General features: G+C 41.4%; 1 protein-coding gene across 1 annotated transcript; it reads right to left on the reverse strand.

Annotated features, from left to right (window-relative positions):
- Window positions 1-21,719: 21,719 nt before the first annotated feature.
- Window positions 21,720-60,726, reverse strand: Fas (Fas cell surface death receptor). The gene is made up of 9 exons (XM_052713531.1): window positions 60,546-60,726; window positions 36,950-37,103; window positions 32,393-32,530; window positions 27,772-27,880; window positions 25,688-25,749; window positions 25,472-25,537; window positions 24,919-24,983; window positions 23,575-23,599; window positions 21,720-22,888 (listed from the first exon to the last, which is right to left on the reverse strand). The coding sequence occupies exons 1-9, from the start codon at window positions 60,573-60,575 to the stop codon at window positions 22,539-22,541; spliced, it is 999 nt and encodes a 332-aa protein (XP_052569491.1). The 5' UTR covers window positions 60,576-60,726; the 3' UTR covers window positions 21,720-22,538.
- Window positions 60,727-68,152: the final 7,426 nt, after the last annotated feature.

Consider the following 68,152-nt stretch of genomic DNA (forward strand, 5'->3'; position numbering starts at 1 on the left):
CATCTTACTGAATTTTGTGTCTTTCCATATCTCTGTTTTAATGATACCATTTCACAATCTGACCTTAATTATAGTTTAGTTCAGCAACACCTTTTTCCTTTATGGTCGATGCCTTTCAGTGTGCTTTGTTTAGAAAATCTTTACCTCCAGCAAAATCATGAAGACATTCTTCAATGTTTTAACCCCAGAAATTCATAATTTGAACTATCCACCTGGATATGTGCTCATTTGGAATTAGTTTGGGGCTAGAGTGAGAGGGAAAGAAATGTCTCATCTCCAGGTGAACATACAGCTGTTTTGCTGACTAACACTACTAAAACCATTTAGCTGCTTTAGAATAATTCTTGATATCTGATAAAGTGAGTCATTAGGTTTTGTCTTCCATAATAATGTGAGTATTCAACCTTTCATCATCTACAACTATTCTGGCCGGTCTTGTTAGTAATTTTTAGATTGTTGCACTTAAAAATAATACCCTAATTAAAATTTTATTTTTTCATTTGCGCACACAGATAGGCACAGGTGAGCGTGCATGTAAAGGCCAGAGAACAGCTTTCCGAAGTCAGGTTCTTCCTCCTACCATATAGCTTGCAGGCATAGAACTCAGGTCTTCAGACTTGGCAGCAAACTTTACCCATGAGGCCATTATGCTGGCCTGCGTTTTATACTTCGGACACAGTATTATACTATAGATACCTTGTCAATATTGATATATGTACACTTACACACCTGCACATATGCACAGATTTGATTTTATTTTGACTGGACTTGATATAAATTTATAGATCAATTTGGAGAGAAGTAGTATTTTCTAATATAGAGTCTCTTCCCTATTAATGTGTTTTCAATATTTATTTATTAAGCCTTCAGCCTTCTCTCAAATTTACTTATATTTCTCTAAAGGACTGTAATATCTTCATAAAATTTAAGTGCAGATCTTTAGTGTTTTGTTTTTTATCATTGACTCATTAATATAGTCTTTTTCTGACTGTATAAAAATAGTTATTTAAGGCACAAAAATTTAACCTGCCAAAAATGAGAAAAAAAATCAATAAAAATTCAAGTAGAATCTTAAGCATCTAAAATGCTCATCATAAATTTTTTATGATAAATATCTAATTTACATTAAATATGGGTCATATTACATGCTTGTATATCTGCCTTTTCCCTTAGTACTGCAAAGGTTATTTTCAGCTAAATACATTTCCATTAAAAGCTATCTTTAAAATAACCAAATGAACTACTTGATAACATTCTAATATCAGTAATTTGTTTTTTTCCCAGATTTCTTCTGAGTAATTCTGTGGCAAATATCCTTATAAAAATATTTAAAATTATGGGGATAGAGAGTGGGTAGGCTTTTAGATGTCTGACTCATGCTTCCAATTCGTTCTTGCAAAATGTGAAGTCAGAATACTGCACACTGCAGCGTCATCAGATGAGTCTGTTTCTCTGTCTTCAGCAGCACCATATGTTAGAAGGTTTGCTCAGAGATGCCAAAGCAGGTTTTCTCAAGGCCATAAAAGCACAGAATTGAGTAACATACACAGCAAAGCAGCCAGTGACGAGGCTTTACAGGGAGGGTTTCTCCATATCAATTTCATGACATGGTGGTGTTTTAGACATTTCAATCTTCATTTTCAACTTCAAAGCCAAAGATGGAAAGACAGAAAAGTGAGATTTATAAAAAATAAAAAGATGAATTGTACTCCTTTGTAGCACAAATCTTAAAAGGTCTTATTAATAAAATCAAACCCAGAGCCAGGTATTGCGTTAAAGCTGGAAGATCAGAGAAGCAGAACAAGCCACAGCCACTTCACCTTGCCAATTCCTCAGCTGATCCTGTTTCCTCAGACTGGAAGCCTCTGAATCTTCTCTGACCCCAGATAAGTTTATTAGGGTGCACAATATTTTGGGGAACACAATATCACCACACTCCATAATGTCTAGGGGTTCTGAAAAAAACTCATCATTGACTCAAACTTTATTTTAATATCACAGTTTAAAAGGAATCTAATTGTGTCAGTACCTGTGTGCCACTAAATGTTTAACGTGTAAACATTTACATTTTTCAACAATTTCTTTTTTTTCTCTGAAGCTATTCATAAGAGTGCATAAGTACTCATGAAGCTATTCAGTGCAATATGGTTGTAACCAGGGATAGAGGGGAAGAAAGAAGGAAGGTTTGGACCCATAGCACCACAAAGAGAATATTTTGTAATTATTTCTTCCCATAAACCAAAACACTCTCCCAAGTTTCAGGATTTCCATGGCCCTTCCCCACATTTAAACAGGGGATGAAGACTTGGGAGAAGGGACTCTGCAGTGGATCTGACTGCGAGCTGGGCGAGGAGAGCCAGGGCTGCAACTTTCTCAAGTTGTCACATGAGTTGGAGGTGAGGCTTTTTGGAGATGCGCCTGTCATTGCATCACCCATGCTCCTGTAGGTAACCCTAACTCACTGGCCCATTAAGCTTGATTTGGGTGGAATCGTTTCTCTGGTCTGTCACTGATGTCCATCTCTGGTAAACAAAAATGTTTTTTCACATTTCCCCAGGGAAAGCCATTCAATAAAATGCCACAGTAAGCTCAAGATGGGCAAATTCTTGACTGCTGTTTTGAAGGAGACACACACGAATGAGTAGTCGGGATACAGAAAAAGGTAAACAAAGACCAATGGGATGTCAATTAGCATAGATTCAGTGTTATAGAGATCTATGTACAGTGGGTTGATTTCTGCCTGACATCATGATGTATATAGAAAATTATAATTCATCTTTATAGGATACTTAAGGTAAAGGCTATTTGTGACTTGCAGCAGTTAACCAAGGCCCCCTCCTCCCAGGCTCCCCACACAACCTCTACACTCAACTTAGGGATGAAAGACCAGTACCTCAACACATCTGTCATCCAGTGTGACGTTGGCTTAACCCAATACTTAGACTAGTATAATTTGTTTCCTAAGAAGAGAGGGGAGAAACCCAGGGAGCATTTGCTGTGGAGTATGGTAGATGTTGTCAGGCCCCCCTACTCCTCCGTACACTTTCCTGTGGTCCCTAACAAGAATCTCTGGGCGTCAGCATTACCTCACGGTCACGTTTCCTCCTCTAGCCTGTTTCTTTCCAGGCTGAAGGAAAGTGGAAAAGATGAAGAGACAGGGATGGAATCTACATTAGAAGGGGGAATGTTTAGAAATCTTTAGCTAATTTTAACTTGTCTGATTAGTTAGAAGTGTATTCCAAAACTATCCCCCTGCCCCATTACAAGCAAGGTTTGGAAAGTCATTTTGGAATCTAGTACATGGCTCCTCTGAATGAAATTCAAAGTATCTGGTAGTAAGGAAAAAATGTTTTAATTGCTTCAGTTTTCTTACAATGAACATTTATCAATATAATTATAACTTCACAGATAAAATATCGCCCCTAAAGTAAAAGAAGCAGAGAAAAAGAATAAAAAGTTGCTCAGGGACCATCAAGATGGCTCCGTCAGTAAAAGTATGTGTCACCAAGCCCGACAACCTGAGTTGGAGCCTTGAGACTTACATGGTGGAAGAAAACTGACTCCCTCAAGTTGTCCCTTGACCTCCACAGGCATGCCAAGACAGAGGACTATGCTCCCTCCCAAATAACCAAAGGTGTGTGTCTATGTGTATGTATAACTTTTAAAGTTATTGGAATTCCAAATTTAGATACCCAGTCAAAATCCCTGTTAAAATAATGAGACAAGGCCTGGCCTTTAATCCTAGCCTTCAGGAGGCAGAGGTAGGTATATTTCTGTGAATTTGAGGCCAGCCGGGTATACATAGGAAATTCCTGGACAGGTGGAGCTATACAGTGAGACCCTGTAGGGATAGGGGTGAGGTGGATTTGTAATCTAAAATCATTTGTATGGCATCATAGTTTTACAAGTCAATAAAATAAAACTTAAGTAAATGTCTCTCAAGTAGCTCAAAGATAATTAGGCCAATATCAAAGTATAGAAAGATATCAAATCCATCATCCAAATATTTTGTAGTATCCACCAAAGAAAGATTTTTGTTAGATAGATATGTAGATAGATAGATAGATAGATAGATAGATAGATAGATAGATAGATAGATAGACAGATAGATGATAGATGGACAGACACACATGAGGGGGAGATGAGATGGCAGTGTCCCTGGCTTCCAGGAGCCAGCAGAAACATGGAAGAGGAGAGACTTCCTGTGAAAATAACCTTCCTGGATAGGTCTTGCTTTCAGGTGTGCAGTTATTCCCATGATATGAGATGAGATGTAATGTGAGAAATAATGAAAATACAAAGACCAGTGCCTGTTTCTCAAGCGCCTTACTATATACCAAGAACTCTGCCAAGTCCAATGTGTGATTCAGCTCACTAGTTGCTAGTATCATTCTCATCCTACACAAAAGGAACTTGTAACAGTAAATGACTTGCTGGAGTCCACACAGCTCATCAGTGATAAATACAAACTTGAGCAGTCTTCTTGGTGGGAAAAGCAGAGTTCTTAAATGCTCTTCTTCATTCAGTGGACTTTCTATAGAAACCAGAGACAAACTTGCCTAGCTGCCCCTGAAGACTATTATCCTCAGGCAGACAACCAACCTGCTTGCCCTCTGTCTGGAAGACTGATGAAGTACTCTTGTAGCCTTTAAAGAGAGTAAGGCCCCAGGACAAAAGTGTAGTGTTGTAGATTAATTCATCAGATTGATGCTACTGCAGACACAGAGAACCTGACAGATACGTTGGGCAGCAGGGCACAGGTAGTGTTGTGGGAGCCTGGAGAAGTACAAAGTGAGATGCAGTCATCATGTGCAAGAGTGGTGCTGGGGTAGTGGTGGCGACTCAAACCTGGAGCCTGAGTATGCGAGAGACAGAGGTAGCTGGGTCCTAGGAACTTTGGCTTAATCACACAACAAATGGACAAAGCAAGAACCCGCTCCTCTTCATTCTTCTCTATGCCTCCCCTCATTTCTCTGTGATGATAAAGTAGCCAAGAGAACAAGGTGGAGAGCAAGTCAGAAATAGAAATCTTCTGTGGTCAAGTCCATCTGTTCTTTTTATAGAATATGGTGCTCTCTCTATGCGAGTTATAGTCTTGATTGTAAAAATCATTCAATTATACTTCTTCAGCACCAAGGTGAAGTTTATTTTGGGGTAGATTTATAATTTGTGTGCATCACATTTTAAAGAGAAATTATTTCCGAGGGATTTATTTGAAATAGTATATCGATTTGTTGCATTGTGGCTCCTTCTTGAGTGGTAACTGGGAACTAGAAAATGTGGTTGTTACAGGTTCGATTTCACGAGAAGGCAATGTTAGGGCAGGCTAGCAGTGGTTGATACACGTGTGCACCAGAGCAAGCACGTTCCTCATTCTGTACCAGGGATTTTTATTGCTTATGGCCAATTACGATTGGCATAATGCCAATTATGGAAAGGCATTACGAAACTAATGAGAGTAATTAGAAAATAAGTAGGGTAAACTTTGGAAAAGATTAGCAGAAGGCTCTTAATTGGACATTGGCTAATTGTTTCCTGGGACCAAGCATCTTTCATCTTCTGAGAGGTCTTTTTCTCAGCTATAAGTATGTGCTGTTAGATGGTTCCTGCTGTTCTACAATGCCACCTTCATTATTAATCCTCATACTCTTTTCTGCATTTGCTGTCAGCACGCACACTTAGTGGGAAGAGCTCCGAATCAATGAACCAATTAAATCAGTTCAAGATGGTTTATTGGTGCTTAGTTCTATCTCAATAAAGTCATTTTCTGACTTATTCAAGATACAAGTATGAGCAAAAGGGACCTAACTTGAGAATTTCAACAAAGAAAATGCACTGTAGGAAACCAAAAAGCAAGAGAATTCCTGTGGTATGTTCTAAAAATAAATATTTATAAAGACTGTATTATATATGTATTGTTATAAAACATTATGCCTTTGACTCTCTTGATTTTTATAATTTTTTATCATTCATTCTGTAATTTTAATAATTACCCCTACTTAAAAGATTAAGAAACTGAAACTGATAGGATTTAAAATATTTATTTGCTTTTTAAAAAGTTCTTTATCTCAAAAACATCTAGGAAGCACTTACCAGGGCTGACTTTCCCATGATTCCAGAGCATGCCTCTGACTTCAGGATACAGATGTTCTGAGATTACTACTACTAAATGTTATACAATATGGTTTCAAAACATGCCAATGTGAAAATGTAATTGTATAAGACAAGCATGAGCTGTTACCAAACATGATGCATTGCTATAGAAAACTCAAGGATTAAACATGTCAATGCCTGTAGCTTGCATATTTCAGAGCCTTTACATGGAAGTATGGACTTGAGTAGACACTAAGTACTAGTTGACTTCAAAGATAGTTCTATTAATACAGTGAAGACAGAAATTTAAAAATACTATTTACTCACATTAATGTTGATTTTTTTATTGAAAATTTGCAAAGTATATGACTGTATAAGTCACCAGATCCCACTATTCTAAATCATATTAATACACTCGAAGGTCTAAAGAAACCCAGTTGGAGAGAGAAGATATGGAAATGTACCATGGTTAGGAATAAGACCTGGAAGGATTATGGAGTTATGTGATAAACTATTCAACTGTATACATGAAGGAATGTGACAACCCATGATAGTGAGAGGTGGTTAGACACTGAGATCAAAGAGCCAAAAGAAAGAAAGAAAGAAAGAAAGAAAGAAAGAAAGAAAGAAAGAAAGAAAGAAAGAAAGAAAGAAAGAAAAGAAAAGAAAAAAGAAAAAAATAAATTTGAACTCCTGATGATTTTAGAAGTTCTTGGGGAAAATAACTCACTGGGGCAAATTGTTTTCTTATGTGTGTGCGTGTGTGCATGCATTTGTGTTGTTGTTTGAATCTCAGATGGTCTTTTAATAAAAAAAAAAAAAAACAGAACCAGATATTGGGGTAAAAGTTGAAAGATCAGAGGAGCAGAGCAAGCTACAGCCACCACCTATTACCTCACCAACTCCACGAATCTTCTGACTGAATGCCTCTGAGTCCTCACCCGAAAGGGTCTCAGCTGAACTGCTTTAGTTCCTGTTTCTTCACGCCTTATGTACCTTTCTCCACCCTGCCATCACTTCCTGGGATAAAAGGCATGTGTGCTTCCCTGGAGTGGGATTAAAGGTATGTGCCACCACTGCCTGGCGCTGTTTCCAGTGTGGCCTTGAACTCACAGATCTCCAGATAGATCTCTGCCTCCCAAGTGATAGGATTAAGGGTGTGTGCCACCACTGTCTGGCCTCTATGTCTAATCTAGTGGCTGGCTCTGCCCTCTGATTGTCTGGCAAGCTTTATTGGGGTACACAATATATCACCACATTGTGTGTGTGCACACATCTGAGTGTGTCATGATTGTGTTTTTCTAGAAAAGATATATGTAATGGTGTGTCTCATCATTTTGTATTCTCTCCTGTGTAAACCATTTTCTGGTGTTATTACAGGAAACTCACGTGATATTTCCTCTTCCTCTTAAATGGACAGACTTCCATGAAGTCCCCATCTGAAAGTTTTGTACTATAACTGCCATTTTGCTTTTCCTAAGACTGTAAATCATAACATCTTACTTGATTCAAGGCAGATTGATAAACCCCTAGGGTGGAGTTTTTTGTGTGATTGTTTTTACAATTTTTTCTCATGTGCTTAAATGTTTTTATTTTAAAAGTTAGATAAATATGCCAAATACAAGTATGTTTTCTCTACTTAGCCAATGGGCATAAGAATATTTATTATTGTATACCATATTATCATATTTTAAGAACCATGTAACTATAAAACATATATACAATATTTTACTTTAAAATTTCAATGTAGAAGTAAACTTTCTCCACACTTATCATACTCTCTGGAGGAGATCAGGACAGCATCATCATTAGCATGAGCAAATTGGGCAAACCCCGGTGTGACTAAAGTCCACATATCAAAGAAGAATGTAAAAAAAAATCATCTTGGGTTGATAGGCACACGATGTTGTTGGGGATTTTTGTTTAGTTCTGTTTTGGTTTTTGGTACAAAATGGAGGGCACGGCTCTGCATACAGTTTAGTCAAATCAAATATCAAGGGCAAAGCAGGTCCAATGGCTGATGAGGGACCACTTCCTGGTCCCTAGGTGACCATAGTCTCCTGATGATGTCATATGGGAGAAGGAGCTGAAAGAACTTGCTGGGGTCTCTTTTACTAAGAAACTATTCCCACTCAAGAGGGGATCTGTCTTCACAGCCCAGTCCTCCCTAGAGACCTCACCTGCTTACACCGTCAAACTGGGGAGGTTGGGGGTGCTGGTGGTAGGACTGGATTTTGAGGGTACACAAAAACTCTGTCTGCAGCAGCTGTCATCTCAAGCAAGACAGAGTTTCTGCTGAGAGCTGATTGTTTTCATTCAGTTCTTTGTCTACCAAAAGTCTGGAACCATCATGAAGGACTGGAGACTATATAATTGCAAATGAAGACTTCTTGAGCCATAACCAGTACCCGAGAAGTGAGCCTTCTTGCCTACCCTTTTCTACTTGTGAAGGGGATGGGAGAGCCCGGTGATGGGAGAGCCTAAGTCAGTGCTCAGAACATGGGGTTTGGTTTCAAACCCTGGCCTCATGTCTTTCTGAACTTCTGTCATATGTGCTACATGACGTGGTTAGAGGGTGTTTGGTAATCATTGCTTTGTTTCACTAACTGACTAGTTTAAACACATCTATTTAGTTCTGGGTATATTGTTCCTATTTCTAAGGGCGTTTTATGATAAGTATCAGTCATTTTTTCCCATTGCACTCTGCTCATTTCTCCTTTGTGTTTACATTGTAGGGAAACTGAATTTCCTTTCTCACTAGGTTGGTTTGTACTTTTTCACTGGGATTAAAGTATTTTTAAGTTGAGTGTGCAGGACAAACTTCCCTGCTTCATCTTCCCCACCCCTGGCCTGTGCATTGTTTGGCAAAGTAGCCACTTCTCATAATGTCCATCATGAATGTTTGAAGTTGAACAGACACATGAGCACACACAGACACATGCCCACACGGATGAGCCTCCTTGTGAGGTTAGGACTTTCTCCCAGGAGACTCATGACATGGGACCCAAGTCTGAAAGTCATTCTACCTCCCAGGGACACTGGCACATACACAGACATGAGCTTTTCATTAGTTGGTCATCAGTGCTTCTGTCAGAAGCCTTAAATTCTTGTTTCTTACCCAAAATCTGCATGAAGAAGAACGTCAGACTGAGCCAGGAAATGATGTTAAGAATCGTCGAACTCTGCCCACATATGTGAGAATTCCTGGCGAGATTGACGCTATGATTGACATGCCAGTGCCTGCTGTTCTATGAGAAGCCATGACAAGGCAAACTGCTCAGCGGGTGTTTCTTCTTGGGTCATCTACATGTGGGTGGCAAGGAGAGACTAACCTTTAAAGAAAGAGAAGAGAGGATGTACCCGCTGAAATTCCTCCCCACGGCTATTTCCCATGCAAGATCAGGCCAGTGTAGATGTTTCAATCTAATCCCTTCAGTGGCATTTAAAGAATCCTGATCACAAACCTTGCTGCGTGTGGTATGCTATTGAAACCAAGAAATGGTGACCAGAATTACCAACTCTAACTGCAGATGGTCAGGTGGAAGACACAGTACACCCAGGACACTAGAAAACAACACTTAGAGCAATGCAGAGCTTTTGGTACAGTGGAGACAGACGGACAGTTGTGGAGGTAGGTGGAGGCAGATCTAAAGGGATATATGAGGTTTGTGTGCCATACACAAGCCTCCCTTGGCTGTCATTGCTATAGGTACCACACTAGGGTCCTGATTTAAAATAACTCTATATACCGTTTTTGCCTTTGGAGAGGTTAAGCCTCTGAGATGTTATATATTTGATCAAGGTTACACGGCTAGTAGATGTTGAAGCTAGGATTTAAACTGAGATTTGCTTGGCCCTGCCTTAGTCTATCTTTTGTTATTATCACAGGATGCCAAAGATGAGGCTTTTCATAAGAAAGTGTGCAATTGCTTTGCCTTCGGTAGCTGGAAAGTCTGAAAAGCATGATGGGGGCAACTTCTTGGTATTGACAACTTCCCCTCAGACACAAAGTCACATTGAGCTGCACGAGGAGGACAAGGGAGATGTAAGGAGGAAAGTTCGAGGAAGGGTAAGAGCGTCTATTTCATGGTTTTCATCTTAACAGAACCGAAATCAAAGTTATAGCCACAGAGCTTATGAAAATCAGTAAGATAAAAATAGGTGTTTTCCTGAAACATTTATTTTGATTTAATATTGAAGCTACAATAAGGAAGCTAAATAAATAAAATGCTACTTTTTCAATGAAATGAACATGATTGTAATTGTGAAACTAAATGAAAGGCTGAATTAAACATTTTTATGAAAAATACAGGCTCACCTACCAGATCTGAGAGATGGACACATTTCTGTGCTTTGGATATTCTGGTGGCAATACTCAACACACAGGCAGCCTTTGACTTTGTCATGGCTGGTCAACATGGCCATAAATATGAAGTGTTGCATTTCACTAGCAGAGTTCATTATTTTTGCTCATGACTTAGAGGTAAGAATGTCGTATTAAGGAGGAGTGATACAAAATTGGGGGCGGGGGAAGTAGGCAGAACCATTTGAAACACATTAAAACTAAAAATGACTCTATCGGTTTTGTTTTCTTTATTTCAATTTGGTGGCAAGGAACAGATGATGGCATGGAGAAAACCTTGTTAATGACTCACCAAGCTGCAGAATTTTTGTCCTAAATTTGAGTGTGGGGTGGGGAAGACAACAACCAAACACACTTGAGTCAGTGGCCATTCTTGGGTGAGAGAAGAAATGAAAGGAAATTGTTTCTTTACGCCCAATAAAATTATATAGTCCAATGGTTTGTGCAGCCAGCACCGTGCCTGTTTAGAATGCTTCCCCCATCTTAAGTCTTCACCCTTCACCACATAGAATGCCCTTCCTCAACCCAGCCTCAGCCACCCAATGGAATAGAATTTGCCCATTAAAAGAAACAAAGTACTGAAAGGCTGCAATTAGGTGAGTATTGAAAACTGTAAGTGAAACAACATAGTCACAAAAGACCACAAATCACATTCCATTTCCATGATGTGTCCAAACTGCTGTTTCTGCACCTCAATACTAAGGACCTCATGGTGACCTATCAGAACGGCTACTTAGTATTAGAAAGATTTTTAAAATTTTTGCATGTGTCATAAATTGAACAGTAAGACCACATCTGTGCTCTTCACTTGTACTATCCACAGAACACAAGCATAGCAAACTCCCAGCTCTAGCCTGTGCTGATTTTGATAGGGCAGAAAGTAAGTTATGGTGACTGTGATACGATGTGTCAATGCCATTACCAATGTCATCCATTTTTTCTGAATCTTTGTCCAAGCACAGGTAGAAACCCAAGGAAACAGAAGGGCTCGCATTACATCCCGCCACATACATGCATTTGATATTTGAGAAGCATTATAAGCATCTTATTTCTACCGTGCCGCTTTGTAAAATTGAGGAAAACTGGGAGATTTGAACTCTGCTATCACATGATCTAACTGGTTGCCATTACATTCCTTGTCTTACTGTGGAGCAACAAAAATCTACATCTTCATTTGACTATGTTTTTACTGCTTATAAATGCTTTCTTGAATGATGCCCCACATATAAGGCTGCTCAGACAATGACTTTTCCTGTGAAATGCTCAGAACAGTTGAACTTACAGACATAGAAATCTGAATACTGACTCCTGATGGGGGATTGGAGTTAGGGGAGAGCTGCTTAATGGATACCAGTTTTCCTTCGAAGCAATGAAAATTTTTGGAACTAGATGGAAGTAAAAGTTGTGCAATGTTGTGAAATACTAAATACCACTGAATTGTATACTTTATGATGGTTAGTTTTTATGTTATGTGATTTTCATCTAGATTAAAACAAAAGGGACGGGAAGAAGGGACTTTCCAAATTCCAAGTTCTGAAGAAAGTTCTTTCTCAGTGAGAGGATGAGTAAGGTGTGATGCGTAGGTCAGTCAAGTGCTAGGGCTATGAGAGAGGAATGTCAAACCCCACAGGCCAAGTGTGCTCTGCACAGGAACACAGCAGACCAGAGTGGAGAAAGTGCTTCAGTGCTTCAGTCCTGCTGATTCAGCCAGTGGTCTCTGCAGACCACCCCGCTCCAAGCCACAAGGAGGTCCTGCATCTCATCAGAAACCATTTCCCATAACCTCTCCATTCCCAAAAGAACATTCATTTCCAGAAGGCCTGTCCTGCAACCTTGTCCTGTCTCTCCCCCTGGATTTCTTTTAAACAATAAGACTACCCAAGATAAATATCTGGTCCCTGAGATTAATTTTCGCATTAGTTGTTGAGAACAGAAAGATGCATTGGCAAGGTCTTCGAGAGCAGCCCCAGACATCTACAACCTGCTATCTCTCGTCTCATCCTGTGTCACATTTCCCCACTTGTACACTGCAGCCACACTGATGTCTTTGCTATTCCTCATATGTGCCTGGCTTGCTCTGGCTCTGAGAACTTGTTCTAGGCCTTGCTCCACTTTGGATCCCCCCTCCTGAAGATCATTGCTTCATCTCACTGAGGCTTGCACTGATCACCCTATTTAGTAATATACCTTGCTTTTTTTTTTCTCTCACTGCCCTTGCCCTAATCCTCCACATCCTCATCTACTAACCAGAGAGTTTATAATCTTATGACATACAATGTCCTATACAGTCATGACACAGATTCTTTATCTGTCTCCTGCTGCAAGAATTCCAGCTCCACATTGGCAGGGTCTTCGGATATTTTATTGGCATTCTAGCCTGGAACAATGCTTGGCTCCAAAAACTAAGAACTATTTCATAAATGGCTATAGAAAGACTGAGGATCCTATAGCTCAAAGCAGATTCCTTCTTTTGTTGATCAATGTTGAGTACATTTCCAAATGAAGCCAGTTTCACAGCAACTTCTAAAAGCTTTGCTGCAGATGCTACCTTAGAAGGGATTTGTACACCCATATCCAGGTTCTGAGGCTAACACATGCAAGTTGTTACACACTGGCCTCAGGCCTAGAGCTGGACTTTCAAATCTTCCCCACTGTATATTTCTGGGAACCAGACTGAGAACCCCTTGAGATGGAGATGAAGGAGGAGGAGGGATTAGGAAAGTTCCATTGAGACTAGCCAACAAGCCCTGGCAGTCTGTAGCCATGGTGACAAAGAATTCCAAGAAGTTCAGGGGACACCATTGCTAAGTTTTCTCACTATTTTAGCAGAGTAGACCACTCCAGCCTTTATTAGAAGACACCAAGTCACTTGTTTATAGGCAAATGTGAGTGCATCAGGGTTCAAAGGCAAAGCCAAGGAGGATTCTAGCAATTCTGTCAGAGGTCTATGTCATGAGTATACCTGTGAATCAGCTGGCCTTTGTGTGTTCTACACCTAACTTGCCATCTGCTTGTCACCCAGGAGACATTTCCTTTCCAAATGTGTTCTGTTAACTTAAGAGGGTGGTGACAAAATAGACTTATATCTTTAGTTTGTCTAAAAATGGTGGAGCACTTGGTCAACTTTTAGTAAATGGTGAAATTAATCTCTAAGTTGAAAATAACTTCTTTCCATGGGTGTTGGAACAGTGAAGCCTCTCAAATAGTGATCCAAGGCCTTGTACATTTTCATAATTGCAGATTAATAGGCAGCATATGAATATTTCCAGTGTCAAAACTCTTGTTTTACTCTATTCTATTCTGTTCTGTTGTTGGTAAGTAGAGTGGGAGAGTTAAACTATGACAAAATTTGGATAAACGTCCAACCAGGGTCTGAGTCAGTGCTGGAGACACAGTGCCATCTTGTGGTTCTGTAGAGCCACAGCACCGTTTTCCTCTGACGGTGCATCTTTTGGTGATGGGTTTGGAGCCAGCTTCAACCTTCACTGTTGGCATTTTCTTAACAGATCCTTGGGCCTTTGATTTTTATAGTTGAGACATTTTTATCCTAGATTATGTGAATTTACTGATCCAGCGCAAGGACCATAAGGATCACTAGAGCCATGTAATAGTAACCAATACTCAAGTGATTCTGGTGAAAGACATAAATGTAACATATCTCCAGCCTAGACCCTAGCGTCTTAAAATTGCTTGTTGTTTAGAGACCTTCTTCTTATTCTTGTCTTTTTTTATTTGTTGGGGAGTAGGACCATTTTGTCCACTTGCGTGATTCTGGATTTGTGGCTCAGGTAGATGCTTCTACCCAATAACTGGAGGCATCTTCCAATGACACTCAAAGTATCAGAGACGTGTGTCCTCTCACTAAGAAGCAATAATCTTTCCCTTCAAGCATTATTGTAGTAGAAACAAAGTTAGAGATTGACCACAATTTTACTGATGGTGAACATCTCTGGGATGGAACTCTCATCTTTCCGAAATTAAACATGTAATGTGAAAGCTGGATATGTTTTTTAAAATTGTCATGTCTCCTTGCTGCCACTTGGTTACATAACATCTTCTGTAACTCAAATGTTAAATGGTCTTTAAATAAATACCTGGAACGAGATATTGGGATGAAAGCTGAAAGATCAGAGAAGCTGAGCAAGCCACAGCCACCACCTCTTACCTCACCAACTCCTTTCAGCCTGAAAGAGCCTCAGCGGAAAGCCTCTAGCCGAATGAGCTTCCTCAGCTGAAAGGGACGCTTCTGCCGAAAAGCCTTTAGTTCCTGCCTCCTCATGTCTTATATACCTTTCTCTGCCCAGCTATTAATGGTGTGTGTGCTTCCCAAGTACTGGGATTAAAGGTGTGTACCACCACTGCCTGGCTCTGTTTCTCTCCTAGACTGAGTCAATCTCATGTAGTCCAGGGTGGTTTTGAACTCACAGAGATCCAGACAGATCTCTGCTTCTCAAGTGCTAGGATTAAAGGTGTCTGCCACCACTGCCTGGTCTCTATGTTTAATTGAGCGACTTGCTCTGTTCTCTGATCTTCAGGCAAACTTTATTAGGGTACACAACATATCACCACAATTTTCCCTTGTTCTTATTTAATTAGTGTGTGTGTGTGTGTGTGTGTGTGTGTGTGTGTGTGTGTGTGTGTGTGTTTGTGTGTGTGTGTTCAGGCAGGCACGCTTGCCTGTGCAGGTGCATATGGAGCCCAAAGGTTTACTTCAGTATGTCCTCCTCTATCACTTCCCACCTTTTGGTTTTGAGATGGTCTCTTACTCTCACAGTTTTGGCTAAACCAACTGGTCATAGAGCTTCTGCTATCACGTGTTTCTGCTGTGCAATGCTGGGGTTGCAGGTACATGACACTATTACCCTGATCGTTTCCTTTTGTAAATACGTGCCGGAGATTCGAACTGAGCTTGTTGTGCATGTGCATCAAACACTTTACTCTCTGAACCATCTTCCCATGCTCTACCCCAACTTCTACTTTAAAATACAAAGTTGGATGAATCTGAAGAAAAAAACCCGAATCTCTTCTGACCCAAAGCTTATAAATAAACATAGCATCTGCATCTCAGATCATCAGTGTCTCAGGTGACTGCACCACCTCCTTTGGTGTGTTTCTGTCTTTGGGGTCTTCCACTGGAGAGTACCTGGAAGGGGTTTACCACGCACAAAACCACTACACAAGGTCAGTGCTTTATATAATGCAGCAAAACAGCTCTTTAAAGTTTCTTCATTGTCTTCTTTCTGCCCAAGAGCAGGTTATTCATCCAAGCACTGAACTGCCATATGGTTTAACTGAACAACCATACCAACCAAAACTTAAGCTAACAAATGTGACACATGGCCTCCTACATCTTTCTGTCTCTGTAATCTGTCCTCGGGCAGATCACCAGAGACAGGATGACAAGTCAGAGGTATTCAGGAGTTAAAGCCTCAGTGGGATTCCTTGGTTACCAAGGGATCAGAGTTGGTGCCAAAAGACAGCTAAAACCAAGCTCCTACCAAACACTGCCATGGCATTAGGAAGTGGAACCAATAGGTGAGCAAGCTTCCCCTGGTGCGTAAATCTATTATAACCCTGCAATCATTGAAAGGGATGAGCCCCAAGATACTCAGAAATCCTGGCTCGAACAGGAGTCCCTGGAGGAGTTGGCAAACAAGCCCATAAAACTGCTACACATGAAGTTAGTACCGATAAATAGAAAAGATGTCATTCAAAAGACCTGCAATCCAAGTTCAAAAATACATCAAGAATGTCACACAAGAATACTTAGAGAGATGGCTCAATGGGTCATTTTAGTTCAAGTCCCCAGAACTCATGTAAAAAGCCACCGGATGTGGCACGTGTGTTTCTGTAACCTCAGTCTGAGTCCAGGTTCAGTGAGAGTCCACTTCTCAACAGAATAAGATGGAGTGTACTAGAGCAGGGCACCTCTTGTTCTCCTCTGGCCTCCCTCTTCCTACACATAGGCATGTGTGTCTGCACACAAACATGTGTACAGTGCACATGAACATGCACATGCACACATATACAGAGATCACATGAGAAAAGTGAACATGATTGGCAGCACGAAGTCACAACAAATAACATTTAATTAAAAAAACACTTTTGGAAAGGACTTCCAGAGAACTACAGAATCTTTAAAGAAACAATGGTGGGATAAAATTGTGATGATTAATCTTGATGGCAACCTTGGCTGGATTTAAAGTCACTTAAGAGATACACCTCTGGATAGGTCTGTGAGGTTTTTCATGATAGATTTAGTTGAAGAGGGAAGACCCACTCTGAAAGTCGGTGGCCTCATCCTATAAGCCAGGGTCCTAGAGACAATAAAAGGGAAACAGAACAGGCTAGAGAGCAGCAATACTCCTGTCTCTACCTCCTGACTGCAGTCACAATGGGACAGATACCTCACAGTCCCTCAGCCATGACCTACCTTGCCATGATTGACTGTCCACTCAAACTACAAGCCAAGCTTTCTCCCTCTGGTTTTTGTTTACAACAAGAAGTAACTAACTGATAAAATCTCCCACATCATGTTAACATGTCATGAAAAGCAAGCAGAAACAAAATTGTAGAGGTGAGCATTTAAAAATAATCACAAATGTTAAGAATAATAAACAAAACAGTAAAAGAAATGGTTTATTTTAGGAAAATAAGGAAACATCTCCCTAAATGCAATATATATATATATATATATATATATATATATATGTATATATATATTTTTTTTTTCAAAAAAATTAAGAGAGTAGAGAGGAGCCCAAGAAACTTCACTAGGTAGCACTGTGTTTTGGAAGGAAAGAATGGGGGGAACACACAGCAGCATGGTCAAAGAGAAAACAGTTGAGTTTTCAGAACAGAAAAAAGAAAAGGAAGAAGGAGGAGGAGGGGAAAGGAGGAGGAGGAAGAGGAAGACAAAGAAGAAGGAGAAGAAGAAGATACTTCTGCCTTTCTTATAAAAGACAAAAGAGGATCAAAGTGCTTGCTGTGAGATGATGTCTTCTATGAACATCAGAAGTTACACCATGAAACCTCACCAACTGGACTACCTAAAGATGATCTGAACAAGAATGATGTCAGTAGACATGCTGATGTGGTTAGAGGAAAGCTTATGAGCCTCAATTCTGCACAAAGGACTGCAGACAACTACAGAATACTGAGAGAGGGGGAAATAGTCTTTCCCAGGGAAGACACACAGTTGATTATCCAATACCGGATGGTCAGCCCTGAAAATATATGTACAAGTAATGTTATACAGACTGAGCTGTATGTTTATGTATATAGGAATGTGTATGTATTTACATATATCCATGTAACAGCAATTAATGGGAAAAAAGGCCATGAGCTTGAAAGAGAGGGAAAACTGGATGGTTTGGAAAGAGAAAAGTAAAAGAGAAATTATTTAATCATATTATAATCTCAAAAAATAAAAGAAATAATCTTTTAAAAGATGTACTACTTAGGAAAATGAGTTAAAAGTAAGTCCACCATAATCCCAACAATAAAAAGTCTGAGGCAGGAGGATTGCCACAAATACTAGGCCAACCTAGACTACAGAGAAAGACCTCAAAAAGACAAGGTGAGTGAGTGGTGGGGAAAGGAGAAGCAGGAAGAGAAGGATGGAGGAGGTGGAGGAGGAGGAGGAAAAAGAGGAGGAAGGGGAGATAAATAAGTCCATATGGAAACTCTTTTAAGTGAAATTGCAGAACACCAAGGAAATGTACCAGACGAAGCTTCAAAATCTATCAGGGGAAAAAGGGGGTTAGCTAGAAAGGCATATTTAGGTTAGCATTGGGCATGTCATCAGCAACAAACATGAAACAGTGTTCATGAACAGGTTTTAAAGTACTCCCAAGAAACTGCAAGTATCTTGCATTGTGTAGACTTTCCCTTTCCATTGTTCCTTTCTTTCTTTCTTTCTTCCTTTCTTTCTTTCTTTCTTTCTTTCTTTCTTTCTTTCTTTCTTTCTCTTTCTTTCTTTCTTTCTTTCTTTCTTTTTCTTTCTCTCTGTCTCTCTGTCTCTCTCTCTGTCTCTCTCTGTCTCTCTGTCTCTCTCTCTGTCTCTCTCTCTGTCTCTCTCTCTCTCTCTCTCTCTCTCTCTCTCTCTCTCTCTCTCTCTCTTTATATATTTACCTTGAAAGTAGGGATTTATCCAAGGGCCTTAGGAATGCTCAGAAAGTGGTCTTCTACTGAGCTACACCCCAGCCCCTGGTATAAAATTCTGATCCAGATACATTTACATCCAGAGGAGCACATGGAAAACAATTGTAAATAATGCTGCATTGTATGCCTTATCTAGATCACTGTACAAAAACTGGCAATTCAGTACTACATGGTGTGGTGCCTGGTCAAACCAAACACCAGAAGACTCTGTGGACTTACTAAGGATGTCAAAGTTTGCAACACCCACAAGGTCTCTGACCTTCTTTTGTTAATAGCCTTTTACTGAAGCCCATAAGGGACATTTGGGTGATATTCCTGCTCAGGATGTCTACCACAAACAAGATGTGGATCACTAAAGCAAGGTAACTGGACCAAGAAGCCACTTGAAGTCCAGAACACAGCCATGATTATTGATATGGGAGCAGTCATTTCTGGAGCCTCTGTGTGAAGCCAAAGGGGAAAGAGTCACATCCTCAAATACAAAGCCTTTTCAAAGGGACTCAAAGTTCTTGGTTCAAGTTCAAACTCATCAAATTAGGCACAGGAAGTTCTCACAGCTAATTTCACCTTGAAGAGTGGGAGTTTCATTGCTGATGTAACAACTGTACTGGGCTTGCCCTTCTGCTGTTTCCAACTAGAAAGCTATTCAGGACAGCTCAGATTGTCATCTCTCAGAGAGACATGGAGGCAGAGCCCAACATGAGTTAATCTTTCTTCCAAAGGCACTTTGAGACCACAGTGGTCAGATTCCTCAAAAAAAAAAAAAAAAAAAGCAACCATTTGCCAAGCTAGAGAGTGGAGATTAGAGTTGAGGAGGCTGTCACCATTGGAATGGAGAGAATGGAGTCCTGAGGAAAGAAGGCTGAACAGAATAATAGGTTGTAATCTACTCAGATGTTCCTCCAGGTCTGAGACAGTGGGCTCCCAGAGCCAGGCGAAGAACAATTTTAGGTTAAAGAACAACTACTGACGGATGGAAGCAAAACATTTCCCAAAAACTGACTCATGGATGAGAGATGCTGGACTTCCAACCCACTACAGGGAAGCTGTCTAGTACGACATATCCAGAAAATCCAGACTTCCGGTAGAAGAGCTGACCGGCCATAGAGTTACAGTTATTTTAGGGCTCTATAACAAAGATAAAGATGAAAACTACCTTCTGCAGTAGCCACTGTCCCCATGTGGCTACCGGATCTATGGAATGTGGGTAAACAAAAATGAGATGTGCTTACAGGTGTAATAAAACACAAGCTATAGTTTTAAGACTTTATGTGGGAACGTAAGCTGTCCCATCAATAGTACTTTGTTAGGGTGTTTTTTAAGGGAGAGTTGCTTTGTTTAATTGTGTGGCTGGGGACTGAATCCATGGTCTTGTTGTGCAAAGCTGTTCTTCCAGTTCTAATTAATAGTTTTAATACTAATTGCATGCTAAAATGTCAATTCTTGGAAATATTGGGTTAAATAAGCTTATTACTATAATTAAAAAAATTTAAAGACATGAAAAAAGTCAATGATAGGAAAAGAGGGTTGCTTTTTCAAATATTGACTCAAGAGGGGGAGAAAGGGGCACCTCCCACATACAGCAGAACCTCAAAAGGCTCCTTTGGTTGTTTGCTATGGTGACGTAGGAGCCATAGTCACACTTCCTGTAAATACTAGTGTGCTTTCTCGATGTGACTGTTAAACAGCTTCAGCTAAGTTTGATTTTAACATGAAAGCTGTTGTTTTATGAATGTCTGTGTTGAGATGATATTCTCAAAAAGAGAAGAAAATAAGGGGATAAATACATTTTAAGGGTTTCTTGGAGAGAGAGAGAGAGAGAGAGAGAGAAAGAGAGAGAGAGAGAGAGAGAGAGAGAGAGAGAGAGAGAGAGAGAGGACCTAGTGGTCACCAAGTAGCCAGAGTATAGTGTTTGAATTTCTTCCTTTCAGCTCACTTACCCCAAAAGAGCAAAACAAAACAAAAGAAAAAACAAAAACAAATAAAGAAACAAAAACTCACCCCTTAACATTTGTATTTGGTTACCAGTATTTCAGTGCCCCTGGTTGACAAATGGTTGTGTTCTATTTGGGAGTATTCTTGGCAGTAACAACCATGGAATGAACCATGTAACTATCAAAAGGCTTTACAAAAGGAATTTCCTCCTCAGATGTCAAAGCAAGCTTTAACGATTCATCGAACAGGTAACATTTAAGTGGTCGGTGGAGTGAAGGAAAATAAAACAACGGGCAAGACAACAGAGAATCAGAAATGCCAAAATGGTACTTTAATTAAAAAAAAAGTCCCTCTGTTATACATTTCCATACATAGAGGGAAAGAATCATCCAACAGTGGAAGGTCTTTAGGTAACTGCAAGTATTTGTTTCCGTTTATAACTCTCCTCAGTTCACAGCACATGAATATAAACACAAGCACTGCAGATTCCAATTCACATTTAACACAACTTTCATACAGGTTTAAGTGTGAAAATAACAGCATCGCAGTAGATGGAGGAAATGGTTTGTCTCAGAACCTGAAGAGAATATCAGAAGCAATTCCTAGAACCTTCTGCCTATTTTATCTTTGCTGGACATCAGCTGGCATTTGTAGGCGAAGAGAACACACCAGAAGTTGACACATGGCAATGAAGTGGCCTTTCATATTGTCCCCACCTTTGGTGGTTGGCGCAAGTCCATAGCATGCCCTAAATTTACCCTCCATAAAAGCAATGCACTCCTCCTTCCAAAACAGGTCAGAATTTCCAAGGCAGTTCTGAGTTTTTGGGGATGGGGGGGGGGGGGCAGGGACCATTATTTCTTTAGAAATGTTTCCAGGTTTAGGAGTGCATGAAGCTGTATCGGATTGAACAACAAGGAGAAAGCAGAGAGGTAGTGTGGCTGGAGTAATACACTCCTACTCAAAAACACTTTGACACCTGAGACACAAGCAAATTATTTTGGAAGAATACAATGGTATATAAATAGAATATATTCAAGCATTTGGATTTATTCTACATTTTCCACACAAATTTAAATTAGAAATATTACATCACAAAACACCAATTGTCTGTACACATACACAAAAATCTTTGAGACAGACCTGATTTTTTTTTTTTTTTTTTTTTTTGGTTTTTCGAGACAGGGTTTCTCTGTAGTTTTGCGCCTTTCCTGGAACTCACTTTGTAGACCAGGCTGGCCTTGAACTCACAGAGATCCTCCTGCCTCTGCCTCCCGAGTGCTGGGATTAAAGGCGTGCACCACCACCGCCCGGCTGAGACAGACCTGATTTAATTCTACATTTAAATACATGTGCAAGCTTTGCATGGATATGTTCTGAAGATGGCTAACCAAGTCTCTATATATGGTAAAATCTCTAGGATTATCTTGGAATTGGGGTTGGGACAAAGTACCCTTACAGTGTGTGTGACTTCATCGCCAAAGTCATGCCTTCTGTGACCATGGAACAGAGTGGACTGTCACAGGCCAGCATACAGTAACTACACTCATGCCTAGAGCATGCTCTTAAGTTTATGTGCTTTTGTGTAGACTTCTGTCTGGGTACATAAATCACTACTGCAGTTACTCTAGTACCTGTCCATCCTCCACATACATATAAACATTACTCAAAACAGAATCATGAAATCTTCCAATGTTATAAATATATTGTCTCTAGAAATTAAGGAAATAGAAAATACACTCAATAAAAAGTCAAACACCATTTATAGATTTCCATTATTAAAAATGTTCTTCTTTGCTTTGTAATTTTTCTTTTGTTATATTTGAGACAAGGTTTTACTTTGTGATCCAGGCTGGTCCAGAGCTCACTACGTTGTACGGTCTGACCTTGAACTTATGGCAAGACTCAGACACCAGCCACAGCGCTGGTTTAGAAGATTCTCTCTCTCTCTCTCTCTCTCTCTCTCTCTCTCTCTCTCTCTCTCTCAACAGCCAGAACTGAGGTAGTTTTCACTTGAGTCTTGTCTTTCATTTTCATTTCTGAAAGTTGAATTTTCAATGTCCTCCCGGACTATGGCCTGAATGTTCTCTACAAGATCACAACAGTTGATTCTTTTGAGGCCTCTTATTAAAGTGTGATACGCACCCTTCCTCCCATGAGACTGATACCAGTGCTGAAGCAGCTGGATTTTCTGCTCGCCTGTGTTTTGGATATTGTCATTCTTGATCTCATCTATCGTCGTTTCAGAGATCCCATTCTTCCGAACAAATTTTTTAACATCACTTAATTTCATTTGTTCGGCAATATTCGAGATGTGTTTACTCAGGTCAACATCTGAAAAACAGAAAACAGTCTCCGAAAATGTCTTTCTAAGAGGGATTCCCATTACTGAAGCCATGTGCACGTCTTCCCTTAAAATTTGGAGTGCAGGTGAGTCCTATTGATCCAAACAGAATGAGCTTGAGTTGTACTCCCAAGCTCGCTGTGGCTCTTACACTTTTACTCTTTGGGCGTGATACAAGACATCTTTATGTCTTCTTACCTCATTCATGAAATCAGAAAATTAAAAAAAGATCCAATCTAGTACCCCCTAGAGACCTAATGACCAGACCCACAAACCTAAAAGGACAGTTTTTCCTGTCTCTGAGTCACAGGTCAAAGGACAGGAGCAGATAGAATTGGACATGTTGTTGCAGAGGTGAGAACATGCTAACTGAGGCTGTGGTTCCATTTGACTTGGACATCAGTTTACAAGGAGTTTTGTGATACAGCTGATTATGAAGAAAATTTTTCTTAAACCTCTAATGATATACTGTCTTATCACTACCTGGTTTATTTTTAATTAAGAATGTTACAGATCTAAACTCTTGATAGAACTGACAGTTTAAATAACAGGAAAGCCTAAAGTGTCACTGAAATTCAAACATTATTCACTCTAAAATCTTAGTGTTTGTTCTAATTTGGGCTTATTCTGACAAAGAAAGCCACTTCTGTGAAATAAAAATAATAGAAGAACTTACCTGAGAAATTAATTGGCATGTTTTCCTGGGAAGAATAAAACAGAGGCAGAGAGACAAATACACATTTAAATGTCATTTAATTCTTTCTAAATTCAGAAGGAAATATTTTACAATTGCCTACTACTACTACTACTACTACTACTACTACTACTACTACTACCACTACTATTACTACTACTCCACACACACACACACACACACACACACACACAAAATTAGGAAATTAGACTTTATGGTTAAGATGAGTTCTTTTAATCATTCAATTTAGATACTGAAAGGTTCCATCTGCTGTGTTAGATACTAACTACCGTTAGCTCCAGGGCTAGAGAGAGCCATACTATGCCTGGTAAGTGTTAAAAGCAAAGTCTTGGCTGGGGTTTGGAATCAGAGTCCTGCACTTTGGCCAACGGCATTTCTGCCGGGAAAATAGCAAGGTGAAATGTGGCGCTTCGCACAGCACATCCCTTTTCCAGCTCACACTGGTAGGCTTCCAAGCTCCTTTATTGTTCCTTATAGTATTTATGTAAAGCCTTCTAAGGATTTATTTTATTCTGGAAATGCCTCTTATAAGCTTGCCTTCAGAAACCCAGCTTTTTTGAACCAAGTTAGGCATATGCTTTAAGACTATTTAAAACTATCTATTCAGTCTGTTTCCTTTCTGTTGACATTTAACCCACCTTTGAGAAGACAATCCAACCAATCCAACTATGCCTTGGACTCCCCATGTAATTCGTTTTTTACAAGATAACTTTAATGCATGGCTTTAATCTTAAACTGTGCTCCTTAATCATGTCCCTCACCCAGATAATGCACGTGGGTGTGAGCACTATGACAATTCAGTCTAACATCATTCATTCCCTGGCAGCAGCCAGTAGACTGACAGCAACCTTGACAAATATCCACTGTAAATGCTGAAGGCGACATGTAAATACAGGTTGAAAAAAGTCTGCTTGTGGTTTTGAGTGCTTCTCTGGGTCAGTGGGGTCCAAAACCAACTTCTTCTCTTGGAAAACTCTGGTAAAAGAGTATTTCCAGTACCATGCTTTATTGTACTGTCCAATAGATAGTACACATGGTCTTCTCTTTGAGAAAGATATGGACAGGTCAGCACAGGCTCCATCTTGACTCAAATGACTATAGAGGTAGATGATGCTTTTATATAGCACTCCACAAAAATGTACTAATAAATTAGCTGCTGCTGTGTTAATTCATTTTTAATGTTGCTCTGACTTGTGGACAATGGACAGACACATGTTTGTTTTAAAGAAAGCACTAATTTTTGTTTGTTTGTTTCTTTATTTCTTTTGTTTTTCCAAGAAAGCCAATGAGATTTTGCATACTCACAGGCTTTGAGATCCCAGACTCAGGGTCATCATGACCTCTTCTCCAATACTTTTTATATAAAAACCCTGAAAAATCAAAGAGATTGCTGTCAGACTCACATGCCGTTCTGACAGGAAATCCTCACACTAAGCGAAGTGAATTGAAGAGACAGTTACTTGTTCTGACAAAGAAGGAAAAATTACAAGATTCTCAGTCACTGAAAGTTGGTATATCTTGTCACCCCTAGGCTTCAAGGGGATTTTCTAGAACAACTATGATGATACCCAGCTTTCCCTTAACTACTGTCATTATGAAGTAATTTTTGGATAAAATATGTTGTCATAGATTTTTAAGTTAAAGACACAAAATAAGAGAGAGTGATCAAAAATAAATAAACATAAAAATTAAATAAACATTAAAATAAATGGTTTATTGAGGGAGGTCAGGCCCAGAGAAGGTCGGGTTCACCAGGTGTCATTGTCACACTCTCCCTGGCTTTCTGTGGTTCTCTATGGGCACACTGGCTACTTCTCATGTCATTTTAATGTAAAGTTTAAGCAAAGAGAGGACTTACCAACCAGCAATACTATCAAAAGAAGGATGACGATCAACCATAGGAAATGGTATCCAGAACCTGTGGCTGGAAATATTGGACATTTCATATGAAATTGAGCAGCTTTTAAGATAAAGCGAAGCTCTGTTCTCTCAATCAATAATAAACCAATAAGCATTTACTCTGACACGATGATGGGGATGGGGAAGGAATGTAGTCATAAAAACAAATGATTACTTTCTCTCTTGCATTTGGTATTGCTGGTTGATGTGCACGGCTCAAGGATTCCATGTTCACACCTCGGGGGGAAAGGCAGAAGAAGCTTAGAAGGCCTGTGTAGAATCCTCGCCTGTCTTTCATGTACATGACACATCAGGATTCATTTCATTTGCCCTTTTATCTCTGGCACTTGTTTCCTCTCAGACATTTCCAGATCACCATCAAAAGCTGGTACCAGCTAAGAACTGTGATTGGGTGTTTGATTGAGCAATGTTAAGTCTGCCTTAAGATATAGGGGCTAGAAAGACGACTCAGTGGTTCAGAGTGCTTGCTGCCTGTTGAGGGGATCAGAGTTCAATTCCCAGAACCCACACCAAGCAGCTCACAGCCACCGCTAACTGCAGCTCCAGGGTGTCTGACAGCATCTTCTGGCTTTCCCAGCATTGCAGTCACATGCATATCCCTGTGTCACATGTTTAAAAATAAAAATCCTAATGATATCAAGAGTTTTAAAAGGTAATAAAATACTAATATACAAAAGAAATGGATAGACAAAAATAAACTTAAAATTGGTAATAAATTGAATTCTTAAGTTCAATACAATTAAATTGATACAAGAGCTTAAAATAAGCTGTTTTAAAAATGACTTATCAAGAGCAATTTGAAAAAAAGTCTTATAAACCATTACAATGGCCTGAAGGGAGCCACTGCCTGGGATATTGCCCAGAGCCCCAGCTAGGAGTAATCAGGACGGTCAAGAGGCACTTGTGGGATTTTCTTCAGATACATAAACTCTGACAGTCCAAGTTCACAGCCCACCTCTTCCTTGAAGCCTAAGCAGGTATGTTGAGATATCAGGAAATCTCCCGGAGCCTGTAATCTCACTGACAGCATGGCGATAATTACACTATACTTCACCGAGTACCAGCAAGAAGAAAACTGAATTGTGATTATAAAGTGTACACAGCTATTATTGTGCTATTACTTTACCAAGTTAACTACTTCCCTGCATTCCCCACCTTGCCCCTCATCACTCTCAGACACTTGGAACTAGAGAAGAGAGCAAAGGTAAGAACACAAACGTTTTTCCTAATAAATAAGATAGGAAGCATCATGTCTCTGCTTTTCAACCAGCCTATTAGATGAATGCCCATAGGTTCCAAAGGTGAGTTACAGGTGTACAGAATGGCAAGGGAATAGCAGTCCTAAGCATTCTCCAGAAAACCAGCATCTGACAAACCAAAAGCTGCTTTTCTTTCAGTGCTGGGCATTGAACCCAAGACCTTGCACTTGCTGGGCAAGTGTTCTACCACTAAGATTTACCCTGAGATGCAAAAGCTGTCTTTGCAACATGTACTACCTAATGTGATCTCCAGAGAAATGTGGCAGAAGGGTGGTGCTAATTAAATATTCTTTGCATCCCACGAGAGAGAAAACTGAAGTTTAAATGGGTTAAGTGATCTGCTCAAACTAGTCCAATTAATCAGCAGATAGGTGAGCAGTACAAGCAGGTTTTCTAGATTTGAGTCAAAAGCAAGCCCTTTAGCATCAAGGCAAAGTCCTCATGATCCGATTCATTTCCAGGCTTTTCTACCCTCCAGCAGATATGGGAGCATCTTATGCCTCTTTAGAGCTGTTGTTCCCTGCCTGAACACACTTCCCACCCACATGTACTGCTGTCTCTTGACTCCTCAAGACTCTCACCTTCCATACAGAGTCAAAAGGTCTTCTTGCATAACTTACACCACTCCTAGCACAAATGTTTTATGCTTGCCATACACCATAAAGTACTGACATGCAATAAGCATTTGTTTTTTCCCTTTCTTTGCCCCTAGAACCAAAACGTTGATGACAGTCACATCTCCCATAACCATCACCAACCTAAGCAGCCAGCAGTGTAACTTGAACAGAATGGTTTTGGTAATGTTCAGAAACTGGAGACTGCTCAGTGATGACTGGTGTTGATTGGTGGTAACTGAGCAAATGGAAAAGACAAGAAGAGAACTCAGTTTCTAACTCCCCATTCAGTGTAGCTCTTCTCTAAGAAGGTAGGATGTCCCAAGTTATATCTAGTGTTTTAGGCACTGAATACTAAAACTTACATAACACAGCGATCACAGTGTTCACAGACTGAAGCATTACAACAGAAGTCCTGTTTGCACTTGCACTTGGTATTCTGGGTCTGGGTGCAGTTTGTTTCCACTTCTAAACCTAGAAATCCAGTTTATAAAGTATTAATTATAGCAGCTAGTTAAAAATAAGCAATGAAAATAATGACTGGATTCTGCATAGATTTTTTTTAGATATGCTGCTTATTATCAACTGTTACACTATCACATCTTTAATAACAATGTTTTGTGCTGATATATTGGGTACCCCAATAAACTAGCCTGAGGATCAGAGGACAGAGCCAGCCACTAGATTAGACATAGAGGTCAGGCAGTGTTGGCACACACCTTTGATCACAGTAATTGAGATCTCATACCTTTGCTTAGGAAGCACACATGCCTTTAATCCCAAGAAGCAATACAGCAGGGCAGAGAAAGGTATATGAGGTGGGAGAAAACAGAACTCACTTTCTTTAGACTGAGGATTCTGTAGAGGTAGCTGCTTTGAAACCCACTCAGGCTTCTACTGTTCTACACAGAAGCCCTCAGCCTCATATCTGAATCTTCACTGTTGGCAGAATTGGGAGAGACAATTGGGATTTCTTAATGGGAGAAAATAGTTAAAAAAGATTTTTCCCATATTAAAAAATGGGAAATATTTTTACAAAGGAAGTGTTGTGGATATTGCTCTGTATAAATAAAACACTGATTGGCCAGTAGCCAGACAGGAAGTATAAGCGGGACTAGGAGAGAGGAGAGAGGAAAAGGAGAGGAAGGTAGGGGAAGGGGGACACCAGCTGCCATTCAGGGAGCATCATGTAGAGGCAACAGGTAAAGCCACGGAACACGTGGCAACATATAGATTAACAGAAATGGGCTTAGTATAAGAGTAAGAGCTAGACAATGGTAGGCCTGAGCTAATGGCTAAGCAGTTATAATATAATATAATATAATATAATATAATATAATATAATATAAGAGTCATGTGTTTATTTTATAAGTGGGCTCCGGGACTGGTGGGGCTTGGCAGAAGCTGGAGAGAAATTCTCCAGCTACAAGGAAGGAATTTGATCTCTGTTTGATAATACAATTGACAGTCTGAAAATGGAACAATTAAAAGAGAGAATAATTAATGTAGATGGGATTTATGTAATGTCAATTATAAATATTATTTGTTTTATCATTTAAAAAGTTGGTTAATATGATTGCCAAGATAAAAGTTTTAGAAGAACTTGTTAAAACAGATCATAGAGAAATTCAGACCCAGACAGAAGAATTTAAAGGTGAACCAATCTCAGCATTGCATTATAAGGTTACAGAGAAACAGCCTAAGGCTTTCAAACAGCCAACCTTAATCTATCCAATAACCTTACAGGGACTGCCAAATGCTCAAGGCTATGTACAAGCTAACTGGACTTCTGTGGAAAATGTTAGATTTGAGGAGATTCAAAAAAGCTATAGTGTCATATGGTATGCATTCCCTGTTTGTAAAGCAGATGTTAAACTTGTGGTCAACTTGTAATGGAATTGTCTCTCAAGACTGGAGATATTTGGTTACAGCTGTCTTAGAGGCTGATCCACAATTACAATAGAGGACCTGGTGGAAGGATGAGGCTAAGACCATTGAACAACAATGAAGGGCTAGAGGTGTAGAAATCTCCCAAGATCAATTTCTTAGAGAGAGAGATTATGCTAATGTAGAAAGGCAATCTTTGTATGATGACCACACCCTGGCTTATGCTGAATGGTAGCCTTGAATGCTTGGGACAGAACTGAAGAAGTAGGAAAGAAAATTGAATCATTTACAAAAGTTATACAGGACCCAAAAGAAACCTTCGTGGATTTCTTACAAAGGTTGTCTTCAGCAGTAAATAGAATGATACCAAATTCAGAAGCTAGACCAATAATAATTGAATCTCTAGCTTTTGAAAATGCTAATGCACAATGCAAAAGGGTAATTAGGCCAATAAAGGCTAGATCAGAACCCTTGGAGGAATGTATATGAAATACAATTAATATTGAATCTCATGACCATGATGATACTTGGATAGGAGAAATGATTTCCAGAGGTTTGAAGAAAAATAGTGATGCCAGATGTTTCAAATGTGGTAAACAAGGTCACCTAAAAAGGGACTGTAAACAGGGAATTCCTAGAAACAATGTTTTTTCAAGGAATAATCCTAACAGAATGCCCCTCCCTTCTGGATTATGCAGAAGGTGTGGCAAAGGCAGATATTGGACTAATGAATATAGGTCAACAAGGGACAGACAAGGTAATCCTTTGCCTTTGCCACTGGAAAATGCCCTGAGGGGCCTCTCACAGGCCCCCATGAAAAATTCGGTTCAGTCCTTTCCTGCATCATGGAAGAAACCTCTTCCCAGAGTAATTAAAGAACCTAATGCCTTTTGTAAAAAAAATCATACTTCTCTGTATGATAGAATAGCTTTAGAAAATAAAGCAAAAAAAGTTAAGGAAAAACCATAAATCAAAATTGATAAAGATTAGATTTGGAAACTCCCCAAAGTTAGGGATGGGGAAGGGTTTTGTTTTTATCTTCCAGGAGAATAAAGGCATCCAGTTAAAAAATCTGAAGAACACTGAACAAATGAGAAAGCTGAAAAAAACCAACAAATCATCCAGAAAAAAAAATGTCCCACAAAAAAGATTTCCTGCAGTGAACCATGACCATGCCTAACAGCAGCTTTAAGTCTCCAAAAAAAATGATGGGATCCCACAGCTGTTTCTGTCATTTCTCATATTTTTTTGGAAGTTGCTTGCTTGCACTTCCTGCTTACTTAGGTAATATTATTTCCTTCTTGGGTCTCTGAGGGAGTTGAAGACTGGATAGTTATAGTCTTCTTTGTTAACAAATTCAGAAAAGAAACTCACTAAAGAGGTGTAAAGTGTGTAAGTTTGAAAGACATCAAAAAACAGTATTTGGTTGATAATACAAGTTAGGATAGAAAGTGAATTAGGTACAACATTTTGGACTCACCAAAATAGTATAAACAATGGAATTTTTTCTCTAAATCCATCAAATGTTAATGGACTGGACATTGTTAATGTAATTCTTGACTGTATATATTGTATATACTTATTGTACTTAAATTGTATATACTTTTTCTTATATTAGTTATAACCTTTTATTATTTTAGACAAAAATAATAAAAGGAAAAATGTGCTGATATATTGGGTACCCTATTAAATTTGCCTGAAGATCAGAGAACAGAACAAGCCACTAGATTAAACATGGCAGCAGGCAGTAGTGGCACATTCCTTTAATTCTAGCACTCAGGAGGCAGAGCTCTGTCTGGATCTCTGTGAGTTCAAGGCCACTCTGGACTACATGAGATTGACTCAGTCTAGGAAAGAAACAGAGCCAAGCACTGGAGGCACACACCAATTCTTGGGAGTCACATGCCTTTAATCACAGCACTAGAAAAACTGAGACAGGAAATGACATGAGTGAGCAGAGAAAGGTATATAAGGCATGAGGAGGCAGGAACTAAAGTCTTTCGGCTGAAGAAAGCTTTTCAGGCTGAAGAGTCCTAGAGGTAAGAGGTGGCTTGTTCCTTTGTCTCTCTGGTCTTTCAGCATTCACCGCAATATCAGGCTCTGGGTTTTTTATTAAGACCATTCAGGAATTCGTGTAACAATGTTTACTAACAAAAAAAAAATGGCAGTACCAGGTTGAAAGGACCATCAATCAAGCAGAGTTGTTAGTGGATAGATATCCAGAAAGCCAGACACTCTCCACCATTGCATAGATGGCCTCTCTGCTCCTTTAATTGAGAGCCTTGTGCCTTAAATACATGGTCTGAAAACCATCATCATCGTCATCATCATCATCATCATGTCTAGCACATTGGAATGCTACATGATAAGCCTGAACTAAGCTTAAGCAGACACATTTTCAGGCTCCACTTGGAGACTGATTTAATTGGGAACTGAGACCTAAGCATTACTATTTCAACAGCTCCTTGAGCAGCTCTAATATATAACCAGGTTTGGCATCACTTCTTTACAGTCTGGTGTAAAAGCTTTATGGAGAGAGAGAGAGAGACAGAGAGAGAGAGAGAGAGAGAGAGAGAGAGAGAGAGAGAGAGAGAGAGAGAGAGATCTAAAACTTGATGCCAAAGTATGGCCATTTTTTGTTCTGTTCTGTTTTGTTTCCACCTTGATCTTGAGAATAGATTGAAATAGCTACAAAAATTCAGACCCCCAAGTAGAATGATGTTGACAGACCAGATCCCCAAAGATGAGGGGACACCCTCCCCACATTTTGGGTTTCTCTGTACAGCTGTGAACAAGAACCACAAGCCAAGTTTAAATAGAGGTGGGAAAATAGCTTCCATGGGTGGCTTTGATTACAGCTGGTGCATCTCCACTCAGGGTGATTAGTCCTTTGCCTCCACTTGGGAGAATTGCTGAGAAGACCCTTAAATGTGATTACTACCTAAGGACTTGGCTCCACATTACCTAGCTAGCCTCATTCTGCTCCTTCCTGTATGTTAGCACAGTACCAGAGTAGATCCCAATCTCAAACTGTGCCGTGTGTGGTTCTACATAAAGTACGGGGATTGGATTCTTTCAATTGCTTTCTTAGATACATACCATGCTCTCCATCACAGAGTGCACATCTTCTGCATTTGTCAGAATAATGTTCCTTGTCCATGTATTCCCTCCCTTCCGTGCAGGGATGGCAGCTTGGTTTGTCACCATCGGTTGTACAATCCAAATGTTTTCGTTCACCTGTCATAGGAAAAAAATATATATTAAATTTTTGGAGCCAGGGCAGTCGTCATGTAACAGCATGGGAAGTATGCTAAGATGATAATGTCAGGCTAATTACATGCAAATGCAATGGGAAAGACAAATAGCTATTGGGAAAAAAATCATATAAGAGCCTTCCAAAAACAGAAGGCAAAACAATATTCCCATAAAAAGTAGGATAGTTAGCAATAGAAACACAGGGAAAGAGTCAATCAGAGTGACCAAATGCACTTCTCTGAAGAGAAGAAACTAGATAGATGGTGGAGGTGGCTGTCCTTGGCTCTGAGATTACCAGACAAACTCACTATGTTCTGATTCTCATTTTGTTTTCCCAAATCCACAAATCCTGGTCAGACAATACAGTTTAAGCAAAAGAACTTTGGAAGTTTCTAGCAATCTCCATCAAATCTTTGACAGAGCACTTAGTGTCTGTAAGCCTAAGTTTTTGTCATGCAAATGATGAAGACCTTCTCTGTCATTACTATCAGAACTGTGCACATGCCACCAAATAAAGAGTCACAGTTCCTTCTTCTCTCCCCTTTCTATTTATTTTCTATTCAGAAACAGCACATTTTGTAGACAAGCACATGTATTTCTAATAAAATATCATAGGGTTTGTTATTATTGCAAACAATCTGAAATAATATTCATCTTTGTTTTGATTTATGTAAAGTAAGTCATTCTATTTCCGTGACTAAGCATTATAGAACAATGCCTTCCGGAAATATGGTCACATATTGAACAAGTGTTTATTAAATGTCCATTGTTTGCTAAGGGATCTCTAGGAGCAGAAGGAAGTCCTGCAGGAAGTAAGACAAAACATTAGCTTCCGGGGTCTTGCCCTTCTCAGGCAGAAAAGCTAAGTGGCAGCAAGTGGCAGTGGGCAGTGAATAGAGAGGCAGGTGCTGCAGAATATGCAGGGAAGTGTGGCAGAGATGCAGCACCAGCAACTCTAGTCACCAACGGTGTAAATGATTATAAAGGCCAAACACAGTCAAATCTGCTTACCGTGCACAAAACAGCAAATGCAATCTATTCTGTGTTTCCTATTACATGACTTGGTGAATTTCCTCATAGAATTCTTGTTGTCCAAACACAATATTTACTATGTACAGTCAGTTATTAAACTAAAATATAGATGACATTTTGTGATGTTTTAGTAAACAAAAACAAGTCTATTTTTAAAAGGGAACCATGAAAATCTAGAGCAAAATTCAAAGGGCGCATCAGAGCTACACAACCTCACAGCAGAATCCACTGGGGACTGAGCAGAAGAGCATTGCATTGCCTGCAGGTGGTATGACACTGTTGTTTAAGTGAACTGAAATATCTAATGAGCTGGCTTAGAGATTATGCCTAGCTTTATATGGATACAATTAAGATTCTTTCCCCAAACTACACAATCTAAATTACCGAAAATACAAAAAAAAGTTACTAAAAAAAAAAATAAGATTTCAAAATGCATCATTCTCTGATAGCCACATACTTGCTTATCACAGAAAATTTGGTAGGGAGGGGAAATTATTAAAAGCACCTACATACCAACTACCTTGAGATATTTATTCTCTTACTTGGTTGCATTCTTATGCATACAAATACACTACATATATACACTCACATATGTATGTATATATAGTAGTATAGAGGCAGCAGTATATATAAGTATGTATATGAAGATATAATAAATAAGAAATACACTGCTGGATTTATCCTATTGGATATCAAGATGTGGTGAGGACTTTTCAAGTATTTGATTTTTATTTATTTTTTAAATTTCTGTAAATGTGCACAGTGTATTATAATAAAAAATATCAATTCACAGGTGAGATCTATGAAAAACATATTTTATTTTCATTTTAAAGAGTCTCTATATAAGTATGCCAATCATTTGACATGGAGATAAGACTCTTTTCACTTAAGTCATATCCACAGTGCATTGCCTTGGTTTCTGTTTGGCTTCCCTCCATCCCCTTCTCCTACTTCCCTTCATTTTGATGAAAAAGAAAGCTTCATCACACCAACAGTCTGTATGAATTCATGAAAGTATCCAAAATATTCAACCTAGTTTTCTTAAAAGTAAAATTTATCATTTCCCAATATTTGATGTTCACTGATGTATTTCATCATTAATATTACCTATTACTATCCGATCATCAACACTATAAACAGACTTGAAACTAACTTGAATGTTGGTAAGTCTAAAATTCAACCAGAGAGACTAATGGTGGGGAGAGTGTTTGGTGGGTGCTGAATGCCATGTGGGATATACTAGTGAAGGGGCAGAGAAAAACCTTTAACACAGCCAGAATGACAGTTAGCAAATGCTAAAAGAAATCTGTACAACTGAGGATTAGACTAGAAATATATCAGAAATTTTGATGCACTTAGGCTATGATTGACACAAACTATTCCAGCCTTTGACTACTCCAGAATTTACATGCACAATCCTACATTGTTGGGTATCAAAATGAAATGCCATACACACAAAACTTTCCATGTTTAATGCATTTTCCTATAAATAACTCATTGCTGTGTCACTGAGTAAAAACATTGTCGAGTTCTCTGCTGTGGGATGTTCTGTATGGCAAATGTGTTGCTCTGATTGGTTAGTAAATAAAACACTGATTGGCCAGTAGTCAGGCAGGAAGAAGTATAGGCGGGAGAAGGAGGAGAAGAATGCTGGGAAGTGGAAGGCTGAGTGAGAGACACTGCCAGTCGCCACCATGACAAACAGCATGTGAAGATGCCGGTAAGCCATTAGCCACGTGGCAAGGTATAGATTTATAGAAATGGATTAATTTAAGATATAAGAACAGTTAGCAAGAAGCCTGGTACGGCCATACACTTTGTAAGCAATATAAGTCTCTGTGTTTACTTGGTTGGGTCTGAGCGGCTGTGGGACTGGCAAGTGAGAGAGATTTGTCCTGACTGTGGGCCAGGCAGGAAAACTCTAGCTACAGTTCTCGACATAGGTCCCATTTTCTTTCTTAAAAGTTTGCAGCAGGCTGAGATTCCCTTTTAAAATACAAACAAAAGTACAGTAAAAGCACACAGCAGAAATCTTTGACAGGTTAACATGCAAAACACACCATCTTTGTTTCAGTTTGCACTTTAAATTTTAAACATATAAATGCAAAATTTCAACTATGAATACAGATTTCAATTCATAGGCTAAATTGATTGTCATTAGCAACTTAAAGAAAAAAGCAATAGATAGTTTCCACTTCCTGTTTGGAAAACAGTAACTGTATAGGAATTTAGGTAGGTATAAAGTGGGTTATATTATAGGGAAAACTTTCTTGTTAGGCTTAGTAAAAATCTGGACAGGAGAGTGTCCCATGGACACTGTTGGAGGAGTCTTTGCATGTGCATGACCTGGACCTGCTTTGTACTTTTAGTACTGCAAGCCTGTGAAGCCAATGATGGAATCTACAGAAGCCTTTTGGAGGTCTATGACTATAGCCTGACACTGTCAAACAAACCTAAACGCCACTGAGTCACTTTCATTTTTTTTTTTTTTTTTTTTTTTGAGACAAGGTTTCTCTGTGTAGTTTTGGTGCCTGTCCTAGATCTTGCCCTGTAGACCAGGCTGGCCTCGAACTTACAGAGATCTGCCTGTCTCTGCCTCCTGAGGGCTGGGTTAAAAGGTGTGAGGCACCACCAACTGCCCAGCTTGGGTCACCTTCTTATCCTCTCAATGCACCTGAGACAGATCTGCATTTATAAGTAACTGTGGTCAACCCCAAAGTAGAAACGAAGTTTACAGAATTACATTTTCCTTAGCCTCTCATTTGCTGGTGCTTGAAAGAGTTCCAGTCTGAAAGGGATTTGCATTTCAAAATACTGATTTTTGAAAAAAACTGCTGGTGGCTGTTCATTGCTTTTCTAGCTCATCTGGTTACTCAGCTGCAAAATGCAAATGTATTTTGCAGGCTTCAGTGCTGGGACAGAGAGCCGTAGCGATAGACCGAAGAGAGGGGCTGAGAAATAGCACTGAGGGTGGAAGTTCCTTGCTAAGGGAGCCCCAGAATTAGTCAGATACACACTGGTCAGCTTTGAGATGACAGGCTTTTAACCCTCCCAAATAAGTTTTCCTTAGCTTATGAGAAACAGCTAAATAGATGAATCTTCTCATTTTAGACATATATGCCATTTGTAAATTATGTTTCTTCATAAGTACCCCAGACAAGCAACATAAAGATAAAAGAAAAAAACAAACCAATTTGTGTTTGGAGGATAACTTTATAGTATTCCCCTCCCTCCACTTCTTCTAATGCTGTACACTATAGGACGGCCAATAGCTGTATAACTAACTGTCCAACACATTCTTACTTATAGCACTTCTCAGTCCCTCACCCTGATTCTCCCACTCATCTCTGGATGCTTCATGTGACCTACCAGGCTGGAATGGTTGACAGCAAAATTGGCCCCCACGATATAATCCTTTTGAGCAGTTAGTCTCAGTTTCACGAACATTCCTCCTCAACTCTGACCCCTCGGAGATGTTATCAGTCTCTTGGGTATGAGTGCTTAACTGTGATCCAGCAAGAACCTGTGGGGGGGAAAAACATACTAAGGATCTTAGTGATTTCTGAACCAAGCAATGTGGGAAATATGTGTCACCCACCCAAAGTGACTGGATCTGTGTACAGGCTAAGCAAGGTCATGCTGATGATCGCCAGAGGAGGGGCACCCTGTGGCCCTGCAGGTCCAAGCACAGGTTTTTCTAGACCACACTAGAAGCACAGGGAAGCCCTGGCTCCACTCACTATTTCTATGCCTGGGGATGGGGGAGGAGGGGGAATCCCATATGGTCTCTCAGTCTCGAGTTCGTCATCTCAACCCTGGAAATAATCTCTGCCTCACAGATCTGTTGTGATAATTAAATGGAACCATGCATTAAAAGCTCTCAGCACAATGCCTGGAATTTAATAAAAATGTTCCCTGAAAGTGGCAGTATTACTATTGTTACTATTAACGTGAAGTTCTAATAACAAAATAGAGGGAAAACCTCAAAGCAAACATAATTTGAAACCTAATTCTGGCCACCCATAGTGACTAACTTTTCTGTGCCTTTCATTTCCTTACATTTTGGTGAGACTAGCATTTTCTGTCTTTAAACATTGATCATGAAGATGAAAGTGCTCATTTCTATCAGACTTGACACTTACTCAGGGCACGTTTATGCTTCCTTTTTGCTACCCAGCCACAGAATCAAAGCTCTGGTCAATGTTCACTGTTGTCCAAAGATACAATGAACTTCCCACTAAACCCATACAGATCTCTTTACCTTGTCCAGGAAATATATATATACACTTCTTCTTGGAAAACTGCTGTGGGATGTTCTGTATGGCAAATGTGTTGCTAATTAGTCAATAAATAAAACGCTGATTGGCCATTGGCTAGGCAGGAAGTGTAGGCGGGGCAAAGAGGAGAATAAAGCTGGGAAGTGGAAGGCTGAGTCAGAGAGACACTGCCAGCCGCCATGATGAGAAACAGCATGTGAAGGTGCCGGTAAGCCACGAGCCATGTGGCAAGGCATAGATTTATAGAAATGGATTAATTTAAGCTGTAAGAACAGTTAGCAAGAAGCCTGCCATGGCCATACAGTTTGTAACCAATACAAGTCTCTGTGTTTACTTGGTTGGGTCTGAGTGGCTGTGGGACTGGCAGGTGAGAGAGATTTGTCCTGACTGTGGGCCAGGCAGGAAAACTCAAGCTACAAACGGCGTCCAACGTGGTGGCAAGAGTTTCCACCTAAAACCTGAGAAAAGATTCTAAAACGGAGCTAAAAACAGCTTCCTAATCGTCTCTCTCAAATGAGCGGCAGCTGCCAGTTTGAGCTACTGGTGGGTTCCTAGCATGTGCGCTCGACCTGCAGTATGGCGGGAATGAGTCCTCTGCAAGTGGCACATTAAGCTGCGTGGTGGATTTAGCCTTTGCAGGTACAAAACAAAGAGGTTTCTGGGCTATACGCTGCTTGGATAAAAGCATAGAGACCCACGATAGCTCCCAGAGCTGGTGGAAAACGCCACGTTGGGAAGCTGAGGTGGGTGGAGCCAGCAGCCACAGCTGCTGCAGTTTAAGGCAATAGATTCACAATAAGACAGATTCAGATGTAATAGTTTACAATGTGTGTAAAAGATGCGTAGGCTTGAAAGAGACAAAAAAGATGATATATAGAGTTATAGAAACAAATACATAGTTTTAAAAAATAAAGTCTTTAAAGAGACAGTAAAGGTAGTATAAAATATAAGCCATGTAAAAATGGATATTACACAGAGAATCTGCATTGTGTTGTCTTTGGGACTTGTAACTGCAGAAAAACATTTGATTGTAAAAGCTGTTGAGTTATGCCAAAATGTATATTTTAAAGGTACCTTGACTTCAAAATTTGAATATAAGGATATGTTACTTTGGAAAGGAGACTCTGCTTATGTTCCCACAGAAAGCCAGAGGCTATGGATTCGTTCCAGATTAAGATACATCAGGTTTGACCAGCCAAGACCCCCTGAAAGGTCTCCGATGACACTATGGCCCAGATGATCCAACATCCAGAACGGTTTGAAGGCAACTGGCTCAGACGATACAGCCTCATGGACTATTCCATAATGCTAAAATTTTCTTTGTTTCCCCATAAGATACAGCGCCCCCCTCCAGCAGGAAGTAGTAAGAGAAGCTACACCCAAATTCCCAAATTATATGTAATTTTACTTTGTTAAGGTTAAAACCTTCCTTTTTGAAAAAAAAAATGGGGGAAGTGCTGTGGGATGTTCTGTATGGCAAATGTGTTGCTAATTAGTCAATAAATAAAACGCTGATTGGCCAGTGGCTAGGCAGGAAGTATAGGCGGGACAAGGAGGAGAATAAAGCTGGTAAGTAGAAGGCTGAGTCAGAGAGACACTGCCAGCCGCCATGATGAGAAACAGCATGTGAAGGTGCCAGTAAGCCACGAGCCATGTGGCAAGGCATAGATTTATAGAAATGGATTAATTTAAGCTGTAAGAACAGTTAGCAAGAAGCCTGCCATGGCCATACAGTTTGTAACCAATACAAGTCTCTGTGTTTACTTGGTTGGGTCTGAGTGGCTGTGGGACTGGCAGGTGAGAGAGATTTGTCCTGACTGTGGGCCAGGCAGGAAAACTCAAGCTACAGAAAACAAATCTTTAAATCTATTTTTGATTATTTTCTCCTAAAGACATAAATCCATAATTCCAAATGAAGTTATTTCCAAGTTTTCTTTACTAGCTATAGAGTTGGAGTTCCTTGGGAAAATAAGCAAAATTATACATTTAATCAACTTAGAGGTAACACCTGCAATGATTTCTTTCTCGGGATTTCTAAGTATATTTGACCCATCTGAGGTGGTTTAAATAAGAATGGCCCCATAGACCCATATATTTCAATGCTTGGTCACCAGAGAGTGATACTATTTGAAAGGATTAGGAAGTGTGTCCATGTTTGGAGAAGGTGTATCACTGGAGGTGGGCTTTGAGGGTTCAGAAGCCCAAGATAGGCCCAGTGGCTCTCTCTTCCTGCTGCCAGAATTTCCTGATATAGAACTCCCAGTTACTTCTCCAGCACCAGGTCTGTCTGAGTGATGCCATGCTTCCCACCATGAAGACAGTGAACTAAACCTCTGAAACTGTAAGCCAGTCCCAATCAAATGCTTTCCTTTATAAGAGCTGCCATGGTCACGATGTCTCTTCACAGCAATAAAACAGCAAGACACCTTATAAACATAAATGTATGCCACTCCTTCTATGTATGATAGAGAGAGCATTATCCATCGTCAAATTCTTTGAGCTACTATTTCTGAATTTGGTTTTCTCAAGATCATTTTCTAGGGTTTCCTGGTACATGATAGGGTGGGAGCTGTTTGTGTCGTTAATTGTTTTGGTATTCTGAGCCGAGAGAAGTTAATGATCTGCAGTCACTGCCACAGAGACCTCCAAGTCCCTCTGAGCCTGTTCTCCTTCATCAGTAAAGTCTATGACCCCTTCAGGTCACAGGGTACCTTAGGACCTCTGACTGAGGAAAAAGGAAGTGATGAAGTGGCCTACATTTTCTCCTGAGATAGATGTGTCTTAAGATGCATCTGTGAGCTGGGCGGTGGTGGCACAAGCCTTTAATCCCAGCACTCGGGAGGCAGAGCCAGGTGGATTTCTGTGAGTTCGAGGCCAGCCTGGTCTATAGAGCAAGATCCAGGACAAGCACCAAAACCACACGGAGAAAACCTGTCTCGAAAAGATGCATCTGTGACATCCACACTTTTAATAGAGAAAAGTGACATCAAAATCTCAGAAAACATTCGACTTGTCTGGAGGTTCTTGTCAGCAAAAGGTACAGCTAGGATGTGTCTTAAATTTTCCCTCATAGTACAGTGTTCTCTCCCTTGTACTCAGAGGTGAATGAACTTAACATAGATGACGACTGACTTTCCATGCTTGAGCAGTTGTAGGTAAAGGGCAATGACAGGTACTACAAAGATGAGAAGAATCGAGCCTAAATAGGCTGGCATCACCTCCAAAGTATTGATAACTCAAGCCAACAGACATTTGTTCAGCTAAGTTCTGATAATGTAAATATAAATACAATCGATTATTAATGGAAAATAATTAAGTTCCCAAAGGCAGGGAATTTGCATATGAATTTGTGCTTTATTACAAAATAATATGCGGGGATGTTTCACAGTTTATATTTGCATGGTCTTGTTTTATTCCTTTGTGGTGCTGGGAATTGAACCCAGGACCTCATGGATATCAAGCAAGTTATAGACCACCAAGCTTCACCCACAATCTGTTGCTTTTAAAACACACTCAAATCTGGGCTCTTTTCTCTAAGACATCTCTAACATGGAAGCTTACATAAACTATATTTATTGGCATCAACTTTTCTTTTCAGGATGACAATATCTGTCTCTTGCTTTCTCAGCTGAAGGTTGTGTGCTAGTCCAGTTAATGGCAGGCTCTCTTTCAGAGCAGATAGCCACCAGCTCTGGTGACATAGCTGGGGACATTAGGGAGTAGTGACTCATCTGGAAATATACCAAAGGATTCATTGTTCAAATCAGAGAGGTCCTGCACAAAAGCCATTCAAATTTTTATGGCTTCTTACTCTCTGGCTGTGTCAAACTCATACTGATCAATGAGGGATGATCATCAACACATGAAAATTCCCAAACTAGGGCTGGGAGATGATGGTTCAGATGTGATGCAAGCATGAAGCCCTGAGTTGGATCCTCCAGAACCCACATAAAAATAAAAAGCCATGTGTCAGCGTTGGGGAAATAGAGACAAGATAATTCCTGGGGCGTGCCATCCAGCCAACCTAGGTGAATCAGCAAGCTCCAGGGTCAGTGAAAAAAAGCTTCTCTCAAGAAAATAAGGTAAGAAGTCATACTAAATGTTGACCTTCAACTTCCACATACATTCATTAAATACACATATGGGAAGGAGAGGAGAAAATTTGAGAGGGGGGAGTGTGTGTGTTCTCTAATCTGGAAAATATCTCAGGAGCTAGAAGGTATCACTAAATCCTACTGGCAAAAATAATAAAGACTGAGTCTGAACAAGCACCCGGAGGAGGGACAATTCCTTTCTATCGTCAGCCACGCTGGTTACTGTAAAGAGCAACGTTAGTGTCGAGTCAAACTTATTTTTCTTTTCTGTCAATTCTGACTTTTCAGTAAAAACAAGAAAATGACGCAGATTGAAACTCAAAGAGAGGGCATTTGTAGGTTGGGGCTAGCCCAAACTGACATATCTAAAGCACTCAAGCTTCATGCCCAATTGTACATATGTGTATGTGCCCTGTGGATATACAGCCTGTCCTTGGTATGAAAATTTTAACCAACATCTGAGAGAAACTATATGTGCAGGTCTTCGATTCCTAGCGTAAATGGTTAAGTAACCGGAGGAGAAGGACAGAAGGACATACATTTATGGATTGCTTCCACTAATACCGTTCCCAGAAAAGGGTACATATATTATGCAGTTTCGGGCTTTCTAAAAGAAATGTACCACTCTTCCCTACTTCACCCTAGTTTCTTGGGAGTCTGAGGCCTCAAGTTCACGGTCTACTGGACTACTAAGTGAATTCAATTCCAGCTTGGCAAACTAATGAGACCATCTCAAAATAAAAAGAGTGTTTGTTGTCGTTTATGAAGGAGGCCTGGAGATGCAGCCCAAAGGTAGCAAATTTGCCGAGCATGCCTGAGTGCTTTCCGAGTACCGAGGGCACGGAATCATTATCCAAAATACATTCCGAATCTGAGAAACAAGCAATCTGAAATCAAGATGAGTCAAAAGGCACAAGTCTCTAGAGATATCCCGGCAGCAGCCTCCCTTCAGATGTGTTCACACACTTTACAGAGTCGATGTCTTCAGGAAATGTTCCCTACTTACTATAATATCAGCGACTTCTGTCAGGTACCAAGAAGAAAAGTGGTCTGAAGTACCTATCCTGACTGTTTCCAGAGGTAAGGCAAGTCACACTCCACCCAGTTCGCATTTTAAAATGTTTGCATTTACTCATCTTTGCGGAATGCAATGGTCTAACTGAAACTGTTTAGGCAGAGACTGGGGCATTTCAATTATGACAGGGTAGGAAACCCACACAAACATAAATGGTTCTGAGTGTTATTTTGGTTTTGAGAAGCAGAAAAAAAAAAAAAGCAAAAGAATTAAGGATAGGAAAAGTTGGTAAACTATGGCAAATGACAGGAGGGGAAAGAGGGAAATACAAGTTATTTAAATACCCACCTTCTTTTTTTGTTTGTTTGTTTTTTCGAGACAGGGTTTCTCTGTGTAGCTTTGCGCCTTTTCCTGGAACTCACTTGGTAGCCCAGGCTGTCCTCGAACTCACAGAGATCCGCCTGGCTCTGCCTCCCGAGTGCTGGGATTAAAGGCGTGCGCCACCACCGCCCGGCTTAAATACCCACCTTCTTAAGTAAGACATTTTAAAGCAAGAGAAATCTCGACATTACTTTCTACAGAATGAAGTGTAAGTAAGCAAGTGCACTGTTGAGTACCTACTGTGTGTCGCACATTGCCTGGTCGATGCCTGAGAACTAACCAGTGGAAAGATAAATCCTCTCCTAGCATTGTTTATATATGTGAGTGGATTTGTCACCAGGGAAATGGAAATTTATCGTGTGTGTGTGTGTGTGTGTGTGTGTGTGTGTGTGTGTGTGTGCGCGCGCGTGCGCATTGGGGATGGGGGATAATTAATTTTAAAGAACTGACTGTCTCAGCCCTCAGATCAGATGGTATAAGTCAGCAACCAGAAAAATCTGCAGCTCAAGTCCTAAGGCAGTATGGGGGCAGAAATTTTACTGAGGAGATGAGCAGGCTGGTGTTTGTTTACTACAGCATTCCACCCACTGAATGAGGTCCACCTATAATATGGAAGATTAGTTGCTTTACTCACAGCACATGGATTTCAATATTCATCTCAGGACACATGCAAAATGTCTGACCAAAACTCTGGGTGCAAGCTGACGTAAAATATTAACAATTTCCAGGGAAGGGATGCTAAATAAAGAAAGAAATGTAATAGGTCTGTCAGGGAGAAATCATCCTATACAAATAAATAAAGGAAGCTAGGAAGTATAGGGAATTTGAGGAGTGGGGGCATATTCATTAAGAAAAAATGGTCTCTGCACAATGGAGTATTACTCAGTGGTTAAAAAAAAACAATGACATCATGAGATTTGCAGTCAAATGGATGGAACTAGAGAAAAAAAATCATTCTGAGTGAGGTAACCCAGACTCAGAAAGACAAATACAGTATGTATTCACTCAAAAGTGGATAGTAGATGCACAGCAACGGATAACCAGGCTACCATCCACAGCCCTAGAGAAACTAGATATCAAGGAAGACCCTAAGAGGGACACATGGATTGCCCTGGGAAGGGGAAATAGATGAGATCTCCTGGGTAAACTGGGGGCAGGGAGTTGGAGTGGGGAGGGGATGGGGAATGGGAACATGAGGGTTCAGGATGGTTGAGTTGGGGGAGGGTCAGAGAGAGAGAGAGACAGCTCTGAGGGAGATATCTTGATAGAGGGGGCCAGTATGGGGTTGGGGAGAGGCCTGGTACCTGGGAGGCTCTTGGGGGTCCATGGGGATGACCCAAGCTGGGACTCCTGGCAATGATGGAGAGGGTGCCTGAACTGGCCTCCTCCTGTGGTTAAATTGGTGACTATCCTAATTGTCATCGTAGAACCTTCGTCCAGTGACTGATGGAAGCAGATGCAGAGATCCACGGCCCGGCAATGGGCCGAGCTCTGGGAATACAGTTGAAGAGAGGGAGGAGGGATTATATAAGCAAGGGAGGATGGGGATCAAGATCCCACAGACACAGCTGACCGGAGCTTGTGGGAGCTCATGGACTCTAGACCGCCCCCTGCATGTGAATGACAGTTGTGTAGTTTGATCTGTTTGTGGGACCCCTAGCAGTGGGACCAGGATCTGTCCCTGATGCATGAGCTGGCTTTTTGGAACCTATTCCTTATGGCGAGATGCCTCGCTCAGCCTTGATGCAGGGGGAGGAGCTTGGTCCTGCCTCAACTTGATATGTCATGCTTTGTTGACTCCCATGGGAGGCCTTACCCTTTCTGAGGACTGGTTGGGGTGGGTAGAAAGGAGGTGGGGGGAGGGAACGGGAGGAGAGGAGAGAGCAGAAACTGTGGTTGGTATGTATAATAAATAAGTAAGAAAAAAAGGAAGGAAGGAAGGAAAGAAAGAAAGAAAGAAAAAGAAAAAGAAACAAGAAAAAGTGGTCTCAGCTAGGGGAAAATCTACTAGTATTATTATAATAAAGGTAAATAGCAATAAAATGACTTTTAGTGAGATATTGCTATACTCATTGGTCAGTGCCTCACTCTGCCCTCATCAGAGAAGCTTCTTCTTGCAGTAGATGGGAATCAAGACAGAGATCCACAACTGGACGATGTTCAGAGAGTGAGAGATTTTAGAGTACTTAGTCCTAAATGGGACATTGTTATCTAACCCTGTCCCTCAAGGCTCAAGGATTTATGTGGATGAGGAGGAAGAAAGATTGTATGAGCTAGAGGAGGTGGATAACTTCAAGGAAACTGTGTCTTCCAGGCACAACAGGAGTGATACATGTATAAACTCACATAGACTGTGGCAGTATGCACAAGACCTGCACAGGTTCAAGACAGATGGGGTCCTGGCACTGAGAGTGGACACTGGCTCCCACCTTTAATCAAGAAGCTGTTTGCAGTTGATACTACTGACAATGGGAAAATCAGTTTTATAAGATAGCACAAAATGAACTCCATGCTTTCTCTCTCTCTCGCTCTTCTTTTCTTTCTTTCTTTCTTTCTTTCTTTCTTTCTTTCTTTCTTTCTTTCTTTCTTTCTTTCTTTCTTTCTTTGTGTGTGGTCCTTTGTTTAATCTGGGCATTTTTTTCTTTTGTTGTTTTTTTTTGCTTGTTTTGATTTTCATTTTTGGGTTTCTGTGGGAGGTGGGAGGTAGTTTTTGTTTGTTTGTTTGTGTGATTTTTTGTTTTTTGTTTTTTTTTTTTTTGAGGGAGAGAGAGAGATCATAGAGTGGGGTGTGTAGGGAGATGGGGAAGACCTAGGTGAGGGGAAATACAATCAAAATATATCATATGGAAGAGAACATTTTTAATAAAAAAGAAACAAAAGGCCACTGAGAAGTTACAGACCTGGTGATGTATAAGGGACGAGCACGTTCATTCAGGACCGGCTTTCTAGGGCTCCTGACCTAGGGAAGAATCCCTTTGGTACTCACAGCCACAGCAGGAGCCTATGTCTCTAATGCTGTATTCACATTCAAGCCTGGAATGTCAATTCAGAAAGGCATCATGGCACCTGCTCAGCTTCAAGGCAGATTTTAATAATGGATCTCCTTCGTGCTAGAGATGGGGTCAGCAGTAAGATGCATACACTGGTCTCACAAAGGACCAGAGTTTGATTTCCAGCATCTAAGTCAGGCAGCTCACAGTCCCTTCTAACATCATTACAGGGAGATCTGTTGCTCTCTTCTGGTCTCCATGGGCACCTCTACACTCATGTCCACATTTCTACTCACATTCGCACAATTTAAAAAAAAAAAATCTTTTAAAAAGAGTATCTACTGGAATGTTTCATTACTATAGATTTTAATATTTCCTGCAAATCAGAAATTCTGTTTTTCTCTCTCCTTTTCTGAATCCCTTGTGGCCGTGTGATGTGAGAGCACCCACCCTTATTTGCATTCCCCCATGACACTTGCCTAGCTCATTACAACATTCATTAACATATACCGCCTCTTCAGTTACAGTACTCATGAAGACTCGAGATAGTTGAAGCTGAGCACAGCGCCTGAGAAATGCCTTTCCCCAAAGCCCAAATTTAGGAATGGTTAACAAAGGACTCCAAGTCAGCCACTTCTGTTCCAAATCTGGGCTGGACTCCAATGCACATTTGTAGGATTTCCTTAATTACTTCTGCTTCATTTAGGAACACTAACAATGGTTTTCAGACAGTTCTGAACAAAAGGCAACAAGTTAGTTTTAATGAGGAATCTTCTGTTGGGAGGATTTTGAAAGGATTTCTCTCAGACTCTGAAGTCAGCCTCAAGTGTGTATCTTGGGGGCCGTGGGGGAGGGCTGGGGGGGTGCTGTAGGAGGACTACTAAAGCCAAGGCTGGGGCTTGCAGGGAAGGTGAAGCTTGCCAGTTCACCTCAGTCTGCCCGTCTTTCCTCCATGTGGGGCAGCATTTGTGTGAACAGCCATGGCAATGATGCGGCGTCTGGCAGAGGTGTCCATCTGGAATGCAGACGCCTGAATCTTCACATTTGTCCCCTTGGGATCCCCAGAAGAAAGGATGGTGAGCACCTGTCCCTGTGACCAGGTCATGAGAAACAGAGAACAGTGGACATTTTCTTGTCCGGCAGCATCGTGAGGAACTGCTTTTCAGAAGGACTCAAGTTATCAAACCGAAGACACGGTACAGGAATGAGTGCACCCGTAAGGCCCAGTGCCCATCCCATGTCACCCACTAGTACAGGCTCAGCACACCTTCTTCCCAGGAAAGGAGTGACAGTACTCAGGAAGTAACAGGTCGATGACAAGCAGAGAGACACCCGAGTGACTGAAAAAAAACTACTCACTTAAAGAACTTGGGCCACCTGGTAAAGCTGGTGCCCAAGGATAAGTGTGACAACTGGTCTTGAGGGCTGAGGCAGATTTTAAAAAGACAGAGAGAAAAAAAAAAAAAAACCACGCTTTTTTTTTTTTCTGTTCTCAGGTTCAAAACAAACAGGAAAAGACTTTTTTTTTTTTAAGTGGAAGGGGGAAAAAAGGTGTTAGGTGGTGGAAACGTCAGCTTTCTAACTGGCAAGAATGAGTTGCCAGATGCCTGGCTCAGCCACACTGTTCAGTACTGATACTGATGTCGCCGTCAGACTGAGCACAGTTTGTAAAGACACAGTGACGCCTCAGCTCCTCGGTAGATAACCAGTAAAATGAAAAGTGATTTACTTCTAGCCAAAGCCACAGGGTGTCTTCATCAGTGAGACCGCAGTGCACAGTGACTACAGGAAAATGCTCCCTTGATGAGAGGCTAGAAGTTGAGGAGTTGGGAAAGGAGGGGGAAGAGGAATAAAAGGATGTGTCTGAGCCAGCCATAGCTCAGGCACATAATCCCAGCTCCTGGGGAAGTTGAGGCAGAGGGATCACAAGTTCAAGGCTAACCTGGCCCTCACATGCCCAAAGAGAGGGGAGAAAGCGGAAAAACAAAAAACAAACAAACAAAAACAAAAATGTCAACATGAAATGGTCTTTTAACACATCAAAAACTGAACAATGTTGGTTGCTGAGAGTATGAGTTCATTACATCACAGCAAACGAGAAGCTTTAGTGGTAGCGAGACTGCATGGATTCTGAAGCTCTGCAGTGGTTTCTGGTTTGTGTTCTCTGATAAGATTAGAAACCTGGATGATAACAGTAGTGAATGTGTGACAGGAACCCCCTAAGTAAGACATCAGAGACGGGAAAAGTTTGTGCTTGAGCGAGCAGCATTTGATCCGTCCTAAAAATTTAGATTTTTGTCTTCGGGTTTTGATGGCAGTCCTTTTGGTTTCCCGAATCAAGCATCCCAAATACAACCTTTCTTGAGTTGACCCTATCGCCTCAGCTTAGTGTGTTCGGGGCTGTTTCATTTCCCCTGGTCCCGGGGGACCTGCTATGTTACCCCTACCCACCAGCTTTGCTTCATCATGAGGAAAGTCTGTCTTATTTATCAGACCAGACCAAAAAGAAAGGAGGTTATTTCAACGTATACTGAAAAGAATTGTTGACTTCACTGAGAGCTCTGTCACAGAAACCACCACAAACTTGAACTGTAGTTCATGGTGAGCTGTGTTTCCAGTGAGTCTCTGGGTGTCCTTCTTAAAGGATACTTACTATAAAAGTATGCCTCCTTAACCATGTCCTGACAGATCCCTGTGGAGAAGGCACCCAGAGTCACTGGGACAGCAATGAGACGGTAAGACAAAGTGACTTAGAAATTAATATTCAGTGCTTCTCTAGAAATAGGAAGAAGTAAATATATTTCTTAAAAATTGCATTTATACCTGTGAATTAGTTGTTTTGTTTTGTTTTGGGAAAGAAAGAATATCTAAAAATGTGATAAATGTAATGTTCCTAGTTATCCATAGAGACTACTCTGGGGAATGTACCAGAAAAGATTTTTTTTTAACACATACAATTTAGGAAGTTTGCTTTTAAATTGTCTGTAATACTGTTTTACATTTGCACCATACTTTGAAAAAATCATCTTATTATGTAATTACTCTTATAGCCCTAATATGTAAATGTAATAACATAAAAGAATGCTTCTAAAGTCATTTAAATGCATGTTGATGGAATTATCTGAAAGACAGATAACTCAGTTTGAAAGTGGGCATTTTAACTCCAAAGTTCAAATAGATTGTTGAAAACATGGGTAAATAGTGTCCCTTTATATACTATAAAATTTGTCTTTCAGAATTTAGTGAAAAGGTTACAGGAAGTGGTAGCTGGGGTTCATTTGGGTGAATGGCAGAAACAGAAAATGAGAAAATACGTTAAAGTTGTCTACACTAGCAAAGATTCCAGATAATTCCTAAGCTCTCTGATACTGAACCAAGTTTGGTATCTCAATGGATTTACAATTTTATTTCTTTTCTCCCTCCCTGGATTTACCAGAGCAGAAAGGACCTGCAAGGTGATTTGACCAAGCCCCTTCCCTGGTAGACACAGCCATGTTTCAAAATGTTACAGTGGCTAGCCCAACCTCACGGTGCCTGTTGACCCAAAACTGATGTAGCTGTTCACCCACTCCAAATTCTTGTGGTAATGTCCTAACTCCTACACCTCTTTAAAACATGGTCACATTTTGAGAAAGGACTATTTCAGAGATGGTTTGGCTGAGTTCAGTAGGGTGAGTCTTAATCCAATTTGGCTGGTGTGGTGGTTTGAATAAGAATGACCCCCCATAAGCTCATATATTTGTGTGCTTAGTCACAAGGGAGTGGCACAATTTGAGAAGGATTTGGAGGTGTGGTCTTGTTGAAGGAATTGTGTCACTGGGGGTGGTCTTGGAGGTTTCAAAAGTCCACACTAGGTCCAGACTCTGTCTTTTTACTGCCTGTGGATCAAGATGTAGGACTCTCAGCTACTCCTCCAGCACCATGTCTGCCTGTGTGCTACCATGCTGTCCACTACGTTGATAACGGACTACACCTCTGAAACTGTGGGCCAGCCCTAATTATTGCAGGATGATTGATCACACTGTGTGAAGATGTGTTTCTGTCCTTCCTTGCCTGCCAAAGGCACCTTCTGATTTGTTTAATAAAGAGCTGAACAGCCAATAGCTAGGAAGGAGAGGATAGGTGGGACTTCTGGGCAGAGATAGGAATGCTGGGAAGAACCCTGCATGGGAGGTTTGCCAGCCAGATGTGGAAGAAGTCAGATGTAAGGTAGGGAGGAGAGGTAATGACCCACATGGCAGAATGTAGATTAATATAAACAGTTTAGTTTAAGTTTTAAGAGCTAGTTGAGAATAATCCTAAGCTAAGGCCAAGCTTTCATACTCAAGAAGTCTCTGTGTCATTATTCAGGAGCTGGTGGTACAAAGAAAGTCTGACTACACTCAATGAAATGCTTTCTTTTATAAGAGTTGCCTTTGTTGTGGCGTTTCTTTACAGTGACTAAGACAGCTCTTTCATGAGGAAATGTGGGTGCTCACAGATAGAGGAAGACGACATGAAGACACAGAGACAAGGCCATTTGTAAGTGAAAACAGAGGCCCGAACAGACTCTTCATTGCCCTCAGAAGCAGATGACCCTGTTACTTTCATCTTTGATGTCTTGAGAGGAAAACAGTGAAAAATTGTTCAAGCTACCCTGCATGTGGGACGTGGTTATAATAGTCCTTGTACACTAATATAAATGTAAAAGTACAGCCTCTCTCTTCTCTCACACTCCTGAGTTGACGAACATCAGAGACACATATAAACCTGGGAACCTCTTATAGCTGAAGGGGTTCTCATATTGAATGATCAGGGAGCTCAATGGATAAGAGAATTTCCATGAAATTTAGAAGTAGAAATCACCCAGGGGCAGATGCAAACCAGGCTTCTTCCTGGACTTACTGGCCGTACGAGGCTGCTTTGAAATCTCACTGCCCTACATTGCTGAAGAAAACAGTGAAGCAACAGATGAAGATCTGCTGACTAGTTCTGCCAGCTTGCTTGCTAGACCTCCTAGAACTTATTAATATTTGATTGAACAGAAATTCTAAAAAAGACAATCAGTGGTTCATTGTTTTAGCAGTGCATCAATACATAATTCTCATATCTACCAGGGACTTAACACATCTCTAATTGTGTAAACCAGTAAGTAGTATTGCCATTTTATATTACTGCATTATTTAGAAAACGAAATAAAGATTTAAACATCTACATGAAAGAGATAAGTGAAAGTTCCATGTGTTTTTATTTATTTCAGAATATAGAAGAGTAGAAAGGAACCCCATCCCAGACATGTCATCTCTCTTTCTTCAAGCCAGTCTCTGGAAATCTCAGGAGAGAAAGAGTGCAGTAGCAGGACTCAGTTAGGTCCATAACTGACCAAGCAGTAAATAAGAGAAACGGAAAGAACCCAGGAAATCCCATCTGGAGTCTATTTTAAGTTTAATACTTTAAGTTTTAAAGATTAAGTTTAATTTCTTAAAGTTAGAAAAGCAGTTCTCAGAGACAAAGGGTGTGTATAACTCAGTGGCAAAGAACCTGTCTAATATGTGCAAGTTCCTGGGTTCAATTCTCGACACTGGAAAAAGAAAGGAAGGAAGGAAGGAAGGAAGGAAGGAAGAAGGAGGAAAGGGAAGAAAAATTGTTCCCAGAAACCCTAATAGACATAAAAATCTTTAAGTAATACATAAACAATAAACACTCTAAAAAATACCAGAATCATACATGGTGCATTTTGATTAAAAATGCTTAGGCCTTAGCAGCAACTCAGAGAATCAAGATATTTGAGTGGGAGTGGACTTGTTAGGCTGGAGTGCTGTACCTGGACCCAGGGACTAACTGGGTCCAAGCTCTGGGAGATCAGAACTGCTACACTAGCCCAGATCTGTTTTCCAACAGTCATAAAAAATATCTAACATTTAAATGGTTCCAACTAGCAACAAAAATAAATGTATAAATTCACGCATACGTATTTTATACATCAGCACTACATGTGCTAAACAAAGCATAGTCTAGAACAATGTGTGGACTATTTCCTCATTGCATTGTTTTGACAAGAAGCAGAGAGATGACAAGTTGTCTTTGACCACCACAAGCACCATCACACACACACACACACACACACACACACACACACACACACACCACCCACGCCTCCATTGCTTCACATGCTTTGCTGTGTATGGCCAAGGCCACACCGAATCTTCCCCAAAACCCTTATTGTGAGCTAGTCAATCTATAGATCCTATATTTATGAAAGATGTCACACGCACTCAATCTGTAGAACCCATCTTTATGGAGTATGTCACATGTAATTCACAAAGAAGTTTTGATGCAGTCATATCTTAAGCTTGAGTGTGTACATGGGGTCGAGTTAATTATCACCAGGAAAGTTATCATTATTTGCTATCCTTAACTGTGCCTGAAATAAACTACTCAGAGTCAGATTCCCAAAGTGCGAACCAACACCAGCTACTTAGTTGCATTGAGCTGAACAGTATGCCTTCTTGCCTCCCGTGGACTGTTACTCTGCTGGCCATTGTTGTCACAGACACCCCAGCAATACATCTCCACTGAGTGGGTCATGGACAATTGTTTGCACCAACTGTGACTGCTCTGCTTCGAAATTCCTATGACTGGGGCGGTGACTGGACTGTGTGGTGGCACAAGAAGGAGTAGTAATTAGAGAAGATGGCCAGCTCACTTCCTTCTTAGAAAGGAAAGGTTGCTCAGTCTTATAATAACACCTTCATGCTTGCATAGCAAACGATTTTCCTGATGGAGCCAGCTTCCAAGCCCCTTCTATTTGAGAGCCAAGATTTTGAGTGAGAAAAGAATGGCCAGTAACTAAGTGGGTTTTCTTTCTGTTTTTGTGAATTATGCACACACACCCATGTATGTCCCTAAAGAAAAAAACTGGAGGCTACGGTACTTACATGAAATGTGTGTGTGTGTGTGTGTGTGTGTGTGTGTGTGTGTGTATCTACACAAGTGGAGGTCACAGAGCAACCTGCAAAATCATTCTCTTTTACACCATGTGGAGCCCAGGGACCCAAATCAGGCTGTAAGGTTTGGCTGCAAGCACTTCTATCCACTATTTTCTTTTTTTATGGATTTTATTTATTTGTTTGTTTTAGGGTGTTGGGATCAACCTCAGGGCCTGGTACATGGTAGGCAAACACTACCACTGAGCTACTTCTTAGACCCAAGAGACAATTATTTATAAATTATAAAATTAATAAACAAAATTATGGTAATTCAAGCTCCCTTACTAAATACCCTCACTATAAAATATCAAACAAAAATGATAAGATGATAATTACACAGAAACACAAGCAGGTTAATATACATACAAAGTGTCAAGGAGCAGCCCATATACGGCACTGATTAAACATACAGTTATGTACATGTGTGGATAAGACTCAGAAGCTAGAAGTAAAATTTTAAAATGTTCCCATAAGGCTGATTTTTTAAAAAAAAAATGAATGACTTTATTTTCCAGTATTTACATTTAATTTCATTCTGTTTGGGCAGTTTTTAAGTATTTATCTACTCAAAAAGAAGAAGAGAAGGATTCATTATCCTAAACTTGGTTTCAAGTTACTTTTTATTGCATTGTTTTATTGCAGTTTTAAATCACATGCTTTTTGTTACTTTTCAGTAAGTGGTCTCTGGTACATAATGTAAAACATGTGCTTGACAGGGGACTTTTGGAACCAAGATAATTCACCCAAAACACACAAGTTAGAAGGGGCTTTTGCAGGGGGATTTCCTTATTCAAGTTTCTAATCATCTCAGAAAAACTATGATTCTCTCCAAATGGCAATTGGATTGTGGTGGTCGGCCTCCCCACTGAGCATGCCCCAGCCCTCGGAAAGTTCTCTTGATAGACTAACACTCCAGCCCTGAAACCACTCATTCTCAAAGAGACAGCACCAAACCCTGGTGTATCTGCTCTTTTTCACCTTTGACCCTCCTGTAATCTCAGCTTCAGAATAAAATCTTTTCCTACATTAAAGTCTCCGTCTGCTCTGCCAGTGATAATTCTATCTATTGTGGACAGGGACAGGCAGCAGAAGACTTTCTGTTTGTGAGCTGTAGCTAGTGAGGATTGCCGATAGCCTCCAACTTAATTCTTGCTTTTCAGTCTTACCATGATTTACAAACATGTGTTTTGGGCTGAGAGAACAACTTAGTTGGGAAAGTGCTTGCTTTGCAAGCATGAGAACTTGGATTTAATGTGCCAGAACCCATAAAACTTACAGATTTCCACCCTTGTTAATGTTTTGATTTATATTTAGTCTTGTGATTGCATTCATGAAACTTTTAAGTTCCTTGTGGGATAAACAAAGCCCTTCCAAAAAAATGGAAAAAAAATTTCATGTTTCTAGAGTTGTTTTAATGGAAATGATTAAATTATAAACAAAGCAGCTGTCTTTGTCCATCCCTTCAATACAAACCCCAAAGCCCACAGTTCATGATTCTTCTGTAGGATTGCTTGTAAATGTGTCATTCTTTTCTAAATCTCCTCTCATTTTCTTCAACCATTATTTTTAACAACTGCTATAAGAACTATGAGAAAAGTGGCTGTCTAGTGAGGGATTGGTCACATCCCTAAATAGTGCAGGACGAAACCTTTAAGGACCCTGCACCACTTCATAACACACACACACACACACACACACACACACACACACACACACACAGACTTACTCACTGGACAAAAAAAATTTTCCAGAAACTAGGAGAGGCAAAAAGAATCTCTAAAAAGCAGAGAGAAGAAAGAGAGGCAAAGGAGGGTCCAGTTGCTGTGTCTGCAAATGGTCCTGGAGACAGGAGAACTTGGGGAAGGGAGTCAAAGAAAACTCATCCCCAAATCTACTCCCTGGAAATCACCAGTATTTAACAAAACTTGCTTTTGTGTTCCAATTCACTCTGCCTCTGTTTCACCTACGCTACAACTGAGGAAGTCCTACTACATGGGGAGGCATATTTTAGGAGACACACAGGGTGATACAATGCTGGAATCATGGGGGCTCGATGTTGGATAAGGCCAGGTTCTGAATAAGGAAACTTCTGAGTCTTATGTGGTAGGTGGAAGGTACAATGAAATGCGGCAATGACTATGTAGGTGGCAGGGTTACTATTACAATTGTGCTCCTCTGTCTTTATAACGTTAGTTAGTAAACTTTAATTTCCTAGGCCATAAATCATAAATTATACTTAACGTTGATGTACTAATGTGTGTGTAAAAATTCACATAAGCATACATGTATTGTGTGCATGCTTTTACGAAGGCTGTTTCTTGGGTCCTTGAGGCACACACATCTATGATAAAGACACAGCTCTACCTAATTTGAGCATTAGCTCCAGGCCTTTGGCATACTGCGAAGAGCTGAGAGTGTTTCCAAGCCACCCACACTGATGGACTGATGACAAGGATATTTACACCGAGGAGAATCTTAAAACTCCCTAAAGGCATTTCTAAAGGCCAAATACTATACATGACTTCTTAAAGAACCAAAGGGATTTTTTTTTCACTCCTTCACAAGTGCCAAGTATATGAGCCTTTGCCATTCTACTCTTGGTATACTCTGGATATCAGATGCAACCAGCAAACTGTGTAGTCCAAAAGAGCCTCCAATTCCTCAAACTCCAAAAGGCAGTACAAATATCCAGAAATGAGCTCAACCTGGACTATAGAAGGATTTCTGGCAGTTAGATTAAAAGGCAGCCAAAAGGAGTCAGTTTCCCTTCCTGTTGACAGAAGGCCTGGAAGTCTAACCCAGCACACGCTGGTGTCACCAGTACCATGGTAGCATCCTAGCCCCTCTCATCTCCTCCCCTACCCTAACCTCCCTCCAGCTCATGGGCTTCCCTCCCCACAGCTACTCTTCTCCTTATAGCCCTGCTATTCTAGCTATGTGCCCCTCCCCCATCTCTGCTTCTGCTTCTCTCACTATATTTTCTCTATTCTCTATCCCCGCTATTCTATCCCTTTCTTTCAAATAGCTCTGGCCATGTCCAGACTGACGACCATGCCCAGTCTGCTTCTTTCTCTCTGCTCTTGACTGTTTCAGATACCTCTGGTTGTTCTTTCTCTCATATCTACAATTAAAAAAATCTTCCCCTCAACCATAACTATGGATCAGTCATATCATCACTTACACAGCTGTTGCCCAACATCCAGGAGTGGTACACAGAGACCCCTTTCCAAGGTGCCTAGCCTCTCTGAACCAAACCAAGCTACTGTCTTGACTCTCCAAAGGTATGGAACATTGTTTCTTCCGGCTCCTGATGCCCACCACCCCTCTTCAGCTGCTTCTTCCCGCCCCCCCACCTGCTCTCTCCTTGGAGCTCCCCGGTCTGTCTCTGTCAGCTCCTAGAGCTTACTATGTTACAAAAGTCACGCTGGTGTGTCAGGCAGCTTCTCTCTCCTGTTGGGAACACATCACATAGGATGCCTCTCCTTTGTGACTTTGGACATTTCTCCCTGACAAATCTCTCGGTCCACTTGGGGATGCCCTGGCTTGAAATTCTTGTCACCAGGACACTTCGTGTTCTCTCCCATCCTTGCTCTCCCTCCCGACATGGTCTCAGCTCCCTCCTGGAGCTTACTCTGTCTCTCTTGTCCATCCCCTCACTCTAATCCTGGCTGCCTCCTTGCTAGCTCTGTCTCTCAGCTCCCTCCTAGAGCTAAGTCTGTCTCCAACCATGGCTAACTATTTGTCTCTCCTCATCTCCCTCTGGAGCTTCCTACTCTGTCTCTGTCCTTCTCGTTGGCTCACTGGAGCCTGCTACTTGAGGCCTGCAGGTACATCAGGCTTTTTTCTATGCTCTCCTGGGCCTCTAAGATACTGAAATCTTCCCTCTGGTGGAGTTTCCCTAAGCCTTTCCCATCCCACCTTCTGTTCACTGTGCTTCTAAACAACGTCTCCTTTCCTGCGCTCGCTCTCTCTCTCTCTCTCTCTCTCTCTCTCTCTCTCTCTCTCTCTCTCTCTCTCTCCCTCTCTCTCTCTCTCTCTCTCTCTCTCTCTCCCTCTCTTTTTCCCTCTCCCTCTCTCAGTTCATTTTGCTCTTGGAGCCTGTTCTTGTCTCTAGCCATGGACTCTTCCCATTCAGAATATTCCCCCCACCCCCACCCCCTGCCACCGTCTTCTCTAATGTCTTTTCTTCCTCGGACCCAGAGATCTCATTAAGCTTCACTGTCTTACTGCAAATGGCTTGGCCTCAGTACAACTCAATGGCCAAAGATGGCCCACTAGATTTCCAAATTCTCACACAGTGTGACAACTTCTGTTCCTACACAAATAAACGATCCCCAAATCTCTTATCTGTAAAGTTTCTCCATTCTCATAAATTTCTTATCTCTGAGCCTTCTCTGCTCCCTGCTCTAATCTCTCCCTCTGGTCACTAAATCCAGTTTTACAGAGGTTGAGATGTCTTCTGTGTATGGATAATATTTAAATATTGTCACATGCTATTCTGCTTTATTTAAAAAAAAAAAATCCAGCTCTGGAGTTGGGATATGGCCTTCCTCTCCAGGCCCAAGAATGATTGTTTAAAAGTTTCCTACACAATCTCTGTCTTGAGTCAGATGGGGACACCTGTCTTTGTGCCTGGGAGGACAACAAAACAGAACAACACAGTAAAAGACATTCCATGCTTTAAAACAGCTAAAAAGTAAACTATTCCCAGTAGGGACCATTGCTCCTTACCTCATACTCCTCTTCTTGGTTTTACTTAACTCTCTAAACACTCCCCTCTCTTCTAACTCTAAAAGGTTTGCTAAAGTATCAACTTTAGCTCAAGGTTTGTAAGACTACTGTGTATACTTCCTGTATCTCAGGACTTGTAAATTCGTTGGGTGTGGTTAAAACAAAAACAAAAATTTAAAAAAAAACTTGTAAAATCTATAACAAAAAGTTAGCTTAAAATTTGTAATGAAAAAGTTGATAGTTAAAAAAAAATCTATAGCACACTGAGAGCACATGAAGCTTGGCAAGCCGTTGACCAGCATTGACCTGTAAAGGGAATCCTGCGATCTCTCTGGGCTCTGAACCCACCCACAAGTTCCAGGCAGGAGACTTGGTTTAGATACAGAAGATCCCTGCCCAGACCCTGGAATCTGTCTGAAAGGGACTGTACCCAATCATCATCACCATCCTACCTGCTGTCAAAGTAGCTGGTGTGATCTCTCAAAAAGGCCACTGAGGATGGGGACAGATGGTATATCACTTGGACCTTGGGCCCTTAAAGGTAGACTGACTGGAGTTTACTAACCCAGGATACACAGTCCCCATCAGCGCCAACCCTGGACTTGGGAATTCAGAAAAACTGGGGACTAGAAACTTTCAGGTGGACCTCTGTTCTCCTGTGTCCCTTCCAGACATAGAACAATATGGGTCTAGGGGAGAGAGAGGAGTCAGTAAATCAGGCTGTTGAAAAGTGGCTAGAAAAAGACCTTCACGGAATTTAATTTTTATGTATACCCTACCAAGGACAGGGTATCTGCATCATGTCCTCAAATTATCTGGCTTGCTTGTACTAATGGCTTGACTAAATGTGCCTCGTAAGACTCACTGGACAGTCATTTCTTTTACCTCTGGCAAAAGGGGCATATGACTGCCTATGGCACCTATCAGCATATCAAAGCACATGCTGGTATCACAAGTACGTGTTACCCATTTCAAAGTCTATGTTAGTATTCTAGCCCTTCTCACCTCCCCACCGCAAACTCCCTCCAGCTCATGGGCTTCCCTCCCAGCAGCTGCTCATTCTCCTTGTAACCCTGCTATTCTCAATAGGCTTTCTCTCTGTGCTCTGCTCTTGCCTCTCTTGCTGGGTTTTCCCTATTCTCTGAACCCTGCTGCTCTCCCCTCTCTACGGTAGCCCTGGCCATGTCCAGTCTGCTGGCCATGTTCAGTTTACTTCTTTCTCTATACACTCTGGACTGTTCCAGATGCCTCTGCCTGTTCTCTTTTTCATATCTATAGCAAAAACCTTCCCCTTAACCACGCCATGGAGCTGTCATATCATCAGTTTATACACAAACTGCTTGTGCCTTGGAGTTAGGGCTAAGTCCAAGCCCAGGGCTGTCATGAGCTAGCTGTATTATCTCTGCAGTCTTTAAGTTCTCTGAATTTCATTTCCACTTGTAAAAGCGAGCAGAGAGTCTGGTGGCGGTGGCACACGCCTTGAATCCCACCACTCGGGAGGCAGAGCCAGGCAGATCTCTGTGAGTTCGAGGCCAGCCTGGTCTACAGAGTGAGATCCAGGACAGGCACCAAAACTACACGGAGAAACCCTGTCGCGAAAAACAAGCGAGCAGAGGCTGAGCAGAGGCTGTCTTCCTCCGTTCTCTGATGCTGTGAAAACCGATTTCAGGGCCCCAATAAAACACTTTGTCTAAACTCAGAACTGGATGAACCTCCCAAGGTAGAATCCCTTTGATTGGCCATTATCAAGCTAGCATTTCTGAGCAGGGGACTCTCCTGTAGAGGCAGAAAGCTTGCTTACTCCTGTGCCTACAGCAGACACGGGCCGAGACCCAGAGTTCAAGGGTTACAGAGACAAACTTGCCTTGAGAGTGTGGGAACAAACCGGACAAAACAGCAACATAAAAACACCCATCAGCCCAGCCACCTACAGTTTCACAGCTGAATTCCCGGAAGGGAAGAAAACTGGTTTATATTTTTCCGTGTTGTCACAAGAACGTAAACAACTCTTCAGAGGCTTATTAGTCCAAAGTAACTTTTTGAAAGTTATTTTGAGAAAGGGTACCTCCCAACTCCTGGGTCAAAATCACCGCCCAAAGTTGACTCACTTCCCCAGTTGAACGAACTGTTACAAGTGTCAACTCCACTCGTGCCGCACAGGCTCGGAGGGAACCCCTCTCCTGGCACAGAGTGCACCTTTGCCTGGGCATGTCTCTCATCCCGAGTCCCTCTCCAGCCACGCAGAAACCATTCAAGACTCGACCAGCAGCAAGCTCCTGCCGTTCCCCACCCACCCTCTTTCCAGCAAAGCGCTCGAGCTGCAGGGTCTGTGCCCGGGGATCAGCCCTGAGCACTGAGCCAGGAAAGAAAGCAGCTCCCCCGCCCTTCTGAATATCTGGACGGAAGGGGGGAAGGGGGGTGGCGGTCATTCAATGTCAGCCACATCCAGATTCCCGCGCGGTGGTCCCCAGAGTGCAGCGTCCCACATCCCAGGCTTCCCAAAGCTTACCAGAGGCAGGAGAGTCCAGATCCACAGCATTTCTGTGCCCTAAGGGAAAGCCAGCCTAAGTCTCCACCTCTTAGCAGGGTGAGTCACCTACATGGGCAGGCCCGCCCCAGCCCCTGCTCTAGAGGGCCTCTGTGTGTGTGTACTTTGCCTGGGCCCGCCCCTGGCATGCCTGCCGGCTGCATGGTTCTCAAACCACTTCCCTCTGGTCTCTCCAGAAATCGCTCTGAACACTTGTATGTCGCTTTTTCTGAGGGAGTAGACACAACCTATGTAAAGCCCCACCGTTTGGGAGGAAGTTCTGCAGGGCTCAGGGGAAATCCACTGATTCATCAACTCACTGGTGGGGGCTGGGGAGAGGGAAGCCAGAGTAGTGCTTGATTGCACAAATGGGCATTCCCCGTCCTGGGTGCTTCCACAGTCACGTGAGAGCCTTCTCCTCCTTTTGCTGTTGCATCCAGGAAAGAATTGTAAACTCCTGAAGGAGTTGGACCTTCACTAAGTGCTGGAGACAAAAACCATCCCGGCCCCTGTCAGTGACTGGATTGTTGAGGCTCCTGGAGCACCTGCATAGTGTACAGAGTGGTAATTACCATAGAGGATTCTGGGATTCTGACGAGGGAGGGTCCCTTCACGGAGCCCATGAATAGTGTATGGAGTGGCAATCATCATATAGGAAGGAGGTAGAGTGCCCCACCTGCAGGGCTTCAACGGGTTCTCGACCACCCTAAGGACGGAAGGATAGAGACAGGAGATACAAAGGAAACACACCAAGTCTAGATTCTGATCAAGGTGCAACTTTATTTTTCTCCAAGAGGGTTTATATAGTTTCTGCAGGGTGGGGGGAGCAAGAAGCTGTCATCTGCATAAGGTGGGGCAAGCTATCAGGATGTTTGTATAGGATGTTTACAGGGTGAAAGGGTCAAGGGCTCTGCCTCAATGTCCTGTTGCTAGGCAACCTGACTGTAAGATGATCTAGTTCCCTGTCTTATGGGGGTCTGTACTTTTCCACTAACTAGAGATTCTATCCTTGTCCCTGACAGTAGAGATACTGGGCTGTGGGATCCTGAGGGGAAAGCCCATCCTGACTGCATTTCTCAAGTGAAGATCGAAGCTAAATGACAAATCACACAGCTGTTGTTAAGTCAATGATAACCAAGCCAGAATCCGTAGTCCTGCAGAGGTTAGGGTTAGAGTAAGGGACTCGGGGGACAGACAGATCCTGTTAGGAAAGAAAAATAGAATAGATAGCTATGACTGGGCGGCGGCGGGGGGGGGGGGGGGGGGGGGGCTGGGATGGGAGGATCAAGTCAGGAGGGGAGAGGAGGAGGATGGAGGAAATAGAGGGAGAGATGGCTAAAATGAACTGCCATTTGGGAAGTAATAGGGAAACCGGATACAGAGGAAGCATCCTAAAATATACACATGCACATACACATATACATATACAGTGGTGATCTGCCTGCAAGACATGCTAGGGCAATAGTGGCACAAAGTTTGTGGGAGTAACCAACCAATATTTGATCTGACTTGAGGCCCGCCCACTCCACGAGGTGAAACCCATACCTGACCCTGCTTGGGTGACCAAGAGCCAGAGACTAGATAGCCCAGAGATCTAGAGTAAAACCAAATACCACTGTTCTAAAAAAAGAAAAAAAGAAAGATTGTAATAAAATGACTCCTAATGATATTTTACTATACTTGTAAATCAGGGCCTCGCTCAGCCATCATCAGAGAAGCTTCCTCCTGCAGCAGATGGGAACAAACACAAAGACCCACAGCCAGACATTATACAAAAAGTGAAAGCCCCAGGAAAACTCAGCTCTAAATGGGATGTCTCCATCAAACCCCTCCCCTCAGGCTTTGAGGGAAACCAGTGGAAGGGGAGAAGGCAGGAAGAGTGTAAGAGCCAGAGGGGATGGAGGACACCAAGAAAATAAGATCCTCTAAGTCAACATGGTCAAAGCTCATATGAGCTCAGACTGAGGCGGCATGCACCGGGCCTGCATGGGTCTGCACTGGTCTGCACCAGGTCCTCTGCACACGTATTACGGATTCTAGTTTAGTGTTTGTGTGGGATTCCTGAGTGTATCAATGTACAATTTCAGTGTGTTAATTTTTGTTTTATCTTATATTTTCTTTTCTTAGTATCCCTTAGAAGCCTGTTTGTTTTCTAATGACAGACAGAAAGAGAGTGGATCTGGATGGAAGGGGAGGGGGAGAGGGACTGAGTGGGGTGGGGGAGCACGGGACACGATGGGGAACTGTAATCAGGATATATTATACAAGGAAAAAAATCTATTTTCAATAAAAGGGGAAAAAAACCTCACCCAGCTGTATTAAACACTGCTATTACTTCCTCCTTTTGTCCCTGATTATTTCCTGACCAATTTTCTTTGAAAAAATTCAATTCTTGTCATTCTTTACTGCTCTAGTTGATTAACACAGCTCAAAGTCACTATTATTTTGGAAAATAGATAGCACTTTAGTGCCATGTGAATGTTCTAGAACAGTGATTCTCAACCTTCCTAATGCTGCTCGACCCTTTAATATAATTCCTCATATTGTGGTGACCCCCCAACCATAACATTATTTCATTGCTGCTTCATAACTGTAATTTTGCTACTGTTATAGATTGCGTGTAAATATCTGATATGTAGGATATCTGCTCTGCGACCCCATGGGGTCACAACCCACAGGTTGAGAACTGCTGTTCTATAAAATACGTTAGTTCAAGAGCAGCACTAAGAGGTCCTGGTCAGGAAATGGTTCCTGAACTCCACCTCTACTGGTCAGAATGTCTGCAAAATCCACTGAGTGCTCACCTCATATTTCCACCTTTTTTCTTCCCTGGAGGATTCATCTAATTAAGAACACACACACACACACACACACACACACACACACACACACACACACACACACACACACTCTGAGGGGAGAGGAGAGAGAACATCCTGCAGCATTTTCTTCTGAATTCCTTTTAGTGCTCTGAATCTGGGGTGTCACCCTCCTTCCTGCCCATGTTTCTTCACTCTGTTTCGCAGGTGTCACCTCATTTACACCCACCCCACTACCCCTCACCTCTCTCTCCCCTCCTCCCACCCCCATCTTGCATCTTCTTCCTGTAGATTATCCGGTGCCATGAAGAAGCCTCAGGCTGTGCCTTCCTACAACTATCCTAAAATTGGAAGGAAGGAAAACATTTGAAATAAAACATTCTCTGCAAAGAGAAAAGGAAGAAAAAGAGGAGGGGGGAGGGGAGAGGAAGGAGGAGAAGTAGAAGGGAGAGCAGAGATGGGGTGGGGGGAGCACGGGCACTCTTGGTAAAAGGGCACTTGGTAAAATCAACATCCCTTGAGTATAAACTATGACGCAGCAACTTTCACTTTCGATTCTTTCTTAATACTTTTCAACTTGGCAGGGCGAGTGACTGTAGAATTATTTTAAAGGTGTTGGCCTGGAAGAGCAAACAACCTGAATCCTATCCCCAGAACCCACACCCAAATGTGAAAATTGACTCTCAACGGGTGTTCTCTGACCTCCACATGTGTGAACCGTGGCACACACGCCATACATACACACACAATAATAATAAGGTAAAAAAGTGTTTAGAGTTTCTTAATCTGTGACTTCTCATAGTCTTTAATATGCCACGATGTATTGTTATTATCTAAGGAGTGATCATATCTGCTATACCCCCAAGTTCTTTCTTACAGAACTTTTGAGGACTGTGTATTGAATGAGTAAATCTTGAACATTGATATTCTGGGAAGAGTACTTTGGATATTTGCACTGGGCAGTTGTTGTCAATTTGACACCAATAGAGTTACCTGGCAAGAGAGACTCTCCACTGAGGAACTGTCTCCATCAGATATCCTGTGAGTTTGTCTGTGGGAGCATTTTCTTGATTGCTGATTGACCTGGGCGGGCCCAGCCCACTGTGGGCAGGGCCACCCCTAGGCAGATGGCTCTGAGTTGTAGAAGAAAGCAAACTAAGCAAGCCAGTAAGCAGCACTCTTTCCTGGCCTCTGCTCCAGGTTCTTGTGCTGACTTTCCCCATGATGGATTGTGATCTGGGAGCTGTAGTATGTAAGATGAACTAAACCTTCTCCCTCCCTAAATTGCTTTTGAAAGATGTTTTATCAACAGCAACAGAAAGCTAACTAAGACAGTATTTCTAATGGTTATTTCTATTCCACTAGTACATTTTGAAGAGTCATCGTGCCTGCAAGTGAAAAAGAGGAATAAATAAATAATTTGTATGTGTATGCAAATGTGTGCCCATGCATGTCACAGAGTGTCCTCTATTACTCTCTGCCTTATTCTCCTGAGACAGATTTTCTCATCGAACCTGGAGCTTGATGTTCTGTGTTGCCTAGCCTGGCTGGAGGCCCAGAAAGCTCGAGAGATCCTCTTATATCTCCCCACCTTGCCAGATGTGGAGTTACAGGAGAACGGCATACCTGGCTTTTTTGGTGGGTGCTGGGGATCTAAACTCAGGGATTCACGCTTGCACAGCGAGTAATCTTACCACTGAACTTTCTCCACAGCTCTAACAAATACATTCTGTAATGTGGTTTCAGGCCCTCCAGCAATGGGAGAGTGTTTTGGACAGTCATACTGTCTTACCCAATCCATACCATGTAAGTTAAAGTATATTTCTACTGTAAAGATAACTGCATTAGAACATTTGGCATATCATTTACATACACATCTGCTTTCATAAAAACATAATAGGTAAATGTTGGAGACCGACTCCAGACAGCTGTGTCCTGGACTTTGTCAAGCCTTGACAAGAGGTTCCTAGCCTAACTGCAGGATATGTGACTAGATAAGAGGTTCCTGGCCTAACTGCAGGAGATGCGATTAGATAAACTTTCTGGAGCCTGTCAACTGCAGGGGGCCCGGGATCAAAGCGACCTCGCCCCTGACCCCTTCCTTAGGAATTTTCCATTCTTCTCTCCTTTTGTTTCCCCTGCTCCCCCTCCCTGCCTGAAGCCCTGCTTATAAGCCTCAATACCCAGTCAATAAACGAGACCTTGACGCGACTCAGACTGACTTTGTCTTCCTTAATGAGCCTGGTCTCCTTTCTCTCTCGCCCCCATTGATCTTTCAGGAGGTGCCTCCTCGGGTCTCCCGAATAACCTGGCCCACGGGACGGGCAGGTAAACACATCAGCTTTTACTGCCAGTAATAGTTTTGTTCTTTCCTCAATGGAGAATGTTTTAAAACATTGTTGTCAGTCAAACTGCTTTGATTAAATAGCAATAAGTTGATTTAATAGTTTCCAACTGTAGTGAACATCCTTGGCTTTTTTTTTTTCAACCCTATATCTGTTCTCCTCCTTCCTAGTAACAGGATTACCAAGATGGTTTTGGAAAAACTACCCATCTCCTCCCTCCTTGACTATCTGATATGGGTGGTTCTTTTAGTCAGTGCTTTCCAAGGAGTGAGAAACAGAATCAACAGAATAGAGAACAGATGGATGGATGGATAAATGGATGGATGGGTGGGTAGGTAGAGAGAAGATAGATGATAGACCTTCAGGAATTAGTTCATATAACTGCAGAATCTTGTATGTCTAGAATTTACAGTGTATGTCAGCCAGATGGAGACCCATGAAAGAGTTGAAGTTCAAATCCAAAGGCAGCTTGTTGGTGAGATTCCCACGTTCTCAAGTGTGGTCAGTCTTTTTCATAAAGCCTTGAGCTTCTTGGATGAGGCCTAGTTACATTGTGAAAGGCTATAATCTTATGAAAAGTCTATGGATTTAGGTATGAGTTTCATCCAAGCTACAGTGTCTCAAAAGCATAAATAGTATTTGACTAAATATATGGGTACCATAGTCTAGTCAGCATGACAGATAATATTAGCCATCACAATTGACACCAACCCTAGAACCAGGGTAGATATGTGGGTTAGAAACTCCACTTGGCTAAGGAAAGCAACATATCATATTCAGTTGGATAACCTTTGGGCTATCTACTGAAACAACTGAGATACAAACTGTTTCTCACTGGCTTTGAAACGGGAATGAACATATTCTGTGAGATGTGCTCTTGGTATGGTTGGTTGTGGAAAAGAGTTCGTTGTTTGACTGAGCTAAAAACAAAGTGCTCACACTGAAAGGAAGTCATGTGGAGAGATAGAGCCTGGGGTTCCTCCTGACTTATCCTTAGGATTGAAGCGAGGGCTCCCCGCACTGCTTAACCTCAACTTTTGTGTAAACCAAATTCTTACAACTCTAAGGTTCTTTAGGTGCCATTAAAGCTCATGGTCAGTGTAAGAAATCCTTTATTACCAATAATAATTGCTTAATATTAGTTATTCTGTTTTCAAACTTAAATAGGCAGGATTGCCTTCATATTTCCTCAGAGACTGATGTGAAGTCCAGGGAGATCTTCTGTCACTAGAGGGCGTCAGAGCTCACATTGACCAAACGATGCATCAATTTTTCTGTCAACCAATGAAAATGTATTTAGGTTCACTGAAAGGGAAAAGGGAGAACTTTAAGTTCACAGGTAATCTGCAGTGCTGGTCATGCGGGTATTCTCACCTCCCAAAGACTGTATTTCTCAGACGGTGGAGACTATGTTTGCAAAATGCTTAGCACTTGGGGAAGCCAGCTCCAAAATACACATTGCCAGTCCCAGGTGGTTTTACAAGTCAAACTACTGACTTGGAGTCACAGACAAGATGAAAGGGAAGATAAATTAGCTGGTTTCTTGTGTGCTTTCCCGAACTACCTCCTGCACAAGCACGTTCACATGCCTGAAGGAACAGCACTACCCCCAGAAAAGAGCCCCAGAGCCTAACTGATGAGAGCTGAATGCCTGGCCGCTGAGATGTGGAAGAAACAATTTCATCTTCCAAATACTCCCACCGTGAAGACTGGCACACCAATATCCCTCTTGACCAATGACATGGAGATGACGATGTGTTGGAGAACATCCAGAAGCTGACGTGCAGCTGGGGAAGGGGGCCTGGCAGCACATAGGTGGGAAAAATAGAGATCAGCAGACCCAGACTTCAACACCCAAGTGTGCCTCCTTCCCCTGCCATTTCTGCATGCGGGGCTGCACTGAACACAGAGACCCTGCAGGGCTCCCGGTACGACAGGTGCACTTATCACCAGGTGCTCAGAACTCACACACAGAAGGAACACGTTTGCAGAAGTGCTGACTTATCGTAGCTAGAGTAGGCTCCACTTGAGACAACGTTAAACATGAGGATCTTGCGCCATCTCTACATTGGGAAAGATTGGGTGATGGGCTGTAAGTTACTCAGCATAACTCATCCTACTTCTGGGTAAGTACCTAAAGCATGTGCCCAACTGATAAGCGTGCCATCTTTCTATCTTCAACAGACACCTGGCTAAAACAGACATCTGGCCAATTGATGACAAAATTAAGAATTCAACATCACTTAGTTAATTATTATCACAGTGTATTAATTATTTCTTTCTTCTTTTCTTTTAGGTTTACTTATTCTACGTGTATGAGTGTTTTGCCTGCATGTATATGCACCCCATGAATGCCTACAGTATGTATTATATGCATGTTTGAGTAAAATATATTTTTAAAAACCAACTGACTTTTTTCTTCAAT

Source organism: Peromyscus californicus, unplaced genomic scaffold (genome assembly GCF_007827085.1).
Source record: "Peromyscus californicus insignis strain IS unplaced genomic scaffold, ASM782708v3 Scaffold_4__1_contigs__length_199733344, whole genome shotgun sequence".
NCBI lineage: Eukaryota > Metazoa > Chordata > Mammalia > Rodentia > Cricetidae > Peromyscus > Peromyscus californicus.

What these genes read in the sequence shown, in the direction of transcription:
- Fas (XM_052713531.1), bottom strand. Translation starts at nt 60,575, where the DNA reads ATGCTGTGGATCTGGACTCTCCTGCCTCTG. An exon ending in TACCAAATGCAAGAGAGAAA is followed by an intron (nt 25,538 to 25,687) that starts GTAATCATTTGT and finishes CAATATTTCCAG; the next exon opens with CCACAGGTTCTGGATACCAT. An exon ending in AGTCTGGGATCTCAAAGCCT is followed by an intron (nt 23,600 to 24,918) that starts GTGAGTATGCAA and finishes TATTCTTCCCAG; the next exon opens with GAAAACATGCCAATTAATTT.